Below are 60948 nucleotides of genomic sequence, written 5' to 3'. Positions count from 1 at the left end.
CTGATTTAAGGCGACAATTAAAAAAGATACAGGTACAAAATCAAGAGACAAGATGGGATCATGTTAACGTGAGCGACATGGGAATTGAGCATCAAGAAATTTGCGCTATAAAAAAAGTGGGCCAAGCAATCAAATCAACACTCCAGAAAAGCAGGGAAATAGAAAATGAGCCAGACCCAAAACTACACAGGGTTCCCACGATCTGCCCCAATGATTATTATTGAGTATATGAGCAAGAACAAAAATTGAATCGAAACGGTGGGAACAGTTTCGACCCAATATGGCAGCATCACCCACCACACCAGACAACATAATTTCAAAGGAACCTCCCACAAAGATCATTGTGTGCTGTCAGTACATACATGACTCCAGCATGGTTTACTCCATGTGAAAATCATTAATGTTCAAGTGCCATTACAACTAATCAACCCTAACTCCTAAGTCCTAATAACATAATTTTTTTATTAATATGTTATTGATTCAGAATATTTAAATATACCAAGTGTCACTGAATTTGATGATTAATTTTTGTATTCACAAAAATTCTTCTTTTTTATTTATAAAACTCAGACCGAGACCATTAAGAAGATAGAATACGACTCACGTCATATAATGACAACAAAAATTATTAATAATATCATTACCTATTCATACCGTAAGATTCTCAGACTACACGATTAATTAATATATGTAATGTAGTAACCTAAACGAAATGAAAGTGAGGAAGTGTTTATTTATCAACATAAATATGATTGATTAAATTTCATCATTGAGTTGTCTGTGAGCTGTAACTAACTGAGGGGTAGGGTAGCTATCTGGTGTGGCGCGGGAGCACGAAGAAGCATGCAGGGCAACGAATCAAGCCGTTGGCATTGCAAGAAGAACAGCTTCTAAATCCGTTTTTCTCTGTGAAGACTTTGTGGCTTCCGTTGCACTCATCGCACACTACGAATCTGAAGCCTCCGCAAGAATCGCAGGCGTTGTTCTGGTTGGAGCGCGGGAGGCGTTCGATGAGCCGGTGGAGCTCGCCGCTCTCGTGGAGCTGGCGGACGTCGTCAGCTCCGCCAACGTAGATGCCACCGACGAATACGCGCGGCAGGGCGAGGTTGCTGCGGCAGCCGAGGACGGCGTGGAGCTCGTCGCGGAAGCGGTCGTCGATGGAGACGTCGCGCTCGTCGACGGCGACGCGGAGGCCGCGCAGGATGGATCGGACGGCGCGGCAGTCGTCGAATGTGCGGCGAACAACACGGAGGGAGGTAAAGTAGACGACGACGCCTTGGTCGAGGCCGGGCGGGAGTGCGGCGGGAACGGTGGCGCGTGAGGCCCCCCAGGCGCGGAGCACGGCGGTGGAGATCCGGACGCGGCGGAAGAGAGACGGAGATTTGGGAGCGGCGGGTTCGGATTCGGGGTTGTCTTGGAAGAGGCTCTGGATATCTTTGAAGGAGGAGCAGGAGAAGCTGAAGGAGCGAGTTCGAGAATGCGATGGCGATGACGACGGAGAGGGTGAGGGCGGTGGAGTGTTGCGGAACCCGCTCGGTGAGTTGAGCCACGGTGGCCACATGAGAAGTGGTAAGAGGAAAAGGGTTTTGAGGGTAGTGAAGAGTGGAGAAGGTGATGGGCACGCAAAGAAAACGAAACGAAGGGGGTGGGGGTTATAAATGGAAAACGGGTTATTCAAGGTGAGTGTCAACCATGATGCATAATCATAGCTAATCATAACCCTACCTAGAGCAGCATGTGCGTTTTTTTTTTATTTCCTTTTCTCTTTTTTTAATCATTTCTATTTGGAAGTTTTTTATTATTATCTTTTTGCTACACAAGGAATATTCTTTTAAGAAAAAAATATAAATAATGCAATAATAAAAATAGAGATACAGAAAAGGTATAATGTGTGTAGGTTTGAAAAAAGTTGTTGTATTTTTTCGGTTGATCTATTGTGCACTGAAGAATATTTTTCATAATGGTTTATTTTCTTAGTTAGAAATAGATTGTGTTATTTTAATTGAAAAATAAATTGCCTCAACTCTAAGGGAAAAAGTGTAAAACACCTTGCCATTGAATGGACCATAGTGAACGGGTGATTGGAGAGTTTGAGTAGTTTTAGCCTTTTAGGTTTAAATTTTATTAGTATAATTGTAAAAAAATTATAGTTAACATATGTACGAATGTCATTATTTTTTATTTTTTTTAGGCATCACTATATATTAAATGTGGATTATTTTTATAGTGATTCAAACATTGATTTATCAGAAATTAGTCATTGTTAGACCCAACTCTCAACACTAATGTCATTATCCAAACTGTAATACTCTTTTTAGTCTCTATTTTAAGAAAAAAAAAATCAAATTAATTGATATCATTTAATTTTGTTGATCCCACAAAGAAAATAAGTTTTCTTCCTAAATTATCTTTCATTAAAACTTGATATCAATAATAAAAAAAAAATACTCATATGAAATAGAATATCAATTAAGTGAATAATATCTTGGAGATGATTTCATTAAATATTGAAAAATTAATTAAAATTTACTTATATTTAACACTAAAATATATACATTTTTTTATATATTTGAGACCGAATAATAAGCACTAATGTAGCTATTCAAGAAGAGTTTACTTCTTTTTTTTTACAAGGGAAGAGTTTAGTTGTTAGAAAATATAAAATGAAAGAATGTTATATTATTTCAGAATACATGATAAATACAAACAGAATATAAGAAAAAAAATTATAAGATGAAAGAATATTTGATAGTGTATCTCAATTAAAGATGTTAATATTTTTTATATAATTCTTAAGTTTTGAGAATATAAGAAAATGTTAATATATAACCTTTAATTTTCAAATCAATTTATAATCAAACCCATAAAGATATTTGACTGTAAATGCAATCAATTATAGTTTATAAATTTGTAATAATAGATTACAAAATAAAATACAAAAAAGAAAAAATATATACTCAAATATTTTATATAAAAAAATAAAAAAAGAAATTGCCTCTACAACAAATATTATAAAAGGGGGAAATAAAATATTTATCAAAAAATGAAATTAATGTAACTAATTATCTTCCAAATAAAAACTGTAAAAATGAATAAAATATTTTCAAAGTAGAGAATGCTGTTATATTTATTATATATATTTTTATTGTTTCTAAGTTTTCTAACATAAAATATATCAAAATTTAAGTAATTTTTTTTTAAAAAAATAAAATTATTTTCTGGTTTTTGCACTAATAAAATTTAAACAGCGTTTCCTTGAAAAAATAGTAATTAATTTTTCTTTATAATTTTTATAATTTTTCAATAAAAATAAAATGTCATTAAAAAATTACATAAAAACAGTACAATAATAATGAAAATAAAAAAACATAATGTTAAAATAATAATATAAAAAGATACTTTGCCAACGACAAATGATGCTCTAGGGTTACTCATGCTTTGGATATTTAGATAACTATAGATATAATTAATAAATAATTAGATTATAAGTTGGTATTATAATTATAATTAGTTTTATATGATTAGTTATAATTTGATATAATCAGTTATTGGTTTTAGAATATGCGTATATAATCGGTTATGAATAAATTAGTTATATAATAAATTTTATCTAAAATTAATTACTTAGCCGATTATAAATGAATAAAAATAAGTTATTTGAATAATCATTTCTATAAAATTATTTAAACTAATTTTATAATTATAACTGTTTTTTAAATAAAAATAAATTATTTGAAATAACTATAACTATAAAAATTGGTTATAATTTTATAATTAATATTATATAGTGATATAAAATTAATTATAGTTTCAATAAAAAAAACTAATTATCATTATAATTTTTTTAAAAAACTAATTTTTTTAATAATTTTAACTATCTTGTTAGAATGTAAATGTAAGTTTAGATTTAATTCAATCTCAAAAGTTATCAATTGTCTCTTGACAGTGAGCGAGCTCTATTGAATATGGGAAGTGAGAGTGCAAGGTTTAAAAATAATAGGACAGATATCAGAAATATTAGCAATGATGCTTATATTAGTAACATCATGTCATCCGATCTAGTGAAAAAAAATAATTAAACAACTTATGTAACACCCATCAGAAATACTCTTATTATAGAATATGGTTTTAAAAAAATGTCAAACTATTAAATAAACTATTTAATCAAATAAGCCTATTTAATTTAAACAAATGTTTTTCAAATAACTTGAAAGTGACACTCTTAATCATCAGACAAAATAGTGGTAGTGCAGTACTACCTAACAATTTCTCCATTAGACATTGTCGGAGAGGGAAAACAAAAAATCTAAAACATTTAATCCTAGCTAATAGGCAAATAGCAATGACTATTTGGATAATCGTTGTCGTTTCCTTAATTAAACACCAATACCTCTAGCTGATAAAGAAAACAAGCTGCATTAATAAAACTCTTTAAAGGAGAAGCAGCAAATTAGAGGAACTAAAACTTCATCACATTTTTAATCCTCTAGAGAAGACAATCTCTCCATAGGGAACCTTTTGGTCAACTTTCAGCGCATCGCGGGAAGCAAGAACTGTGCATGAAAAAATTACAATAGTCATTAGAAGAACACTTTGGATGTTTATTTTAAATAAAAGATAGATAAGAGGACTATATAATAAATAAATACCACAAATTTGATAGAAAAGTTGTGCTGCTGATGTCCGTGTCATTCCAGCAGCTAGGTTATGAAGGGATTCAACTGGAGGAGCTCCAGGCGTGTCAAAATGTGCCTTCATTTGCCTGTTCAAATACAAGGAATATGCAATTATTAAGGTTAATAAATTTCTTTAAGTTATTAAGGTTAATAAATTTCTTAAAGAGACTCATACGCTTGGATTGAATCGGTTATCTTGTCACTAGGATGATTGATGTTTGCTTGTGTTTGAGTGGGTCCTGTTTCCACAAAGAGTTCTGAAAAGAAACTAATGAGACTGATGTATGCATGTGCTAAGTGGATAAAGAATATACCATTACAGCAAGGATGCTTCTAATATTAGCGAAGCCTTAACAAGTAATATACTATCCAAAAAAACAAGTAATATACCTTGATCAGGTGTGGGACCATCTTCATACAGTCTAGCTAACTTGAAATTTACATCTTCAGCTAGTGGCTCAAGGCCTCCTAGTGGCTCGAGGCCTCCACTGCTGTTTGCAGATGATGAATACCTTTTATTTTTGAATCTGTTAACAGTTCTGAAGAATCAGACTACCACTATCTTATTTAACAAGATGAAAACTCTCATCTCTTTTTGTCCTTAAGATATTAAGATGAAATGTACATTCGAAACTATAAATTGAACTACCTTCCCGAATCAAAATCTGAATGTGAGGCAGGACCATTTTCAGACGTTGGTCTTGGAAAGGAATGTACACTGTCTCCTAGAATATCACGTGGAAGAATAATTATCTTGTATTTCCTTAGTTATAGAGATACATTAGAGAATTGAAGGATCTAACAAACAAATCAATAAAATATACCAGCTTTCCCTGATGAGATATGAGGAGTAGCTTCATGCCCTCTCAAAAGGCTAGTTGTCAGTTCATCCAAGAGGATATGTTCCCGAGCCTTTTCCATTGGAGGTGCCTGGTAGTCTGGCCTACTGTCAAAATCTTCAGAAGGCTTCACATTTGGACATTTTATCGGAAATAAGCTACATATCCTCCTGAAACAAAGAAAAGCCAAACCAAAAGATGGCGCAGAAGACTAACAAATTGCATGAAATCTTCATTCTGTACTCCTGGAGGCGATGAAAATGATGGTTCTGGAGGATGGTGGGCTGAAATCCTTTCTGCATAAAATTGAGTTTGTTACTTTCTGGTTAACCTTTTCCATATAAAGGTTGATTATTTTCTCAATACCAACTAATATGATTTTAACACCCCCCAGGCACCCCAGAGAGACACACTATGCTGACCTGAAGGTGAATCATGAGGTGGTTGAATGCTCTTAATCCATAAGTCCATAATAGCTTTTGGATAATATATATTGTCATTTTCAGCAGTAAATAAATCACCAATTAGCACAACGGGTGGCAGCTTCATGAGGTTGGCTATCTTTGTTGAAGACATGACATCGGTTAGCTGAAACAAGAAGTAGAATTTTGTTGTGTAAGTATGTTGTTGAAGATATAGCTGGATTACTAATTTTATCCGCTTCTCTTTTCTTTTCTCATTTTTTATGATATTAAACTCTCAGCTCAGTACTTTTCCTTAAAAAAATCTCTGGTTTACAAAATATCATACATGATCAGTCTCTTCGGTGCTTATAAAATACATGAATAAGCATTTCATTCAAAAAACTTGGATGCTATATGCATAATGGATATGAAATGAAAACCTTTTTCTTTCTTCCTCTTCGCGAGACAATATCAGAAGCATTCTGAAGCCAGTGTTGATATATATGAGCAGGAATAATGGTTTGCTCATAATCCATTTCTATAGTCGATGGCTGTCCTCTTTTCCTTTTATTTGGTCCCCGCCTTTTAGGTTCCTGTTGCATTGCACTTCGTTGGTCATTTCTTTTCTCATCAATCATAACATAATGGTCATTATACTATTAAATAGTTACGGTACCTGTCTAGGTATCATGCCTTCACTAGGTTGCTGAATGTCTGGGTGTCCAGGATGATGGTCTTGAAACGTATCAGCTGCAGAATAGTTATATGTCAGCAAACAAATTCATTTCTTTCTTTTTACTTTTTATATTGACAATGCTTATTTATTTCTACAACAGTTCTATATTTTAATATTTGCTTGACTCTCAGGAAAAAAACTATGTCTTAGAATATTTTCACAGCAAATAATTATACAGCTGAAATGTAGTTTCATAATCACTAAACTCTAATAATAACAATTCAGTTTTTATGCAAAGATGCCCTTTTACGAGTCACAAGTCACAGCTTATGATACCAAAACAATTTTTTACTAACACGTCACCAACTGAAAAAATTACAATTGCTTACCTTCCACTGTCATTTGTCAAGACTAAACCTCCTCTCTGGTAAGAAAGGTAGAGCAGGACAAGGAGATATACACAGGTTGTATATGTATGCAATGCAGTATGGACACTCCATTACTCCCCTACAATCCTTAAGCTACATACGCTAGGAACATGGCACTCTATTACTCCCTTACAATCCTTAAGCTATATGTACACTTCAAGTTGTAGCCAAGTTCAGTCCGAACGACACACAACTTTCCAAGCTTCTAAGTTATGATGAGGAACTAAGTTTGATGGAGTTGTCAAACCATACCGAGGTTGGGTCATGAACGAGTTTGGTCTAGATGGTACAGTAGTCTCTTCCATCAAAACCCCAGTATTGGCATAAGCTATATGTGTAGGGTACAGACAAGTGAAATGTGGTGAAAGAAAAAGAAATGCAACTAAGGTGGAAGGAAAGACATGTTTTACAATCTACCAATACTTAAAATTTAAATGACAAAATGTTTATAAAGAAAAACGACATTATTTAAAATCTTAATGTTTAAAAATGATTGTTATCCTAATCACCTCTGGTGGGTTCGTCTTGATGAGGTGGGGAGGGCACAAGCGTGGTTGGAATTTGATCTGCTGAAGTTACGTTTACCTGTGTTTCCTCATCTCCTTCAATATCAAACCTGCCACAACATTAAAAAAATAAATGGAATGTTGCAAGAAATTAAAAACACTTATACAAAAAAAGATGATTGAAACTAAAAACCTCTCAAAGCGTTCAAATAAGAGATGATTGTAAGGATCCGCATTAGCTTGGAATGTTTCAAAGCGTTCAAATAAGGTAATATTCTCCGCGTCAACTGAGAATGATAAGAGTTAGCGAATGGACACTTGCATGGACAACACATATATATATGTTTAGCAAATTCAAGGAACAAAACCTTGATGGAGAAGTTCTGATTGATCTTGGTCCTCTCTTGCTCCATTACTAATGAAGGGTTCATCCACACTGTCAAGTCGCTGCAGCAAGGGTATGGATCAGCTCAACCTAATTGGTGATCAAACCTAGATTAATTTATTGATTAATTCTTTTCACTTTCTAATTCCATGCATTGAGGACAGATACATACCATGGTAAAATATGCGTTATGTTGAAATCCATTTGTGGTGCCTGTGTTGGAAAACTGAAGGGACTGTTCAATATCTGCCACATTCGTCTCACCGGTCCCTGGCAGAGTAACAGCCTCTTTCCTGTCAAAAAGGAGAAAAAAAAGTTAATACAGAGCACAAGGGAATTCAGTCTTTGAAAATATGCATGACACTATTCATTGAGTCATATAGTTATCTCAAGGGTACCGTAAACTGTTCATCATTTGAACAACAAGAGCAACAAAAATGTGACTAACTTGGCCTTGGATTTGGACTTGGGAAGCAATGTAGGATCTGGAGCAGCTTTTACTTTCCAGGCTTCGTTTATTTCAACCTTGTACCCATAGGAAACAAATGCAGAGAAGTGTAAAGAAAAAGAAACCGAATTCGCAGGAAATGTTAATGTTGAGCTTTGTACCAGAAAACGGGTCACGTCATCTGCGAGAAAACAAGGTAATAAAAAAAGAAATGATGGAGAATTCAGAAACGTGAGCGCTTTGATTTTAATGCTACACTAATATTGAAAACAGGATTTAAAAAATTCACCATAAAGGAGCTTCACTTTTCTCTCATAGACAATCACTACTCCCCCTGATGAAAACGCAGCAACGATAATTAAACAGAGGTGCAAAGATATCATACATTTCTACTAATTAATTGAAATCGAAAATGAGATTAAACATGGCAGAGGATCAAACAGAGAAAGAGTGTGCACCCATGAGAATTCCAGAAAGTCTAAGAGCCATAGGAATCGATGGGTTCAGAATCTCCTCGCTGCAAAATAAGCACAAGAAACAAAAATAATATAACTCTGCACTACTATAAGAAAAACATGCGTTCAGGTAAGCAACCGTTACCAAATATTGATGATGTTGAGCTTGTCTAACTTTCTACGGTTAATCTTTGCGTGCATTGTGGCAGCCATCCTTCATCAAGGACCAAGTGAGAATTCATTCGTCATTTTAGAAATAAACTTCCAAGTTAAAGGAAATTGAAATCCAGAATCACCGATAAGGTTACACGGAGACAGAAAACAAATTAGAAAAAGCATTCGTAAATCAAAACCATGATTAATTTAGTTCAACATAAGTTCATAACATTCACGTTTGAAGCTCCATGTATGCTAGATGGTTTGCAGAAACGAAGAAATGGACAAGCATGGTGACCAAAATTAGAAACCAGTTATCTCACAGAAAACAGAGTAACGTGGAAACAATACTTAAAACAGAAAGAAGAAGCGTGAAATAAATCGAGACGGAGTTACCATATTTGGCCGAGTGGTGCTTTTCGAGCAAGAAGCTGGTGAGAGTAAAACATCTTGAAGCTTCAAGCCACAGAGAAACAGAAACTCAACTAAATATCTGTATTCACCAAAGTATCAGAGACTCAGTTTTTGTTAAATTCAAAAATATCAAAGAAAGAAGCGTTTGCAAAAACAGTCAACCCGCCAAATGCAATATGTAATGGCAATGCTGCAAGCAACACAAGATCTACCCGAGGGTGCACCGAATCTCCCCGTGATACAAAGCATGACTATTATACGTGTCAGTGGAGTGAGAATGCAATAGTAGCAGCGTAGCACTCTTGGTTGTTAGAGTGGGCTCCACAAGATCAACGATATTTTTATTTATTTTATTTTCATTTTTCCATCACGGTGAATTCGTTAGAAAAAGTGAAAAACCATGTCAAATTAAAAACCGACACGTGGGGATGGGTCGTAACGATTTCAGTGTCACGAGACTATCATTTTCTTTTTTCTCATCTATACCCCCGCACCACCAATCCAAATCCCACAGGGTTGGTAGATGGAGGCACTAGTGGAAGTGTGTGAACCCGCAGAGGTTCGAATTGAGTTCGCACTGAACTGCAAATGTCGAGCCACGGTTCGGATTCGGTCTCTAACCCAAACCACACCAGTTGCCTTCAAGATCCAAACCTCATCACCAAACAAATTCCTAGTCAACCCGCCCAGTGGACTCATTCAACCTCTATCCTCCGCCACCTTCCAAGTCATTCTAAAGCCACAGTCCCACCTCCCTCACTCCTACCCTCGCTCCCCCTCGGATCGTTTCCTAGTCAAAACAGCCGAGTTCTGTGCTAACTCGTCCTGCTCAACTCACCCCGAGTCAATCAACTCGTGGTTCGCCTCGCGCCCCTACGGGTTCAAGACTCTGGACATCAAACTGAAGGTGGCATTCGTTGGCCCCATCCTCCTCAACGACGCCGTCACGCGCGGAGATTTAGACGCGGTTAGGAACTTGATTAAACGACAGCGTTCCATGCTCGCCGAGTTGTCACCCACCCAAGCCGAGACGCTCCTCGGAGCCGCCACCAAGCTGCTCAACCCGGACGACATGGTTCACCTCCTCCTCGAAGCCGGCTTGAGAATAATCCCCAATCCCAATAATGCCCCTGATCAAGTACACGTGGCAGATACAAATACAAACATAAATGTAAGTAAAGCCCAAGCCCAAGTCCAAATTAATAGGCCCATCAGATTCTCAATTTCTTATGTTTGATTTAATGAGATGAGATTTTCCTCTCTTTTTTTTTTATAGGAGGGAGAAGAAATATTTGAGGCTTCGAGGAACGGACACGTGGCGGAAGTGGAATCGCTGTTACGGAGATGTGGTGGGAGTGTGAAGTACCGTGACCAGTATGGTCTGACGGCGGTTCACGCGGCGGCTTTTAAAGGGCACAAGGATGTGTTGATGGTGCTTAGTGAATTATCGGATTTGGATTTGGAATGTGAAGACCGGGAAGGTCACGTGCCGCTTCACATGGCTGTGGAGAGTGGCGATGTAGGGACCGTGAAAGTGTTGGTTGAGAAGGGAGTGAACCTTAATGCTGTGAATAAGAGGGGTGCTACCCCTTTGTACATGGCTAAAATTTGGGGGTATGATGATATATGTCAATTGCTTGTTAGCAGGGGTGCCTTGTATTCTCTAACTTCGACTTCGGGTTGAAAATGTATCTGTAATGAAATCTTAGATTGTTTAACAAGTTCAGCATAATGATGCTGCCCAATGTTGTTACTTGTTATTGGGACTTGGGAGTTTCACATGAATAAGTTTCTACTTAAATTACTATTTGATAGAGGTAGTAAAAATGTGTAAGGGTCTTCTTAAATTTGCTGTAATATTTTTTGTAAAACCTTTTTTTTTTATGAATTTATCATATAATTAATGCACTAATTTATAAACGATTGAACCTTTTTAGAAAAGAGATGAATTAAATTTGAAAATTATATAGCATGGTGATTACGTTTTTTGTTTTAGAAAATAGCTAAAATGACCTATGGAAAAGATGGGGCATTATAGCACAAGTCATATTACTCCCTAAAAAATAAAAACGATCACGTGAGTTCACGAAATGCGTATCTTGTGAACTAAATTATTGCTTGATTAATTCAACTTTTAAAGCAAAGTTGCCAATTATCTTATTTTCGTCGGTTTTACATTGTGCTTAAAAAGAATAAATGAAAGTTGCTCATGTTAAGTCGTATTTCGCTATTACAATTAATTATAACATTGATTCAGTGGTTGTTAAAGAAGAAAAAAAGAAGAAAAATATATGTTTAAATCATTTTCACTAATAAAAACTAACAATTAACATATTGAACAATAAAAAAAATTATCTTTGTTAATATATCATCTAATATATTTTAAAGATAAATTTGATCTTCAAACTTATGTGTTTAAACTTACATCTCATTATGTATAAGATTTTTCTTACCAAATTCTTTATGTGAATTGTCTTACTTCTTGCATGCTCCAATCTCCTTCTTTATGTCGATCTATTGGTTAAAGCATAATGAAAATAACTGCAAAAGAAACTTCCATGTTCAAGTTAGTCTTTGTCCAAGATGTCTAGACTCTAGAGTGTATGATACTATCTATGGTTGTGATACGTACCTGGTTATCCCTCGGCCCCTGTTGGTTAAGTATATGAATAAAACGAGGGAGTTACTAACTCGATAATTGTCCTAAATTATTTGTTATCTAGAGTTGACATTGTTATAAGTCACTTTCATACATGCATAAAACACAAGCATTATATGCATTGCACATTGAAATGAAAATGCTTTTAATTCAATATAAATCATTGTACCTCAGTAAATTTTATGAAAATTGATGAACCGGCCAAATCAATAATCATATCAAGGGCAATGATAATAATTAGGATCAAATGTTTTAGTTCTTCAATTTTTGGTTAAAATTGAAATTTGCCCAATAGTTTTAAAAATGATTTTATTTTTTTTAATTAATGAATTTGATCCTTAGTCTAACATTTTATGTTTTATAAAAAGAGATGAAATTTCTAATTATAAAATTTATGAGACTCAAAATCATCATTTTAAAATATAAAAAGAGATTTTATATATATATATATATATATATATATATATATATATATATATATATATAATGTGTAATAAAATGAATTCAAATGTTAGTGTAGCGAATATATAATGTTTAATAAAATATAAAAAATAAAAATTTTAACAGAAAATTGACTAACACACATTTTACCCTAATAATTACAATAAGTAATAATTCTAGCGTCAGTCGGTTGTTGGTGTCCATTTTTCTTATCCTTTTTGGTCAGATTCCTCCTACACAAATCAGGGTTTGGTCTTCGGCTTTTGCAGAATGTGAGTGAGGTGAGACACGACATTGTTCTAACGTTGACATTAAAGACCTTAACATGTTCGGAGACAGCGTTTAACCTTAGTAATCTCACATTTTAAAGTCACCATAAATGTAATTTTCTTTTATAAAATTTATGTTTTAGTATATATAACACGAACCTTCGTAGTATTTCGTAAGATCCTGCTAAACAAAACAAAGCACAACGCTGCCATTGTCGGTTCGAAAGTTTGAGAACCTAGGATTGAGGTGAAGCTGCGTTCTGAATACTGAATCTGACCGCCAAAGTACACAGTCTTTAGGATCCGAAGGACAACCGCACGATCCAGAGATTTCTATCCTTTGATCTTGCTCTGATAAGGACTTGTCTCCTTCTTCCACGTAAATTCATTTTTTTTTATCAGAAATGGTAATGGTTAGTATGTTAGTGTTTTGTTAATAAAAGAGATCCAACCCACAAATTTTCTCTTTTTTTTTTCTACTTAATCTTCCAAACTACCTTATATCTCCTGCTAAAGCCGTGTGTATCTCTACCTCTGTCTCCCTTGAGCAGAGTAAAAAAACAAAAATGGCGATTTTAGCTGAAGACTTCTTCAAGGAGAGAAAATACCCTTTCATTGTCACTCTCTTAATCTTGCTCATTTGCGTCACGCTCTTCCTCTTCAGCTTCAACCACACCACCTCAAACACTGTTGCTTTCTATTCTGTTATCCAAGAGAAACCACCCCTTAACCCTTCTCAAGCATCTGCTGATTATACTGCAAATCCAAAAGTGCAAGAGCTTCCCCCAAACGTGACCAATGTGAGGTTCGATTGGAAGCTATGTAAGGAACCGCAGAATGTTGATTTTATACCCTGTTTGGATAATTTCAAGGCGATTAAGGCTCTTAAGTCTAGGAGGCACATGGAGCACAGGGAAAGGCATTGTCCTGAGACTAGACTGCACTGTTTGCTTTCCCTTCCCAAAGGGTATAAAGTCCCAGTTCCGTGGCCCAAGAGCAGGGACAAGGTGAGATTGATGAGAATTGAATAGGTTTTGCTTTCTGATTTGTCACATACCAATTTCTTCTTACATATGAAAATGGTGTTCATTGCTAGTATTAGTTAAGTATTTGAATTTTACCGGCATTCTTGGTCCGTATGGTAATTGTCGTAAGACAATCCGATAAGGACTGGGTTTGAATCCGGCAAGTATAACACCCAAAAAAAAAGTATTTGAGTTTTACTTTTATCTAGTCATGAAATTAGTGGAGAAGGAATTTTATATTTTTTTTTCAGATTTGGTATGATAACGTCCCTTATTCAAAGCTGGTGGAGTACAAGAAAGACCAACACTGGGTAGTGAAGTCTGGGAAATATCTGGTCTTTCCAGGTGGTGGTACTCAGTTTAAAGATGGGGTTGACCATTATATTAAGTTCATAGAGAAGGTATGCTGTCATCTGAATTCACATAATTTACCATAATTATGATATTCGCTTTAATCTTTTATTCTTCATGTGTGACTGTTCTAGATACAGAGAAACTATAATCAACTATTGAAAAACAAAATTGGGAGGACATGGAGACTGACTCAGTAGGAACCTTACTACTGTTTGGATCTTGTTTGGCATTGATATATGGACACATCAAAAAGCTCAGGGATTATAATTAGGAGTGTTAGATGTAGTGCTTTGTTGCTTCTCTCTAGGATTGATGGAACACTGAGGTTGAATTTTTTTTTGCTTAGTGCTGTTAGATGTATTGCTTTGTTGCTTCTCTCTAGGATTGATGGAAATGTTTAAGATCTCACATAAAGAGTTGACATCTTTAACTCACAGTAGTTGGTGTCCCTTTATTGTTTTATTCGATAAAAATAATGTCATTTTGTTAAATTTTGTTTTAATAAGTGCCAAACAATGTTTCATTTTGATTTCTGCATGACTTAAACCAGTACGTTACATATGTTATACTCGCAGGACTAATTTTTGAGTGCTTACTTCATTTTGTGGTTTGCTGATTTTTTTATTTTTTTTAAACTAGACATTACCTGCAATTAAGTGGGGAAAGCATACCAGGGTTATTCTAGATGTTGGCTGTGGTGTTGCTAGCTTTGGTGGCTATCTGCTGGACAAAAATGTTATTACTATGTCATTTGCCCCAAAAGATGAACATGAAGCTCAAATACAATTTGCTTTGGAACGAGGAATTCCTGCAACTCTTTCTGTCATTGGAACACAAAAACTGACTTTTCCTGATAATGGGTTTGATTTGATTCATTGTGCACGATGCAGGGTTCATTGGGATGCAGATGGTACTTATCTTCTTTTCTTGTTTCCATCAAGACAGGCTTCTATAATTGTCTTCCATGCTCCAATTATATTTATCTCAAATAGAAATGTTTATTCACAAATCTGATCACAACTTTAGGTGGGAAGCCCTTATATGAGCTCAATAGGATTCTTAGACCAGGCGGTTTCTTTGCATGGTCTGCTACACCAGTTTACCGTGATGATGAAAGAGACCAGAAAGTATGGAATGGTTTGTCTTTCTCTTTTACTCTCACCTCAACTCTGTCTATTTATGTCAATGTCTCTCCTTCTTCTGTAGTTAAAAATCTTTCATCTGTGTTGAGAATGTTTCTTATTGAATATATGGAGATGTTGAATTTCTGTATGACCCCATCATAATGCCCCAAACGAATTTGTTCTGTCTTATGTTTAAGAAAATAATTTCTTTTTCAAACTGCAGCCATGGTGGATATAACAAAAGCCATGTGCTGGAAGGTTGTGGCTAAGGGTCATGATTCATCTGGAATTGGACTTGTTATATACCAAAAGCCAACCTCATCTTCTTGCTATGAGAAACGTGAAGAGAACAATCCACCTTTATGTGAAAATAAGGATGGCAAGAATATCTCATGGTATTATCTCTCTTCTCGGGATCTTATTTATATGATGTTTATATTTCCTCCAATTTATACTTTCTCCACAATGCCAGCATGAAAGAAATGAATATCGTCCCTATAAAAAGACCATAGAAAATGTGCATGGACCATTGCAAGCAATGCTAGATATTACTGTGTTTAGTCTAGTTTCTACCTTTGCTTATTTTCTTTGCATGCTTATATTTAGGTATGCCAGACTCGATAGTTGTCTTACTCCTCTTCCGGTTGATGGTAAGGGTAACCTGCAGAGCTGGCCCAAACCTTGGCCCCAGAGGCTTACCAGTAAGCCACCGAGCTTACCTACAGATTCAGATGCCAAGGACAAGTTCTTCAAGGACAGCAAACGTTGGTCTGAATTAGTTTCAGACGTTTATATGAATGGTCTTTCAATAAAGTGGTCAAGTGTTCGAAATGTAATGGACATGAATGCTGGTTATGCAGGGTAAAGTAATTTTGTTAAAATTTTGCTCTTTTACCCTTTACATTCTTTATAGTAGAATATGGGCAATTTTGAGGGCATTGGTAGTATTTACCCGTATACTTGATCTGTCTTTCAGACCTACATATGAATCAATAATGGCATGTCAATCTTCTGTGACATGTACATTATCTGCTGTTGCATCAGCATAAATTGGCTAGTTTCCTCCAAGCAACTTTGAAAATTGAAACTGATACCATGTCTGTTATTTGCAGATTTGCCGCAGCTCTCATTGATCTACCAGTCTGGGTGATGAATGTAGTACCTATTGATGTGCCAGATACTCTTTCTATTATAATGGACAGAGGGTTAATAGGAATGTATCATGATTGGTGTGAGTCCTTTAACACCTATCCTCGCACATACGATCTTCTTCATGCTAGCTTTCTTTTCAAATATCTTGAGCAAAGGTATGCTTATTGAAGAAAGTAACACCTATAAGATCATGTTATTTGTCCTTTTATTGAACTCTGTCAACTTCTACACGTAGCATAGGTATGTGTTAAGAAATATGATTCTGATAATGAACATTTTTTTTTGTCAGATGTGACATCGTAGATGTGGCTGTGGAGATTGATCGCATATTGAGACCAAATGGATATCTCGTGGTTCAAGATTCTGTGGAAATACTTAACAAGCTCAATCCAATCTTGCGTTCACTTAACTGGTCTGTAACGTTGCATCAAAATCAGTTTCTTGTAGGTAGAAAAGGTTTCTGGCGTCCTACGAGCTCTTGAGACTGAATGTATATTAGGTTAATAAAAATGACGTATTCTTCAATCACCCGTGTATCAGTATATTCTGGATAAAAATTAGGTGCAAAAAGAATGAATTTTAAGAAAGGAATATTTATTCGACAAAGTAATCTTGTCTGAGTGTGAAGTATGTTAACGAGACATTTACTTATAGTATAATACAGAGGAATTTGTTCTAATTTTTTTTTTCGGATACTAATGTTCTTCGAACGTAATATACCTTTACCATAACTTCTGCTGTTCTGCATGCAGTAGTTAAAAGTAATTTCGTTCATGCACTTGTTAGTCCACGCAAGAACCAATTTAGCATGTAGAACATGTTACAAAAATGTCAAATTTCTTTACTCTATTTGTTTTCTAAAGTTTGGATATAAAAATAGTGAAAAACAAAGTAAAAATAAAAATAGATTTCCATTATTTATTTGTCTATTTTCATTATTTCTTGTACAAATTTTTGAAAAAAGTAAAAATAAAAATAGATTTCTTAAGCCAAACAATCCTTAGGCTTTTGTTATGGACTTGCACGGATGGCCTTGAGGCCAAGAACAGCATCACTCTTGAAGCTTAAATTGCTCGTCTGCAAGCCCTACTCTGCTAGGAGTTATACAATTAATTGTGATATGATCCTTGTTTACTAACCGTAGGTAGGTTCAGTAACTTGTGTTTTCCTTCGGTGTCTAGATCCAGGCACAGTGGCACGAATGGAAACAATACATACACTATGCAGATTCAAAAGATACTATCATACTACATAATTTACTACACATTCTTCCCCCTAGAAAAAAATAAAACCAAAACCCTATGCAGGAAACTACATAATAAAATAGATGTACGAAAAAAAAAGAAACTACAAAGAATTTTCACAATTCACAGACAAAAGTTGAATTGTCCGCAACAATCCTGCCATTAGTCGCAGCAACATTGCGTGAGTAGCAAGTGAACCTATCAAAGTAACTGTAATTCTGCGAGGTGCTTGCTTGACCCGACACAACAGAGTGACCCTTCACATCGATCCACCCTTTTGAGTTCTGCTCGTTATTAATCGATTTCACGAAGCACCCACTCACATGCTTCTCCTTAAGAGTGTGAGAAAGATCAGTGACAAGCCTATAAGACCCATCCTGAAACAGCTTAGTGTTTGTGACCACCCTCAAAGGGTACCTCCTCCTAACCTTCAACCTAGTAATCGATTCGCCTTTTCCATCGATCACCTTAACTTTTTTCTTGGCCTTGAACTTCTGCTTAACGGTCTTGATACTCCCGTTGTGTTGGAACTTCATGGAGTTCTTAAAAGAGAAACCTTGAGAAACCGTGGTGGTGATGTTGCCGGCACTGGTCATAACCCACCCTGTGATCTGCGTTTCCTTCTCTGCGTCCACACCAAACGCCCCATCAAGCCCTTTAAACTCCTCCTGCCGTTCAATTGAAGTTTCAGGACTGTGATGAACCACAGGGTTTGCATGAACCACCGTGGATTCATGATCCAACCAAAGATGCAAATTGGCGTTCAATAACCAATAAGAGATTCCCTTCACAACCCCTATTCCGAACACGTGCTCTTTTCCATCCAAAACCTTCCCCAAAAACGGCGTCAAATCGATGTCGTATGAGGGAAGGTCAAAGGCCCCAATCGCCACCATCGGTTCCCAGAACAGAGGGTTTATTCCGCCGGTGAATATCACCGGAAACGGAATCTCCCATCCAACAACCTGGCCGTCGATTGTCACGTACACTTCCCTGTACGCGCCGTTTCCACGCTCCGTTTCTAATCCGTTCGCCTTTATGTACGAATTCGGCGGGTTCGAGTACCAAAACTCGTCGTTTCCGTGGAAAGAAACGTATAACTCAAGCACCGCGCGGTAAGTGTTCCGCGGAATTCGAATTGTCTTTGAACAAGAACCTTTTTCTTCCTCCAATTTGAACCAGAACCCTCGCCGTCCGTCGTCGGAGATCGGAATAATCAAATCCGCCGGCGATTCATTAACGCCTCTGGAACCCGGTTCCTGAACAAGAGATCGCGATCTTGATCTCGATCTTGATCTTGATTGAATTGGATCAAAATTATTGAGTTCTTCGGGGCAGGGGACAAACGGAACCCTAACGGCGTACTCGTTGTAGAAGAGGAGAGTGACGGTAACGTGGTAGACGCCGGTGAATTCATTATTGACGATGTTTTCGAGCATCATGGTGAGGTCCTGGTTGGGCTTGGCGAGGAGGGAGGAGTATTTCGTGACGTCCTTGCGGACGTTCCAGAAGATGCCGGCAGGGCTGGGCTCGGCGGTGCTGGTGCGGAGAAGCTCGGCGCCGGCGAGCCAGATGGCGGCGATGCGGTCGTACTGCTCCCCCTTACACCGCACGTGGAAGTGGAGGACCACGCGGGACCACGGCGCCGGACACCGCGGTGGAGGCGCGTAGGTGGTGGTGTACGGTGGAGAATTGATGGTGTTGGCGAAAGCGTGGTGGATGATTCGGTGGGAGCATGAAGGTGTGGGTTCGTGCGAATTTGGAGGGTAATTCACCTCGAAGTATTCTTGGTTAGAACCGCCACTAAGGGTTTTAGGTCTCAAGAAACGGTCTGGTTGGGACTCTGATAAGGTTGTCATCAAGAGGAAGAGTAAGAAACAGAGGAAAGTGGTCATCTTGTTGTTTGTTGTGTTGAATAATGGCATGTAACACTGTTTTTCAATAACTAGTAACTAACCTCTCAGTATGATTCATGGTTAGGAAATCATAGGTAAAGTGAAATGAAGCTGAATTTGAGTTAAAACCCTGGAGAACTTTGGATACCTGTAGATTGCTTCATTTACAATTTGGTTAAAAATGGCATCATATATATAATGGAGTTCGGTACTACAAAATAAGGAAATTTCTTGGTCGTATTTTTCTTATCAGCATCCTACACAACAGTAAACTCCGCGTGTACTGCCATTCCATTGCAAGTGTTGCCACGTCCAAAATAAGAAACTAAATTTCAATTATGAACCTTTTTTATATTATTAAATTGACCTTGTAATAATAATAGTAAAGTGATAACGATCATTTTTAGTCTTTTTTGGGCCAAAGATATACAAGAGAGAGTAATTTTTAAACACCGTAAGGTAATTCGGGAAAATGATAAAACAGAGACAAGTTTGAGCGTAGAATATTGGCATACAATACATTCAAGTTAGAGATTGAAAAGATTAACCACCCCCGTCTCAAAATAATAAAGGTTGTGCTTTCTTTTTGCTTCTTCACTCTACCCAAAAATTTGGTCAATCTGTGATCTCAGAATCCTGATTCTTCTACGCATTAATGTCTCCCATTCCTATCTTCTTCCTCACAATCTTCACCACCACTTACCTTCGCATTGTCTTGGCATAGCTTTGTCATGTGTTCAACAAGAAAAATACCATCATGTTCACTCACCTGAATCACAATGTAGGATCAACTATCAAATCTCCAAAAAAAGTATAATTCTACACTATATTAAAAGATAGAAGAAAGCATGGCAGATGGAGTATTAGTGTATTGCAAAACATATAGAGTAGAATGATATGTATTATAATTTAGAAAATCAAAATTCAGTCAAATATAGAAAATATTGAAACCCTGCTCTTCGTGCCTCCTTCACAAGAAGTTTACCTTTGTTGTTCTATTGACTGGGTGCAAACAACAGCAACATTGTTGAGAACAAGTATTCCTTGCAACTGTCCAGACCATAACAAAAAATACAATTTACTAGCAATAATACCGCTTGAACTTTTAATGCAATTTCTACAAGACTACAACTGCCTACTTCTACTTGATAGTGGATAAGACATGAGATTTAGGTGGAAAAGAGAAAGGAGGGAAGAAGAACAAAACAGAACACAAGCATAGAGAGAGACAAAGATCAAAGAACTGTGTAGTGTACTTCTACTATTATTATTAATAATAATATTATTATGATTATTATTATTCCAAACTTTCTAAAATACAACAGTCATGCTTTATTTTTAGGCGGACTGATTAACTAACATTATTTTCTTGTAGCTGACTCAGTAGTGTACTTCTGTTAGTTAGGACTTAGGATCTTATATCTGTTGACTGACTAACCCAGATATAAAATCCTAACTAACATGTACAGTAGTTGATTGACTAACTAACTAACATTATTTTCGTGTTTATTTTCAGATAACAGTATACTGTATGTGGTCTAGTCTGAAGTGTCTATTGTCTAACAGTTGGGATTGTCTTCCAATAACATAGTGCAATTACAATCTCAGGTGCCATTTGCTTAAGTAACCACAACTTTTAAAGTTATCGGATAGGACATGAAGGGGAAATTTTTTGAACCAATACAAATTAATCTTCAGTAGCTAGATACCAAGAGTTACTTACCATATCAACTGCATACTCCATGTTAGTAACCAAGAGAGTGAAACTGTGAAAGATAGCTGTAGGCTGGGGGTACACATGATACTTGACTAGTTAGTAGGATAAACAGACAACTTTGAGTAGCATACAGAAACACAAACAGCTATATGTTTGAATTCTGAAATGCATAACCCCCTTAGATTTTTTTCTTTGTACAGTAGAGTACAAGGGGTGTGTTCGTACCACTCCAAATAGGAGTACAAAGTGCAAAGATATAAGGCAAATCAGGATCCTCCAAGTACAAAGTGCACTTTAGACAGTAGAGTCCAAGCGGTGTGTTCGTTACCACTCCAAATAGTTTAGGATTGTTGGTTTTAAGATTGTTGGAATAGTTTAGGAATCATGAATGTTCTACTAATGTGTTTACCTCGTAGGTTGCGTTTGGGAGCATTTTGGTTATGGAAATAGCTTAGCAATTAGTTTTTTCATTCACGATCGCCATATAAACCATACATCTGGTAAGAATGCAAAAGGATGCAGATGGATTATGATACTCTAAAGTGTATGGAGGCAGTACAGAGAGAGAATCATTGATGGGAAAACAAATACAAGGGCTATCTAATCCTGGTTCTATCAAAATGGTTTAGATTTTAAAACATCCAATACAAGCACATGTATAAATCAACGAATTGGAATTAACTCTGATTTATTTGTTTTATTCTATTTTAATTTTCTAACCTGTTACCAAATTATGTGCGTCTTGCAAGCTTGGAAAAAAAAGACGCCCACCGTGGGGCTCGAACCCACGACCACAAGGTTAAGAGCCTTGCGCTCTACCAACTGAGCTAGACGGGCTTCTTGTTACGAATTTTGTCTTAAACTATAAATTGTTATGTTATCATAACAAGTTATAGGTCTTTTAGTGCAAAGGAGAAACAAATTTTAAGAATAAAAATGTGAAAGAATTAGATATTTAATAGGCAATGAGTAAATTTTAAGAGGAGTCTTGTTTCCCTTTCAAAAAAAAAAGAGTGGTTTTTTTTATGCTATGGGTTAAAATTTTTACCCTAAATAAAAATAAGGCAATTTTTTTTATTTCAAAGAATTATATATTATAAATCATTTCAACTCCAATCTTAATAACTTTTTTTTTAAATTGATTTTAATCTAATTAAGATTAGAAGAAACATATTACATGACCTAACTGACTTAATTTCCCACGTGACAATTTATTTTAATCTGAAAGAAAAGTAAGCATAATTTTATCAACATCCATCCTAAATTTTTCAATTTGCTTTCCATTTAGCATGACATATTGTTTCCTTCACATTTTTCAATTTGAATAAATTATATAGTGTATGTTTGAATTAAAATTAGAAGAACATAAAAATACTTTTACTCCAAAAGTAACAATATTTTTTTCGAGTTCACAAAAATACCTTCTAAACTTTAATTCAAACATAGTATAACCTTGCATAAATCTACCAATTTGGTATTTTTTTTACCATAAGATATCTACATAGACTGATAATTGGCATGGCAAAAATAATTAGGTACCACAAGCACTAATTCACTCTCATTCGAACTGTTATATTTACTTTAAAATATTCTTTCAAAATAAGAATGAAACAAATAAAATCGTATATAACATAAGAGTAAAATGTAATTAGAAGAGAAAAAAGCGTAACACTTTGTATTTTTCAAAGAAATGCTATATTTGCCATAATCTTTTTTAATCGAAGTTAATGGAACTTTAACAAAAATTTAAAAATAAAGTAAAATGTCATATACTTGAATTTTAATTGAATCATTATGATCCGTTTAGTGTTGGGGTTGAGATAAGTGCTTGAAGATTTAGGTTAAATTTTCATTATCTACATTGTTAAAAAATACTTAAATTTATCAAGGAGAGAATAAATATTTTAACATGAGAAAAGAATTCGCATATTTCATTTTAGGAGAGTATAATGCACTCTTGGACTACAATTTATATTTCAGAACGTGCTATTTATTTATTTTTCCCCTCGCTCATAATGATATTCTAATCCAGTTCGTAATCCAATGAATTACTACAAAAAAAAAAAAATGAGTCTTTCCTCTCTCTTTTTTATCACAAGGATCATAATTAAAAATAATATTTACAAAACGTTCAATATATCATATTCAATATTTTGAATTACTTTAAAAGCAAATATTTTTTTTTATATTTTTAGTATGACAAAATCCTTTTTAATTTCATTAGCAAACTTTCTTTTTAATTTTGATGATCTTAAGAAGTTTTTTTTTTCTTCAGCAAACAAAAATAAGATTATCATTCACGTCCCTCCATGGCGCGCAGTACGCACCATTTCTGTGCAATTGTCCAAGCTTAATCAACGTGTCGCTTTCACAAACTTCAAAAACTCCACAGGCTAAAGCAAAGCTCAAGAAAATAAAAGGTGGATCTCACTGTAAACTCTCTCTCTCTCTCTCTCTCTCTCTCGATCTCTCCCTTAATTTATTTACTTCACTGTGAAAAGAACACAAAAACAAGAGAAAATGGAGAACCTAGCGCAGGTTGCAGGGTTGAACGCAATGAGCGTGACGAACACGGTGATAACGGCGGCGCACAACGCGAGGGCGCACCGGCGGAACTGCGAGCGCATGGCGGCGCAGGTGAGGATGATATGGAACCTATTGGAGGCGCTGAAATCGACGGAGGTGGCGCGGTTGCCTGCGACGAAGGAACCCTTGGACGGTCTCGAAGAGGCTCTGCAGGAAGCGTTGGATTTGGTGGAAAGTTGCAAAGACAGGAGTTACCTGTACATGCTTGCCATGGGTTGGAGCGTAGTGAATCAGTTCCGCCACGTTCAGGCGCAGATCGATCGCTACCTTGGACTCGTGCCATTGATTTCCGTAGTCCATGACTTTCGTATGCAGGTTTCCACACTCTAACTTTCACTTGTTAACAGTATTAGCCATTAAGCCTGCATTATTTACTCTTCCATTTTCCATTTCTTCCCTAATGAACACCGGCATTGATAAATTATTTTTTCAGGTTAGAGACAAATGAACTTTTACTTACACAATTCAGTTTTTTTTTTTTCCATTTTACTTTCTCCTCAATTAAAAATGATGACATTCATACTTTTATCTTGTTTTTTTTTCCTCTATCTCTTATAATTACGTCACATTATTAATTGCATTCATATATTTGTATATCTCTTATAATTAATTTCATGCTGGTTGAATTATCGTTAGCTCAGTCATCAGTCATCACATACATATCAGTAAGGCTAATAATACTTGATTACCATCACTTTTCTTTGCATCCTTTTATCTATATTGTGTCTATTTTTTCAAAGTGAATGTGTAAAATGTTCAATATTTATCTAAAAAAGAACTTAAAAATCAAGTTCACGCGGTAAGTTAAGCATGGTACGTATATTTATTTTCATATTTTTACTCTTTAAATACATTATAAACTTGTGAATTAGTGGCACTCAATTTTGAATTACTTTAAAAACAAATATTATTTGTCTTTTATTTTTTAATACGACAAAATTATTTTGAATTTCTTAAGATCACTGGCATTCACCCAAAAGCAAACAACCTAATCAACGGCGACAACACAATTTACTATAAACTTGTGAATTTGTAGCACACTCATATTGTTACTTTTTAAATACATTGTAAACTTGTGAATTAGCGGCACTCTGTTTAATCTGATGACTCCAATTATTCATCTTCTTTAGAAATAAAATTAACGTGAACAATGTTAATTCTCCAAAAGTTTGGTGAAAGGATTGTCGGTGCTACTACTAGTATCAATGTTTTCATTTTTTTGTTAATGAATAAATATATATATTTTTTTTGTTTTTCTGTCCTATCATATATACTACAAAGTCAGGTAGAATAAATTTTGGACAAAGCTCTAGAATGTCAGACTTCACTGTTTACTTTTTGAAAAGCGTAGACGAAAACGAAGACTAGTCTAGAGTCTAGCGTAAATTGCTCTGTGCTACACTGCTAGTCTGCTACCTTTAGGAATAACATGGATCTTCAATCTTCCAGTTATATTGAACGCCATCGGTGGTACTTGGAGTTGGAGCTATTTTTTTTTTTTTTTTGAAAGGCAATAGAGCTGGAGCTATTATTATTATTAGAGTATCGATTAATTTAATTTTCAAAATCATAAATATTTTTATTTTTAAATTTCATTCATTTTCTTTTTTATTTTTATAATTTTAAAAATAAAAATGACCATCATTTATCAATTATAAAATTAAAATATTCCTTTTCAATAACTTTTTAAACTAAAATAATTTTTTTAGTTTTAAAAAAATTAGACTGTTCATAATTTTAAAGATATTTTTGTTATTAATTAGTAAGCCTTCGCTACCTTACGAGACAGAGAAAACAGGATATATGCATATAAGTCTATTTTTTGAATAATAGATCCTTTTTTGTTAAAAATAAAAACAATAGAAATATATGTCAAATTAAAAAGGCAAGTATGATGGAAGTGGACCAAGTAACTTTTGGCTCTTGCGATATTCTTAAGAATCAAAACATTACTTCCTGAACTCTATTTGTATTGTTCTTGTTCATGGTACTTTTTTAACATGTCAATTATCAATCTTTAAGCTAGTCAGTTAGCTAGTAATAGTATTAAGTATTGATTTAAAATACGTATAGTTTACGAGTGATAGTTTTTCAAAAGTTGCAGTATTTAGCTAGTGAGGGAAATTTAAGCCAATACAGGAAACGAATTATATTATTTGCAAAGTTTTTAGTCATAATAGGTTTGGAAATAATAAGGGAGTAAGTGGAAATGCATTACTTCGTGGGTGTTTATACATGTATAAAGTGCATCTTGCCATGTTGGTTTAATGAACACATTCAAATAGCACATGCACATCTCTTAGAATCTATATGATATTAAATGTAAAACTTTTAAATTCATGAACAAGTATTGCATTAATCAAGTTTAATTAATTGCTTCAATTTCCTCCGATAGGCCATCTTATGTATCTATTTCATTCCCTTGATAATCATCTGCCTCTGATTTGATTTAATTGGTCACAAGATCCGATATTTGGAATGCAGCATTTCAGCGAAGAGGATAAAAGGGAATACACTCTGGATGAAGAAGAAATGGAGACCCAAAATGTGATATTAAAGACTAGTCGATCTAAGAAGGATGCATGTATATTGGAGAAGTCCTTATCTCGTAGGTATCCAGATTTGGTGTTCCACGAGGCCCTCAAAGAGGAGAAAGAAAAACTGCATGTTGAACTAAGTAGATCAAGAACCAATAATGACCCAGAACAATGCAGGGTAATTGAACATCTTATTGAAGTCACAAAAAATGTTGTCAACATGTCACCCAACAAAAAGGTTACAAAAATTGTTTTCAATGAACCAACTGATTTGATTGCAAGGTAATTTTAAGATTCGATTAAATGATTTTATCAGGTTTCAGGTAAGCATGTTATTGGTAAATATGCTTATTTATACATATCTTGGTCTAGGCATATAACTGATAATGCCATAGCCTCTGAGGACCTTGAGTTGGAATCTGGAGATAAAAGTCAATCAGAATGGAAGACTGATCTCTTTGGTTGCTGTAGGGAGCCTTGCTTATGTAAATATCTTAACCCCATCTTTTATAGATTCTATTTCAAAAAATGGTAAATGATAAACTTGTTCTGTGGTAGCTTCTTGCAAGTTGCAATTCAACAGTCAATGCCTCAGTTTTTTATTTTCATGTCTAGTAAAACTTTTTCTACTAAGACAGTTGGCATATGATAGTTGCATTTGCAAGACCTCAATAAATAAAGGTGCTTGGTTCATCCAAAAAGGCATTGGAGCAAGAAGCAATAAATAGTAGAGCTTCAAACAAAGTGAGTGAGAAAAAAATTAGGGTTTGTGAAGGAACTTTATAGTGTAGTATAGGTGGTACACTTGGAATTTAGGGTACTCTTTAGTTTTCTCTAAATTAGGAAACACTATATCTCATGTCTCTCGTAATAGAATGTAAAAAGAAGATAGCTAATTATCTTTATAATAGTAGAGTAATTTTTTAGAGATTTTTCCGTGATTTTCCCCACATTATTTAAACGGGTTTTACATGTTAAATTTTGGTGTGTTGTTTCTTGATTTATTTATTATAGTGTGAATAATGACAAGTGGATCGTGCTACCAAGTACTCTCCAAAAGACATAAATTTTACTAGTTTTTCTTCATTATTTTTGTGCAAGATTCCGGCGTGTTTCTAATTTTGATTTCCTAACAAAATCAAATAATCTTGTTCATTACAGGCTTGAAGACCTGCTTCTTCCCATGTGGAACATTTTCTTGGATAGCAAATGTGGTTACTAGAGGAGAAACTTGTAAGTTAACTGTGACTAACGTGATTTTAGTGGATATATGATTTACCTAAACAGTTAACAATAATATGCATCATGAAGTTTTGAAATGAACTGTAACTGGTACACAGCAGTTTGAACTGATAGCTTTGACAAACATTGATGCATTACTTATTGATGCCTCTTGAAATTTTTACAGCTCGAAAACGAGCAATGACTAATCTAGTGGCTTACTCCATCTTTTGTGGTTGCTGCTGTTATTCTTGTTGCATAAGAAGGAAACTGCGTAACCAGTTTAACATTGAGGTTGGTTTCGGTTCCACTTCTTCCCCTTTATAAATATCAAGAAATGAGAAGTGAGGGATACAGAATTATATCTCATTATTATTAACCGTTTTGTTTTTGTAGGGAGGTTTGTGTGATGACTTCTTAACGCATCTAATGTGTTGCTGTTGCGCAATGGTTCAAGAATGGCGTGAGCTTGAGCTCAGTGGTTTTGGAGGTATGCTGAATAGACTTAACTTTTTCAGACATATCTTCATCGTAAAACTGTTACTAAGGATGGTGTATCAAAGAGAGTCTATAGTGCTGCAGCCTAAGCCTTGTGGTTAATACGTGCGAAGCCATTGGGTTAAAAATTTTCCTCACTCACATTGTCAAATGCAATTGACCCCTGAGTAAAGGCGTGTGCCATCAATGACTAATAATAATCTACCACTTTTCCAGATTGCCAGGAAAGAAAGATGTTTCCCCCTCCGAACCAGTTCATGGAGTCGTGAATTTTTCTTTCTCATGTCACAGGTTAATTTACTTAGCCACTTAATGTCATTCATTGGAAGACTCAGATTTTGTTCATAGTATTCAGTTGTACTTGCATGCAAATGTTAGTCTTCAGTTGAATGAAAATAGGAGATCAGATTCGTTTGTTTGATTGAGGTGCATTGAAGAGAGGCTCTGCATCGTCATACATCTACACAAGGCCCAAACAAGAATTTTAATATACTTACTCATATTTTCCAAAATATTTATTTACTGGGTTTAATTTATAAAAAGAAAAACATTTCCACACATATACGTGTATATGTAATTTAGGAAAATAATTATTGAAATGTTACAAATTAAGTGATAGTTACTTATAACACTTAGAAAATAAGTCCATACTATAATTGACCTAACTGGTCGCTAAATTTTTACAGGACTAATTTCTTAGACCTAAACTTATCCTAAAACCGGATGAACACGATAATCAACGGATTAAACTAGGATGAGCGTCATCGGATTGGGGTGGATCTTGCACACTCCTAATTGATTAAATGACTATATTGTGTTAAAATTAGAGTGGGTGACTCGTGCATAGGTATATTTTTTATTTTATAAAATATATTAATATTTTTTCAAATTTATATTAAGAAATATTTATAAAAAATAGTTTTTAATTATTAATTGTTGTACATGATAGATGATAGATATACAGTTGACTATATATTTGGTAGAGGATGTTTTTTAAAATATAATGAATGAGAGAAATAAAAATTAGTCATGTGTTTTTTAAGGAGAAATTAGTTATGTGTTAAGTAAGGTAGAAATAAAAATTATATATCCGTAAGAGTTTCTAATTAAAAATAATAATATTTTCATCAAATAATGTTTTAATTATATTTTTAAATTAAAACTTAAATTCAAACAATGAGTAAGATGTAAGTAAGATATTATAGTACTTGTTTTTATATTCATACTATTAAAAAAATTATATCAATACTCATAAATGTGAGAATTGTGCTCCTACCTTATTATGAGTGTCTAAATGTGCATACCCATCTCAATTACCAACATTTTAATTAATATGAAAATTTGATAAACAAATAATTAATTATAAAAATGATAGTAATTAAATTAATATCTCATTCAAATATTTTTTCAATTATAATATTTTTGTATAATATAATTTAAATTTTTATACTCTCACTTTTAAATAAAAAAATATATTCATTAAATGAACATTATATAAAAATATTATAAAAAATTCTCATAAAAAATGTATAAAAATTATTTACATCTTATAAATAAAAATAACAATAATTAAAATTTCATACTCTCATTATTTTTTAAAACTATGTATCCATACTCATACAAGTGCAAATTGTATCCTTACCTTGTGGGTACCTACATGCACATACCCATGTCCATTATTTATATTTGAATTAATATGAAAAATTGATAAATAAATAATAGTAATTAGAAAAGGATATTAATTAAATTAATATCTCATTCAAAGTTTTTTTTTTAATTATAAAAACTTGTATAATAGATATTTATAACAAATGCCTAATAAATTGCTCCAACTTAATTATCTCAATTTCATCATTATTAATTATTATAAAAATTATTTATATTATAATATAATATAAAAACAATTAAATTTTTATGCTCGTAATTTAAAAAAAAAAAGTATTCATACTCATATCTGTATGAGTAGTGTCCTTATTTTATAGGTATCTAAATGCACATACCCATGTCCATTACTCACATCTAATAATATAAAAAATATTTTAACATTGTCTTTGAAATTATTGTTGAATGATAATTTTTTCAACCCTAAGCTTATTTTAACATCACTTCCTAGCTTGACTATTATGTCTAATAATGTGTGCATTCTTTTTGTCATGAATCAAAATATACCTTATGTCAAGTTCTTTATAAAAATTACAATTGAATTTGATCTCCATCTCACCACATAGTTTCAAAAATAAAGATTTAATATTTAACTGTCATATACAAAGTTTGCTCTAATTAAATTACCCTAACAACATAATCAAATAATTACAAAGATATGAAGATATATATATATATATATATATATATATATATATATATATATATATACAGAGAAATTTTAAATATGTTTGTGTGTTTTATTTTTATTTTTAAAATTATTATGTAAAATTCTTGCAATCCATATCACCTAAGCATTTCATTATTGACTTACAATAAAGAAAAACTAATACATTTTTCACATAATAACTTTGCATAATAGTCTACCATTATGAGGCATTGTGTTTCAACTACTAAAATGTGGCTTTTTCTTAGCTAAAAAATAATTGTTTCCATTGATATGAATATTGTTCTAGCTCTTCATTCCTTACCTTTGCTCTACATGGAAAAACAAATAAAAAGGAACATAAAAATGAAATAAGATTATTCCTAGACAAAATTAATAAAAAATGACTGATTAAAATTTCTAACTATGAACAAATATGACATATCAAAATGATTATTATACCTAATCTTTATAATCTTCTCTGAACTATGATAATAACATTGACACTAAATACAAATTTATAAGAGTGAATTGTCTCTTGTCATTCTGACAAACAAAGTCAATTCTCTAGTAGTTGTTTCCTAATCAAACCCTGAAAAAAATACATATATTAATAGAGAAAAATCATAGATAAGCAAGATTAGTGGCATGCTTTAAGAAAAAAGAATATTTGTCATATAGGTGGAAAACAATAAAGCCTACCAACTCACTCATCTCAATAATAAAGAAGCAAGTGATTCCATAATTTTTAAAGAATTCTAATCGTAATTTTAAGTTACAAAGATAATTCATATGAGCAACAAAATTATAGAAGGCTTGAAGGAACAATTATTATGGGCAATAAAAAATAATTTGTTAAAGAAGAGAATGTGAAAGATTTACAATAAAATTTTGATGGAATGAATAAATAGAAAACAATAATAAAATATATGTGAATCATGACCAATCATTTTGCTTGCTACCAAAATGAGGAGCAACAAGCATCATGCGTACCTCGACATATTTTGAATTGTGAGGGTTACTCTCTAATTATCACGCGGATACCGTGCCTAAAAATTTATTCACAAATTTAGATAAATTAGATTAGATTTTTATAACAAGAAAATGTCATTATTGCCTACTATACATAAGGCCAAACTCACCAATTTCACAATTTTGAAAGAATAAAAACCTGAAAATGAAATCGTAATCTTATTATTAGTATAGGCCCCAAATTATGGTTTAAGACTCAAATGTGATTTTTTTTTTTTTAAAAGGAAGACTCAAATCTGATAAGTTTTTTAAAGAAAAAAAGAGTCAAAGAGTCTAATATGAGTGCAATTAATTAAATGGGCCATTCTGACAAAGAAAAGCAATGTGGGCTTTTAAGGCCCATGATCCAGCACTTCTACAAATTAGGGTTTTGTCATCAACCTCCCACCTTAAGTGCCGCAGCAACTCTTTTTGTTTCTTCAGTTTGGTATAACCTTAGCCGAGGTCACGAGGAGCACTAGCTAGTTTCACAATTTCCAAATGGTTCGTATTCTTATCCTACTTCTGATTTTGATGCATTCTCAATTTTATCTTCGTAATAGGTTTCGATCTTCATCGTCCTTTATGCACTTTAATCTAATTAAATCTTCACTTTTTCATGAAATAGTGTTTGGTTTTGTGCAATCAGAGTGTCACTATCTGTCTACATTTCAGATCACTTGCTTTAATTCACGATATCATGACTATTTGTTTAATAATGGATTCGTGCCTTTGAAGAGTCTACATTTCGATTCTTTAGATTTCACTCTGTGAAGGATGTACTGCATTTTTTGGACCAAACTGGAGTAAACTAGGGTTTTGTATATGATTTGTTCTTTGTGTTTTTTTTATCCATCTCGGCTATCCATTGATACTACCATAGGTTTTGGTCATTTAATGTCAGACTTGCTGTTTGAATCTTTTTGTTTAATTTGTGTTTGAGTTTTAAACTTTCGTGCTTATGACTGTTACAGGCTAGGGGATTGAAGAAGCATCTCAAGAGGCTCAATGCTCCTAAGCATTGGATGCTTGACAAACTGGGTGGTGCATTTGTAAGTGAAACTTTCATCATTCTTGGTCCAGTTTTGAAGTGTATTATTTTAAAGACTGATGTGAAACATTTTCATCCTGTACAGGCGCCCAAACCCTCATCTGGACCACACAAATCTAGGGAGTGCCTTCCCCTCATACTCATCCTACGAAACCGGCTAAAGTATGCTCTGACTTACCGTGAAGTCATCGCTATTCTGATGCAGAGACATGTTCTTGTTGATGGAAAAGTCAGGACTGACAAGACTTACCCTGCTGGTTTCATGGGTATGTTTGTAGCTTGTTTTTTTATAATAACTGCCCGCGTCATGTTATCAAGCCAAAATATGTTACTGTATTGGGGTGGGGTTTTTTTTTTGGGGGGGGGGGTGGTGCTATAATATGCTATAGTACATTTTGTTTGTTAAGCTTGACTAATTCTGAATCTGATGCATTTAGCAAACTATCTTGATGTCTGGGTAGATGGATATATGTGTTGAAGGGGAGTTAGGTGTTAAATGATTCTCAGCGATTCATGTTTCAAGATATAGTCTGTTCCTCTGGGAGAACTTCAAACACTGTAAATGTTAACCAGTATTTCTAACATTCTCCAGTGGCTTGTGAGTGGGTTATGGTGAAATGTGAGCTTGAATTTAGGTAACCAAATTAGCTGCAGGAGCTTCCACCTGGCTCTTTCTCCTCCCTACCACCACCAAAAGAACTTTGTCTGTCCCAATATATATGTTTCTATTGATTTGGTTGGATGAATGATTTCTTTTTGAAATTTTTATCTTTTCACAGATGTTGTTTCAATCCCAAAAACCAATGAGAACTTCCGCCTGCTCTATGACACTAAAGGCCGATTCCGTCTCCATTCTGTCAGGGATGATGAGGCAAAGGTATTTTTTTATATGGTTTATATTAAATATTCTGATTCATTTGCAGCCTATGTACTATTTTACTATTGTATAGTTGACTCTAGCTTTGTTGTCTTCGGTTCTTGTGTATATAGGCTAACAAATGTATTGATGCTAATGAACCTTTAAAATTTTCAATTTCAGGACTTGTATATTTGATTGCTTGAATTTTTGAGTTGCAATTTTCCTACTTAATGGTTATGGTTTAACATGTATTCTTTGTGTAAATGGCAGTTCAAGCTCTGCAAGGTTAGGTCAGTGCAGTTTGGCCAGAAAGGTATCCCATACCTGAACACCTATGATGGTCGCACCATCCGTTACCCAGACCCTCTCATCAGGGCCAACGACACCATTAAGCTGGATCTGGAGGAAAACAAGATTGTTGATTTTATCAAATTTGATGTTGGGAATGTAGTTATGGTAACAGGTGGGAGAAACAGGGGGCGTGTTGGAGTGATCAAGAACAGGGAGAAGCATAAGGGTAGCTTTGAGACAATTCACGTGCAGGATTCCACTGGACATGAATTTGCTACTCGCATGGGCAATGTGTTCACTATTGGCAAGGGCACAAAGCCATGGATATCACTGCCCAAGGGTAAGGGTATTAAGCTATCAATCATTGAAGAAGCTAGGAAAAGGATTGCCGCCCAGCAAGCAACTGCTGCTTAAACCCCTTTTGGATGAATAGACTTGAGTGCTTGGTAGTTTTATTCAATGTTTTTGTTTTCTAATTTCTTTTGGCTAAGAGATTTTAATCGTTGAATTTTGACTCTTGCACTATACAACTTTATTGTGGCTGTTATATTCATGAAGTAATCTTTCTATTCCTTACCTAGTATTTGACTGGGTTTTTGGTTTTCGTACAAAATCACCGAATCAATTTCACCATATAACAAAATGCCGCAGCTGTAGTAAGATGGTATTGCTTGCTATTGAAGTGAATATGGATGTTTTAGTAAATTATTCAATGTGTGCCTCATTGGTTTTAGGATATCTTTGCTGCACAGCCGGTTCTTTTTAAATTGTTGGTTTATTATTGTTTGACTTAAATTCTCGACATTTGCTTTGCCTGTATTTTTATATGCATTCCTTAAAAGGAAATGCTATCAACTCAATTTTTAACATGGTTCTTTTATTTGAGCACTTTATTGACTAAAATTTATAAAATTAATGTTGAGGACTAGAAGTAATTTATTTCAAGAATACTAAGAAAAGTAACTTAAGTCTTTTAAATTTTATTCAGCGTTTTGTATTTTTTTTTCATTCTAAAATTTAATTAGTAAGTTTTATTGAACTTGTTACACGAGCAAGATGTCAATAAATAAATTTAGTTTGACTTAAATGTTTTTTTGTTATCCCTTCAAAATGCTGTGTAAATTTTGTAAATGATGTTAATAAATTGTGTGAAAAACAATTCATCACTATGAAATATTATCTAATTTATATGCAATTTTAATTATATAATCATTTGTAACAATATTTGTAGAATTCAAATATTCACCCTAATTGAATGCATTAGCATTCGACACAAAAATTTGGACTACAGAATTATTAGTTGTTTAGTTTTTAAAAATTTAATTCAAGGATATTATTGTATTTTGTTATTTAATTTTTTTTAAAAAATAGATTTTTTTTCTCATTTTTTTGACGATTCTCTTGTGTATATATGAATTTTTTGAAGTTAAATGATCTAGTACCATAATACTCTTAAATTAAATTTTTTTAAAAAAATTAATGATGTTTTAATCCAAATTTTTTTATATTACATGTTAATGGACACCAGCTAAGATGGATTAACATTTTCCTATATTATATAAATGTTTTAAAAAACTATTATAACTATTATATTTTTAATTTATATAATTATTTTTTATAAATGATTTAATAAAGATAAAAATATTAAATTAATAACTTATTATGCTTCTTGCGTTATTTTTATTTAAAGTAATACCCACGTTCATGATTTTTACGTTTCACAAAGAATTAATTTCTCACTATTAATTATAAAATATTGTTAGTCTAAATATAAAAAAAATATTTATATTTTGGAGTAATAAATGCTTTGACTATATTGTCCTTATCTCTTAAATAATTTTTTTTTTTCTAAAAAAAAACTGTTTCATTTATTTCTCATGTAAATGATTGTAGGAATTGTAGGTATAATATTTCCTTATTAATTTCAAAGATTATATCAAGGACTTCTGAGATATGTTAATCACTTATAATATTTGATTTGATATTCAGTATCAATATTTTTATAAAGAATTTTACATACTTATTTAGTTATAATGGGGATGGGATATCCTTCCATTTTTTTTTATCAGTATATATCCTTCCGTTTTGGTCTGTACAAATTTGAAACTGAAAATATAATATAATTGAATTAATTATGCAATGTGAGCAACACTATAAAGAATTCATCACCTCAAAGAATTGATTTACTCCCACCCATCCCATTGCAACCACAAAATGAATTCTTTAACGCTATTTCTCTCCTTTTGCTTGATCCTCATTACCAATTCTCCTTCGCTGACAAATGCTAATGGTTCTGACCTAATTTCCCAAATTTGCAAGGCCTCAGTAAACCAAAATGAATGCACGGACATCCTGACAGCTTATCCTAGAATTATGCATGCAAATAACTTTTTTGAACTTGCAGAGGCCATCTTGCAGTTGTCCTTATACAAGGCAATAGAAGGACAGAAGTTTCTTAGGACATTGATGAAGTCAGAAAATGTTCCAGCCATTGCACAATGTGCAAACTCTGACTATGAAAGTGTGATTACAGCGTATAAGAGTGCTCTAAGCAAGTTGAAAGACGATCCTAAAACTGCTAAGCATTATGCCAGAGATGCTGGTAATGGTCCTGTTTCCTGTGAGACAGCCTTGGCTGCTACAACTGTTTATTTTAACTTTGAAATTTCTAATCTTAACATCCAAATGGGGTCGCTTAGCTATATTGCAACCCTAGTCATAGATAAACTTATTATTTAGTTATGGGTCAACTTGCAATGTAAATGCATGCATATTTGCTACTTCGATCAAAGGTGTAGGGATTTGTCTTTGCTTTAGCATTTTCTTTGAGAAGGGAGAGTAATTAATAAAATCAAATAAAAGTTTCTTGCTAATTATTTTGGAGTGTTAGACCATCATCTTTTTTTTTATTAATAAATATTAATTTTTGTGGTTTTGTTAGAAATGTTACTTGAAAATTCAATCTTGCAATTATCATCTTTTCTTGTTTATGCACGAGATATTTATCGAGAAAAATTTTAGTCCTGTCATCTTAATTTATTTTTTGTGTACATATTCATTATGCAAGATATCATTATCAATCACGTAGTATTTTCATGCTATTGTATTTTCTCGAGGAAAGATTTGAGTATTTTTTTTTCTTTTTTTATGAAAAAATCAATTGATCCAGTATTAATAATTTTTTTCTTATTTTAAAAAAAATCAATTAGTGAATAATATTGCAGCAATACAAAAATTCCCAAATTTATTTCTTATATAAAGGAGTGAGGATAGTATTTTTTTATTAATAAATATTGTAAAAATATTTCCTTGAATATTAAGTGTAATGTTTTTTTTTCCCCTTATTTTAAGGATCTTGTTAATGAATATTGTAAGAATGTTTCCTTTGGTATTAGAGTTACATGTAATTAACGATTTATATACTAGTATATGTTAATTACTTATAATATTTTATATATAGTATCCATATATTCATTCTAAATTATATAATGTTTTATAAAGAATCAAACTAGTATTTTTTTTTTATTTTACAGACTTATTTAGCATTAACAGTGATATCCTTGAGTTCCGTTTTGATCTATACAAATAGAAAGTATAATATAGTATATGATGAATTACTTACGTAACGAGCAATGCTATAAAGAATTCAACACTTTAAAAATTAATTTAGTCCCTCTAATTGCAACCAAGAGCCCTTGGTTGAAACTCCCCCACCATAAAATGAATTCTTTAACACTGTTCCTCGTTGCTCCCTCTTTGCTTGATCCTCATTACTCAGCCATTGCAGAATGTGCTAACTCTGACTATGAATATGTGGTTATGGCGTTTAGGAGTGCTCTGAGTGATTTGAAATACGACCCTCTAACGGCTATCTATGCTAACTTGATGCCAAACATGCTGCTGATGGATCTGAATACTGCTGCTCATATTTTTAACCCTGCAATTCCTGCTCTTATCGTTGCTTAGCTTTATTGCATTCCGAGCCATAAATCAACTTGCTATTTAAGGCAATTTAGCCATGGGTCAGCTTGCAATGTATATCCATGCATATTTGCAATTGCAGGTTCGACCAAAGTCCAATGGTGTAGGGATTTCTATTTGTTTTAGCTTCTCACCAGGGTAGAATAATTAATAAAATCATGGATCAAGTAGTAAATAATCTTCGAACGGACCGAAACCAATCCACATTTATTTTATTCATCCATATAGTTCAGTTTCACCTTCAAGCAAAAGACTTGAAAGCCACCTAAATGAGCAAGATACAAAAGTCTAGAAAGGGGTAATAACATTGACAATAAATACAAATTTATCAAGAATGAGTTGCTCTCTCTTCTCCTATTTTTTTTTTTTTCCTTTCCCTTTCTGTCTCTTATCATTTTGACAAACAAAGTGAATTCTCTAGTCATTGTTTCCAAATCAAACCCTTAAAAATGGTTCCAATTCTTATACTACTTCTGATTTTGATGCATTCTCAATTTTATCTTCATAATAGATTTCGATCTTCATCGTCCTTTATGGACTTTACTCTAATTAAATCTTCACTTTTCATGAAATAGTGCTTGGTTTTGTGCAATCAGAGTGTCACTATCTGTCTACGTTTCAGATCACTTGCTTTCATTCACGATATCATGCCTATTTATTTATTAATGGATTCGTGCCTTTGAATAGTGTACATTTTGATTCTTTAGATTTCACTCTGTGAAGGATGTACTGCATGCTTTGGACCAAACTGGAGTAAACTAGGGTTTTGAATATGATTTGTTCGTTGTGTTTTTTTTATCTGTCTCGGTTACCATTGATACTACCATAGGTTTTGGTCATTTAATGCCAAACTTGCTGTTTGAATCTTTTTGTTTAATTTGTGTTTGAGTTTTAAACTTTCGTGCTTACGACTGTTACAGGCTACGGGATTGAAGAAGCATCTCAAGAGGCTCAATGCTCCTAAGCATTGGATGCTTGACAAACTGGGTGGTGCATTTGTAAGTGAAAGTTTCATTATTTTTTGACCAGTTTTGAAGTGTATTATTTTAAAGACTGGTGTAAAACGTTTTCATCCTGTATAGGCGCCCAAACCCTCATCTGGATCACACAAATCGAGGGAGTGCCTTCCCCTCATCCTCATCCTACGAAACCGACTAAAGTATGCTCTGACTTACCTCAAGACGAGTAGGTGAGGGGATATGTGGAGATTTTACACATGCACCACAGCACACAACGAACAAACGATATCTTGCCTGTATTTTTATATGCATTCCTTAAAAGGAAATACTATCAACTAAATTTTTACCATGCTCTTTTATTTGAGCACATTATTGACTAAAATTTATAAAATTAATGTTGAGAACTTGTTGTAAAATGAGCCACGACGAGACAAGAAAATAAAATATTCAGATAAATAAATTATTTTTCAAAAAAATGAAACACTTGGAGAGTCGCGACCAATGTTTATTTAAGAAAAAACGTAAAAAAAAACCAAAAAAGATAAGAAATGATCTACCGTTCGAAAAAAAGATACGAGAATCGTTTGCTCGCGGGAAAGGCGTGAGCACCCCACGTGTCATTCATGAAACGCCTTTAATCGAATACGCTAAAAATAAAGTGATTTTAATTATTTATCTTTCCTTGAAAACATAAACTATATTTTTTATATTATTTTTTTAGAAAGGGAAATCAAAATTTTATTTTATTTATTTTTATTTTTCTTAAAAAGGATTTTATTATTTTGTTTTTCTTTATCAACAAGGGATTTGCCCTTACTCTTACGTATCCCTAGGTGCAATGAGAAAAATCAGACTTAATTCTTTGTATAAAAAGTGTTGTGTGTTGAGTTGATTTTGTTTTATTTTCTTTTCTTTTGAAACATTTTGGTTTTGTGGTAAACTTTGTGAAGTCAAGCAAGTCGGAGACCCAACATGACATTCATAAAATTTACTCACACTTTATTAAAACATTGTCAAGCAAGTCGCATACCCAGGATGAAGTGTACGAAAAAAAAGGAGAATTGAGTGATCATTTATTTGAGAATGTTACATTTTTTGGAAAAGACTTTAGTTTTTGTGGTAAATTTTGTGAAATCAAACAAGTCGGAGACCCAGTATCTAATTTACAAAATTTACTCGCACTTTATTGAAACACCACCAAGCAAGTCAGAGAGACACCATGAAGTGCACATAGTGTAAGCGTGTACTAAAGAATACTAATGTGGATTTGTAAAAATAAATAAATAATTGACATAGTGTTACAAAATCACATAAATAGAATGAAAATGAAAAGAGATAAAATAAATGTGGAGATTACAATTAGTAATTAAAGATGCGTGATTGAAACGTGAAAAAAATATTATCTAATTTATATGCAATTTTAATTATTTAATTATTTGTTACAATATTTGGAGAATTCTAATATTCACCCTAATTGAAAGCATTCACATTCAACACAAAAATTTGCACTAGAGAATTATTAGTTATTTTAATTTTAAAGATATTATTTTATTTTATTATTTATTTTTTTAAAAAAATAGTTTTTTTTCTTTCTTTTTTTTTTTTACGATTCTCGTGTGTATATATTAATTTTTTGAAGTTAAATGATGAAGTACCATAATACTCTTAAATTAAATTTTGAAATTTTTTTTTAATGATGTTTTAATCCATTTTTTTTTTATATTACATGTTAATGGACACCAGCTAAGATGGATTAACATTTTCCTATGTTATATAAATGTTTTAAAAAACTATTATAACTATTATATTTTTAATTTATATAATTATTTTTTATAAATGATTTAATAAAGATAAAAATATTAAATTAATAACTTATTATGCTTCTTGCGTTATTTTTATTTAAAGTAATACCCACGTTCATGATTTTTACGTTTCACAAAGAATTAATTTCTCACTATTAATTATAAAATATTGTTAGTCTAAATTTAAAAAAAAATATTTATATTTTGGAGTAATAAATGCTTTGACTATATTGTCCTTATCTCTTAAATAATTTTTTTTCCTAAAAAAAAAACTGTTTCATTTATTTCTCATGTAAATGATTGTAGGAATTGTAGGTATAATGTTTCCTTATTAATTTCAAAGATTATATCAAGGACTTCTGAGATATGTTAATCACTTATAATATTTGATTTGATATTCAGTATCAATATTTTTATAAAGAATTTTACATACTTATTTAGTTATAATGGGGATGGGATATCCTTCCATTTTTTTTTATCAGTATATATCCTTCCGTTTTGGTCTGTACAAATTTGAAACTGAAAATATAATATAATTGAATTAATTATGCAATGTGAGCAACACTATAAAGAATTCATCACCTCAAAGAATTGATTTACTCCCACCCATCCCATTGCAACCACAAAATGAATTCTTTAACGCTATTTCTCTCCTTTTGCTTGATCCTCATTACCAATTCTCCTTCGCTGACAAATGCTAATGGTTCTGACCTAATTTCCCAAATTTGCAAGGCCTCAGTAAACCAAAAAGAATGCACGGACATCCTGACAGCTTATCCTAGAATTATGCATGCAAATAACTTTTTTGAACTTGCAGAGGCCATCTTGCAGTTGTCCTTATACAAGGCAATAGAAGGACAGAAGTTTCTTAGGACATTGATGAAGTCAGAAAATGTTCCAGCCATTGCACAATGTGCAAACTCTGACTATGAAAGTGTGATTACAGCGTATAAGAGTGCTCTAAGCAAGTTGAAAGACGATCCTAAAACTGCTAAGCATTATGCCAGAGATGCTGGTAATGGTCCTGTTTCCTGTGAGACAGCCTTGGCTGCTACAACTGTTTATTTTAACTTTGAAATTTCTAATCTTAACATCCAAATGGGGTCGCTTAGCTATATTGCAACCCTAGCCATAGATAAACTTATTATTTAGTTATGGGTCAACTTGCAATGTAAATGCATGCACATTTGTTACTTCGATCAAAAGTGTAGGGATTTCTATTTGCTTTAGCATTTTCTTTGAGAAGGGAGAGTAATTAATAAAATCAAATAAAAGTTTCTTGTTAATTATTTTGGACTGTTAGACCATCATTTTTTTTTGTTTTCTATTAATTAATGTTAATTTTTATGATTTTGTTAGAAATGTTACTCTAGAATTCAATTTCGCAATTATATCTTTTCTTGTTTATGACATGTTTATTGAGAATGATTTTAATCCTATCATTTGAGTTCATTTTTCGTGCACATATTCATTGCGTAAGATGTCCTTATCATCAGACAATACTTTCATACTAATCTATTCCTTTCGGAAAAGATTCAAGTTCTTTTTATGAAAAAAAATCAATTGATCAAGTAGTAAATAATCTCCAAAAGGAACAAAACCAGGCCACATATATTTCATTCATTCATTTAATTCAGTTCCACATTCAAGCAAAAGACTTTAAAGCCACCTAAATGAGCAAGATACAAAAGACTAGAGGGGGGTGTGGGGGGGGGGGGGGGGGGGGGGGGGGGGGGTTAATATAGTAATCGTCAAGCTGCATCTCTTCCCTCGTGGAGGAGTATATGTTCAAAGTGCCAAACACCTGAAAGTTCATCAAGGAAAACACATAACATCAAGCAAAAGACTTGAAAGCCACCTAAATGAGTAAGATACAAAAGACTAGAAAGGGGGCAATAACATTGACAATAAATACGAATTTATCATGGGTGAGTTGCTCTCTCTTCTCCTATTTTTTTTCCTTTTCCTTTCTATCTCTTGTTATTTTGACAAACAAAGTGAATTCTTTAGTTGTTGTTTTCGAATCAAACCCTTAAAAATTACATATATTAATAGAGAAAAAACATAGGTGAGCAATATTAGTGACATGTTTTAAGAAAAACGAATACTTGTGGAAAAAAATTAAAGCCAACCAACTCACTCATCTCAATAATAAAGAAGCAAGTGATTGCATAATTTTTAAAGAATTGTAAGCGTAATTTTAAGTTACAAAGAAAATTCATATGAGCAACAAAATGGATCTTCAAAAGGAATATATGGAAGGCATGAAACAGCAATTATTATGGGCAATAAAAAATAATTTGTTAAAGAAAAAAATGTAAAAGATTTCCAACAAAATTTTGATGGAATGAATAAATAGAAAACAATAATAGAATATATGTGAATTATGACCAATCATTTTGCTTGCTACGAAAATGAGGAACAAGTATAGTGTGTACCTCGAAATATTTTGAATTGTGAGGGTTACTCTCTAATTATCAAGTGGATAGTGTGCCTAAAAATTTATTCACAAATTTAGATAGATTAGATTATATTTTTATAACAAGAAAATGTCACTATCAACGCCTACTATACATAAGGCCACACTCACCAATTTCAGAATTTTGAAAGAATAAAAACCTGAAAATGAAAGCATAATCTTATTATTACGTATCGCCAGGTGCAATGAGGAAATCGGACTTAAGTAATTATTTGTAAAACAAAGTGTTTGTGTATTGAGTTGTTTTTGTTTTATTTTATTTTCCTTTGAAAGATTTTGATTTTGTAGTAAACTTTGCGTCGTCAAGCAAGTCGAAGATCGAACATGACATTCATAAAATTTACTCACACTTTATTAAAACATTGTCAAGCAAGTCAGAGACCGAGCGTCGAGTGCACGTAAAAAGGGGAATTGAGTGATCATTTATTTGAGAATGTTACATGTGGAAAAGATTTTAATTTTGCGATAAAGTTTGTGAACTCAAGCAAGTTGGAGACCCAACATATCATTCACAAAATTTACTCACACTTAATCAAAACACCACCAAGTAAGTCGGCGACACAACATGGAGTATGCATAGTGTAAGTGTATACTAAAGAATGCTATTGGGGATTTACAAAAATAAATAAATAATTGATATAATGCTATGAAATCAAATAAATAGAATGAGAATCAAAAGAGATAAAATAAAAGTGGGGAGTATACTTAGTAATTAAGGATGCATGATTTAAACGTGAGAAAAATAAAATTGATAACTAGATATTTACAATACAATATTAGTTAAACCAACTAACAAGCTATGATAAAAAAGAAAGTTCCATTGAAGAATAAAATAATCGATAAAGATCATAAAAAAATAAGATAAAGGAAAAAAATATCCACTAATATTTATAATTATTTTTATTTTGGTTATATTAAGTCAAAGAGTTGACTTGGACTTAGTCATGATCAACACTAAGAGAGTGCTAACATGGTAGGCCTAGTCACCATCCTAAGTGACAGCGGTATACATATAAAGAAATAAGTGTAACCATCAATTTTATTTTATTTCGGACTTCATAAAAAAAAACTAGCCCATACTGAAAATGATGCATATGTGGATAACAGGGTGTAAATAGTAATTTTCATTTTATTTCATACTTCACAAAAATGGGTAGACCCAAAATAGAAAGTGTGCATGTATGAGAAAACCAGGTGTGAATAGTCTTTTCGTCATATTACAGGCTTTGCAAAAATAGGCTAGGCCCAAAAAAAAAAAAATAAGTTGCATGTATTAACAAATATGAGTAATCCGCAAGGGTTATTTTTTTAGGATTGGGTTGGAACCGGGTCAGGGAAACCCGACCCAACTCGCATTTAAGCATCAGGGTTGAAATAGCCCTACAAACGTAAATCCTGAAACAAAGCAAGACTTGGGGAACCACCACGGAGGGTGGTGCGCCTTCTCTAAACGCCACTGGCTGGTGATGCGAGATCGTCATAAGGGCGATGACGACACGACGGCGGCAAAGGCGCTACAGAAGGCATGGCAACGCAACCAAAACAAGAAGAAAGGAGAGTCGTTAGTGACTCTGGAACATGCGAATAAAAACTAAACCAAAACACAATAACAAATGAAGAAAACACTATTAAATCTACAGGAAACTCATCGGCGGCAAACCCCATCGGCAAGATAGCATGCAACGAAGCAACATCACAAAAGGAAAAAAAAAACAAAAAAGACAAAAGGAAGAAAGAATAAGAGAAGGGAAAAAGGAGAGAGAACTCTCATAATAAGGGAATGAGAGGATTATCTTGAGATCCCTTTCCTTTTTTTTTTGTTTTTTTCTTTTCTTCTCTTTTTATTATTATTATTTTTTTTATAGGTTTTTTTTCTCTTAATATTTTTTTTCATTTTTATAGATTTTCTTTTTCTTTTCTATTTTTTTTTCTTTACTTTTTTGGATCGGACAAAATTAGAGTCTCACAAGAAAAGAAGTAATTTATCTCAAGAATATGATTACAACTACAAGTAACTTAAGCCTTCTAAACTCTATTCAATGTTTTGTATTTTTTTTCTTCTAAAATTTAACCAATAAGTTTTACCTAACTTGTTACATGAGGCAGATGTTAATAAATTTAGCTTGACTTAAATATTTTTTTTTATCTCTTAAAAATGCCATGTAAATTTTGTAAATTATGTCAATAAATTGTGATAAAATAATTAAATTTTTATATTGAATTCGTTTACATAATTGTGATGAATATCAAAAACATTTCATCGCTATAAAATATTATCTAATTTATATGCAATTTTAATTATACAATTATTTATTACAATATTTGGAGAATTCTAATATTCACCCTAATTGAATGCATTAGCATTCAACACAAAAATTTGAACTACAGAATTTTTAGTTGTTTTGTTTTTAAAAATTTAATTCAAGGATATTATTGTAATTTATAATTTAATTTTTTTAAAAAAATAGATTTTTTTCTCTTATATTTTTTGACGATTCTCTTGTGTATATATAAATTTTTCGAAGTTAAATGATTAAGTACCATAATACTCTTAAATTAAATATTGAAAAAAAAATTTAATGATTTTTTAATCCAAATTTTTTTATATTAGATGTTAATGGACACCAGCTAAGATGGATTAACATTTTCCTATGTTATATAAATGTTTTAAAAAACTATTATAACTATTATATTTTTAATTTATATAATTATTTTTTATAAATGATTTAATAAAGATAAAAATATTAAATTAATAACTTATTATGCTTCTTGCGTTATTTTTATTTAAAGTAATACCCACGTTCATGATTTTTACGTTTCACAAAGAATTAATTTCTCACTATTAATTATAAAATATTGTTAGTCTAAATTTAAAAAAAAATATTTATATTTTGGAGTAATAAATGCTTTGACTATATTGTCCTTATCTCTTAAATAATTTTTTTTTCTAAAAAAAAAACTGTTTCATTTATTTCTCATGTAAATGATTGTAGGAATTGTAGGTATAATATTTCCTTATTAATTTCAAAGATTATATCAAAGACTTCTGAGATATGTTAATTACTTATAATATTTGATTTGATATTCAGTATCAATATTTTTATAAAGAATTTTACATACTTATTTAGTTATAATGGGGATGGGATATCCTTCCATTTTTTTTTATCAGTATATATCCTTCCGTTTTGGTCTGTACAAATTTGAAACTGAAAATATAATATAATTGAATTAATTATGCAATGTGAGCAACACTATAAAGAATTCATCACCTCAAAGAATTGATTTACTCCCACCCATCCCATTGCAACCACAAAATGAATTCTTTAACGCTATTTCTCTCCTTTTGCTTGATCCTCATTACCAATTCTCCTTCGCTGACAAATGCTAATGGTTCTGACCTAATTTCCCAAATTTGCAAGGCCTCAGTAAACCAAAAAGAATGCACGGACATCCTGACAGCTTATCCTAGAATTATGCATGCAAATAACTTTTTTGAACTTGCAGAGGCCATCTTGCAGTTGTCCTTATACAAGGCAATAGAAGGACAGAAGTTTCTTAGGACATTGATGAAGTCAGAAAATGTTCCAGCCATTGCACAATGTGCAAACTCTGACTATGAAAGTGTGATTACAGCGTATAAGAGTGCTCTAAGCAAGTTGAAAGACGATCCTAAAACTGCTAAGCATTATGCCAGAGATGCTGGTAATGGTCCTGTTTCCTGTGAGACAGCCTTGGCTGCTACAACTGTTTATTTTAACTTTGAAATTTCTAATCTTAACATCCAAATGGGGTCGCTTAGCTATATTGCAACCCTAGCCATAGATAAACTTATTATTTAGTTATGGGTCAACTTGCAATGTAAATGCATGCACATTTGTTACTTCGATCAAAGGTGTAGGGATTTCTATTTGCTTTAGTATTTTCTTTGAGAATGGGGAGTAATTAATAAAATCAAATAGAAGTTTTCTGTTCATTATTTTGGAGTGTTAGACCATCGTCTTTTTTTTTGTTTTTTTTATTAATAAATGTTAATTTTTGTTGTTTTTGTTAGAAATGTTACTCGGGAATTCAATCTCGTAATTATATCTATTATTGTTTATGCATGACATGTTTATTGCGAAAGATTTTAATCATGTCATATTAGTTCATTTTTTGTGCACATATTCATTGCGTAAGATGTCTTTATCAATCACGCAGTACTTCCATGATAATATGTTCCCTCTTGGAAAGATTCAAGGCTTTTTTTCTTTTTATGAAAAAAATCAATTGATCAAGTTGCAAATAATCGCCAAAAGCACCGAAACCAGTCCACATTTATTTTATTCATCCATATAGTTGGTTCCACCTTCAAGCAAAAGACTAGAAAGCCACCTAAATGAGCAAGATGCAAAAGACTAGAAAGGGGGCAATAACATTGACAATAAATACGAATTTATGAAGGTTGAGTTGCTCTCTCTTCTCCTATTTTTTTCTTTACCTTTGTGTCTCTTGTTATTTTTGCAAACAAAGTGAATTCTCTAGTCGTTGTTTCCGAATCAAACCCTTAAAAATTACATATATTAATAAAGAAAAAACATAGGTTAGCAATATTAGTGATATGCTTTAAGAAAAAAGAATACTTGTGAAAAAAAATTAAAGCCAACCAACTCACTCATCTCAATAATAAAGAAGCAAGTGATTGCATAATTTTTAAAGAATTGTAAGCGTAATTTTAAGTTACAAAGAAAATTCATATGAGCAACAAAATGGATCTTCAAAAGGAGTATATGGAAGGCTTGAAACAACAATTATTATGGGCAATAAAAAATAATTTGCTAAAGAAAAAAACTGTAAAAGACTTGCAACAAAATTTTGATGGAATGAATAAATAGAAAACAATAATAGAATATATGTGAATTATGACCAATCATTTTGGTTGCTCCGAAAATGAGGACCAACAGGAAACTTGTCGGCGACAAAGCCCATCGGCAAGATAGCATGAAACGAAGCAACATCATAAAAGGAAAAAAAAAACAAAAAAGACAAAAGGAAGAAAGAATAAGAGAAGGGAAGAAGGAGAGAGGAAAGGAGAAGAGAGAACTCTAAGAATAAGGGAATGAGAGGATTATCTTGAGATCCCTTTTTTTTTCTTTTTTTCTTTTCTTCTCTTTTTATTATTATTACTATTTTTTTATAGGTTTTTTTTTTCTCTTAATACTTTTTTCATTTTTATAGATTTTCTTTTTTTTTTTCTGTTTTTTTTCTTTACTTTTTTGGATCGGACAAAATTAGGGTCTCACCAAAAAAGAAATAATTTATCTCAAGAATATGATTACAAGTAACTTAAGCCTTCTAAACTCTATTCATTGTTTTGTATTTTTTTTCTTCTAAAATTTAACCAATAAGTTTTACCTAACTTGTTACATGAGGAAGATGTCAATAAATTTAGCTTGACTTAAATATTTTTTTGTTATCTCTTAAAAATGCCGTGTAAATGATGTAAATTATGTCAATAAATTGTTATAAAATAATTAAATTATTATATTGAATTTGATTACATAATTGTGATGAATATCAAAAACATTTCATCACTATAAAATATTATCTAATTTATATGCAATTTTAATTATATAATTATTTGTTACAATATTTGGAGAATTCTAATATTCACCCTAATTGAATGCATTAGCATTCAACACAAAAATTTGAACTACAGAATTTTTAGTTGTTTTGTTTTTAAAAATTTAATTCAAGGATATTATTGTATTTTATTCTTAATTTTTTAAAAAAAATAGGTTTTTTTTCTCTTATATTTTTTTACGATTCTCTTGTGTATATATAAATTTTTTGAAGTTAAATGATTAAGTACCATAATACTCTTAAATTAAATTTTGAAAAAAAAAAGTTTAATGATTTTTTGATCCAAATTTTTTTATATTACATGTTAATGGACACCAGCTAAGATGGATTAACATTTTCCTATGTTATATAAATGTTTTAAAAAACTATTATAACTATTATATTTTTAATTTATATAATTATTTTTTATAAATGATTTAATAAAGATAAAAATATTAAATTAATAACTTTTTATGCTTCTTGCGTTATTTTTATTTAAAGTAATACCCACGTTCATGATTTTTACGATTCACAAAGAATTAATTTCTCACTATTAATTATAAAATATTGTTAGTCTAAATATAAAAAAATATTTATATTTTGGAGTAATAAATGCTTTGACTATATTGTCCTTATCTCTTAAATAATTTTCTTTTCTAAAAAAAAACTGTTTCATTTATTTCTCATGTAAATGATTGTAGGAATTGTAGGTATAATGTTTCCTTATTAATTTCAAAGATTATATCAAGGACTTCTGAGATATTTTAATTACTTATAATATTTGATTTGATATTCAGTATCAATATTTTTATAAAGAATTTTACATACTTATTTAGTTATAATGGGGATGGGATATCCTTCCATTTTTTTTTATCAGTATATATCCTTCCGTTTTGGTCTGTACAAATTTGAAACTGAAAATATAATATAATTGAATTAATTATGCAATGTGAGCAACACTATAAAGAATTCATCACCTCAAAGAATTGATTTACTCCCACCCATCCCATTGCAACCACAAAATGAATTCTTTAACGCTATTTCTCTCCTTTTGCTTGATCCTCATTACCAATTCTCCTTCGCTGACAAATGCTAATGGTTCTGACCTAATTTCCCAAATTTGCAAGGCCTCAGTAAACCAAAAAGAATGCACGGACATCCTGACAGCTTATCCTAGAATTATGCATGCAAATAACTTTTTTGAACTTGCAGAGGCCATCTTGCAGTTGTCCTTATACAAGGCAATAGAAGGACAGAAGTTTCTTAGGACATTGATGAAGTCAGAAAATGTTCCAGCCATTGCACAATGTGCAAACTCTGACTATGAAAGTGTGATTACAGCGTATAAGAGTGCTCTAAGCAAGTTGAAAGACGATCCTAAAACTGCTAAGCATTATGCCAGAGATGCTGGTAATGGTCCTGTTTCCTGTGAGACAGCCTTGGCTGCTACAACTGTTTATTTTAACTTTGAAATTTCTAATCTTAACATCCAAATGGGGTCGCTTAGCTATATTGCAACCCTAGCCATAGATAAACTTATTATTTAGTTATGGGTCAACTTGCAATGTAAATGCATGCACATTTGTTACTTCGATCAAAGGTGTAGGGATTTCTATTTGCTTTAGTATTTTCTTTGAGAAGGGAGAGTAATTAATAAAATCAAATAAAAGTTTCTTGCTAATTATTTTGGACTGTTAGACCATCATTTTTTTTTTGTTTTCTATTAATTAATGTTAATTTTTATGGTTTTGTTAGAAATGTTACTCCAGAATTCAATTTCGCAATTATATCTTTTCTTGTTTATGACATGTTTATCGAAAATGATTTTAATCCTATCATTTGAGTTCGTTTTTCGTGCACATATTCATTGCGTAAGATGTCTTTATCAATCATGTAGTACTTTCATGCTAATGTATTTCCTCCCCGAAAGATTTGAGTATTTTTTTACTTTTATGAAAAAAATCAATTGATCTTGTAGTTATAATTTTTTTCTTATTTTAAAAAAATCAATTACTTTTATTATGAATAACATTGCAGCAATAAAAAAATTCCCAAATTTATTTCTTATATAAAGGAGTGAGGATAGTATTTTATTATTTGAAGGAGTTTTATTAATAAATATTGTAAAAATATTTTCTCGAATATTAAATGTAATGATTTTTTCCTTATTTTAAGGATAATGAATATTGTAAGAATGTTTCCTTTGATATTAGAGTTACATGTAATTAACGATTTATATACTAGTATATGTTAATTACTTATAATATGATTTGTTTGTTGTGTTTTTTTTATCCGTCTTGGTTACCATTGATACTACCATAGGTTTTGGTCATTTAATGCCAGACTTGCTGTTTGAATCTTTTTGTTTAATTTGTGTTTGAGTTTTAAACTTTCGTGCTTACGACTGCTACGGGCTAGGGGATTGAAGAAGCATCTCAAGAGGCTCAATGCTCGTAAGCATTGGATGCTTGACAAACTGGGTGGTGCATTTGCAAGTGAAAGTTTCATTATTTTTTGACCAGTTTTGAAGTGTATTATTTTAAAGACGGGTGTAAAACGTTTTCATCCTGTATAGGCACCCAAACCCTCATCTGGATCACACAAATCGAGGGAGTTCCTTCCCCGCATCCTCATCCTACGAAACCGGCTAAAGTATGCTCTGACTTACCTTAAGACGACTAGGTGAGGGGATATGTGGAGATTTTACACATGCACGACAACACACAACGAACAAACGATATCTTGCCTGTATTTTTATATGCATTCCTTAAAAGGAAATGCTATCAACTCAATTTTAACCATGCTCTTTTACTTGAGCACATTATTGACTAAAATTTATAAAATTAATGTTGAGAACTTGTTGTAACATGGGCCACGACGAGGCGACAAAATAAAATATTCAGATAAATAAATTGTTTCTCACAAAAGTGAAACTCTTAGAGAGTCGTGACCAACATTAATTTAAGAAAAACGTAAAAAAAAAATCGAAAAGATAAGAAATGGTCTACCGTTTGAGAAAAAAGATATGACAATCGTTTGCTCGCAAGGAAGTGTGAGCACCCCACTTGTCATTCATGAAAATGACAGTCTTTAATCGAATGTGCTAAAAATAAAGTGATTTTAATTATTTATCTTTCCTTGAAAACATGAATTATATTTTTTATATTGTTTTTTTGGAAAGGGAAATCAAAATTTTATTTTATTTATTTTTATTTTTCTTAAAAAGGATTTTATTATTTTGTTTTTCTTTATCGACAAGGGATTTGCCCTGACTCTTACGTATCCCTAGGTGCAATGAGAAAAATCAGACTTAAGTAGTTCTTTGTATAAAAAAGTAGTGTGTTGAGTTGATTTTGTTTTATTTTCTTTTCTTTTGAAACATTTTGGTTTTGTGATAAACTTTGTGAAGTCAAGCAAGTCGGAGATCCAGCATGACATTCATAAAATTTACTCACTTTATTAAAACATTGTCAAGCAAGTCGCATACCCAGGATGAAGTGTACGGAAAAAAGGAGAATTGAGTGATCATTTATTTAAGAATGTTACATTTTTTGGAAAAGACTTTAGTTTTGTGGTAAATTCTGTGAAATCAAACAAGTTGGAGACCCAATATGTAATTCACAAAATTTACTCGCACTTTATTGAAACACCACCAAGCAAATCAGAGACACACCATGAAGTGCACATAGTCTAAGCGTGTACTAAAGAATGCTAATGCAGATTCGTAAAAATAAATAAATAATTGATATAGTGCTACGAAATCAGATAAATAGAATGAAAATGAAAAGAGATAAAATAAATGTGGGGAGTACACTTAGTAATTAAAGATGCGTGATTGAAACGTGAGAAAAATAAAATAAAATTAATAACGAGATATTTACAATGCAATATTAATTAAACCAACTAACAAGCTATGATAAAAAAGAAAATCATATTGAAGAATAAAATAAATGATAAAGATCATAAATAAATAAGATAGAGAAAAAAAAATATCCACTAATATTTATATTTATTTATATATTTTTTTTAAGTCAAAGAATTGACTTGGACTTAGTCAACACTAACATAGTGCTAACATGACAGACATAGTCATAATCTTAAGTAATAGAGGTGCACATAAAAAGAAAGGTGTGTAATCATCAATTTTATTTTATTTTGGACTTCACAAAAAAAAAAAATAGGGCCCAAACTAAAAAATGGTGCATATGTGGAAAATAGGATATAAACAATAGTTGTTCATTTTATTTCACTTCACAAAAATGGGTTAGGCCGAAAACAAAAAGTGTGCATGTATGAAAAAACTAGTTGTGATTGTCTTTCTATCATTTTACAAACTTTGCAAAAATAGGCTAGGCCTACAAAGAAAAAAAAGAAGGTGCATGTATTAACAAATTGGTGTAAACAACAATGATTTTTTTTGTTCTTTTGCTTTTTAGGGTGGGGTTGGAACCGGGTCAGGGCGACCCGGCCCAAACCGCATTTAGGCAACAGGGTTGGAAATGCCCTAGATGAGACAAATCCCAAAACAATGCAAGACTTGGGGAACCACCACGAAGGGTGGTGTGCCTTCTCTGAATGCCACTGGCCGACGATGCGAGATCGCGATAGGGGCAGTGGCAACAGAGCTGAGGCACTACCAGAGGCATGGTGGCACAACCAAAACAAGAAGAAAGGAAAGTCGTAAGTGACTGTGGAACATGCGAACAAAAACTAAACAAAAACACAATAACAAATGAAGAAAACACGATTAAATCTACAGGAAATTTGTCGGCGACAAAGTCCGTCGACAAGATAGCATTGAAGAAGCAACATCACGAAAGGAAAAAAACAAAGAAGACAGAAGGAAGAAAGAATAAGAGAAGGGAGGAAGGGGAGAGGAAAGGAGAAGAGAGAACCGTGAGAATCAAGGAATCAAAGGATTATCTTCAGATCCCTTTCTTTTTTTTCTACTCTTTTTATTATTATTATTCTTCTTATTATTATTATTATTGTATAGTTTTTTTTTCTCTTAATACTTTTTTTGTTTTTTCATTTTTATAGATTTTCTTTTTTTTTGTTTTTGTCTTTACTTTTTTGAATCGGACAAAATTAGGGTCTCACAAGAAAAAAAGTAATTTATCTCAAGAATATAATGACAATTAACTGTCTTCTAAATTCTATTTAGTGTTTTGTATTTTTTTTTCTTCTAAAATTTAACCAATAAGTTTTATTGAACTTGTTACATAAGGAAGATGTCAATAAATTTAGCTTGACTTAAATATTTTTTTCTTATCTCATCAAAATGGTGTGTAAATTTTGTAAATGATGTCAATAAATTATGATAAAATAATTTTATTTTTATATTGAATTCGATTACATAATTGGGATGAATATGAATTCGAAAAACACTTCATCACTATAAAATATTATCTAATTTATATGCAATTTTAATTATTTAATTATTTGTTACAATATTTGGAGAATTCTAATATTCACCCTAATTGAAAGCATTAGCATTTATCACAAAAATTTGCACTAGAGAATTATGAGTTATTTTGTTTTTAAAAATTTAATTCAACGATATTATTGGATTTTATTATTTATTTTTAAAAAAATAGATTTTTTTCTTTTATCGTTTTTTTTTACGATTTTCCTGTGTAAATATGAATTTTTTGAAGTTAAATGAACAAGTACCATAATACTCTTAAATTAAATTTTGAAAAAAAAATTTAATGATGTTTTAATCCTATTTTTTTATATTACATGTTAATGGACACCAGCTAAGATGGATTAACATTTTCCTATATTATATAAATGTTTTAAAAAAACTATTATAACTATTATATTTTTAATTTATATAATTATTATATATAAATGATTTAATAAAGATAAAAATATTAAATTAATAACTTATTATGCTTCTTGCGTTATTTTTATTTAAAGTAATACCCACGTTCATGATTTTTACGTTTTACAAATAATTAATTTCTCACTATTAATTATAAAATATTGTTAGTCTAAATATTAAAAAAATATTTATATTTTGAAGTAATAAATGATTTGACTATATTGTCCTTATCTCTTAAATAAATAAAAAAAATTCTAAAAAAAAAAACTGTTTCATTTATTTCTTATGTAAACGATTGAAGGAATTGTAGGTATAATATTTCTTTATTAATTTGAAGGATTATATCAAGGACTTCTGAGATATGCTAATTACTTATAATATTTGATTTGATATTCAATATCAATATTTTTATAAAGAATCTAAATTAGTATTTTTACATACTTTTGTAGTTATAATGGGGATGGGATATCCTTCCATTTTTTTTATCAGTATATATCTTTCCGTTTTGGTCTCTACAAATTTGAAACTGAAAGTATAATATAATTGAAATTTGAAACTGAAAATATAATATAATTGAATTAATTACGCAATGTTAGCAACACTATAAAGAATTCATCACCTCAAAGAATTGATTTACTCCCACCCATCCCATTGCAACCACAAAATGAATTCTTTAACGCTATTTCTCCCCTTTTGCTTGATCCTCATTACCAATTCTCCTTCGCTGACAAATGCTAATGGTTCTGACCTAATTTCCCAAATTTGCAAGGAACCCTCAATAAACCAAAAAGAATGCACGGACATCCTGACAGCTTATCCTAGAACTATGCATGCAAATAACTTTTTTGAACTTGCAGAGGCGATCTTGCAGTTGTCCTTATACAAGGCAATAGAAGGACAGAAGTTTCTTAGGACATTGATGAAGACGGAAAATGTTCCAGCCATTGCACAATGTGCAAACTCTGACTATGAAAGTGTGATTACAGCGTATAAGAGTGCTCTAAGCAAGTTGAAAGACGATCCTAAAACTGCTAAGCATTATGCCATAGATGCTGGTGATGGTCCTGTTTCCTGTGAGGCAGCCTTGGCTGATACACCTGTTTATTTTAACTTCGAAATTTCTAATCTTAACATCCAAATGGGGTCGCTTAGCTATATTGCAACCCTAGCCATAGATAAACTTATTATTTAGTTATGGGTCAACTTGCAATGTAAATGCATGCACATTTGTTACTTCGATCAAAGGTGTAGGGATTTCTATTTGCTTTAGTATTTTCTTTGAGAATGGGGAGTAATTAATAAAATCAAATAGAAGTTTTCTGCTAATTATTTTGGAGTGTTAGACCTTCATCTTTTTTTGTTTTTTTATTAATAAATGTTAATTTTTGTGGTTTTGTTAGAAATGTTACTCGAGAATTTAATCTCGCAATTATCATCTTTTCTTGTTTATGACATGTTTATCGAGAATGACTTTAATCCTTTCATTTGAGTTCATTTTTCGTGCACATATTCATTGCATAAGATGTCCTTATCAATCAGATAATACTTTCATACTAATTTATTCCTTAAGAAAAAGATTCAAGTCTTGTTTTCTTTTTATGAAAAAAAATCAATTGATCAAGTAGTAAATAATCTCCAAAAGGACCAAAACCAGGCCACATATATTTCATTCATTCATTTAGTTCAGTTCCACATTCAAGCAAAAGACTTGAAAGCCACTTAAATGAGCAAGATACAAAAGACTAGAGAGGGGGGGGGGGGGGGGGGGGGTTAATATAGTAATCGTCAAGCTGCATCTCTTCCCTGAGGAGTATCTATTCAAAGTGCCAAACACCTGAAAGTTCATCAAGGAAAACACATAACATCAAGCAAAAGACTTGAAAGCCACCTAAATGAGTAAGATACAAAAGACTAAAAAGGGGGCAATAACATTGACAATAAATACGAATTTATCATGGGTGAGTTGCTCTCTCTTCTCCTATTTTTTTTCTTTTCCTTTGTGTCTCTTGTTATTTTGACAAACAAAGTGAATTCTTTAGTCGTTGTTTTCGAATCAAACCCTTAAAAATTACATATATTAATAGAGAAAAAACATAGGTGAGCAATATTAGTGACATGCTTTAAGAAAAAAGAATACTTGTGGAAAAAAATTAAAGCCAACCAACTCACTCATCTCAATAATAAAGAAGCAAGTGATTGCATAATTTTTAAAGAATTGTAAGCGTAATTTTAAGTTACAAAGAAAATTCATATGAGCAACAAAATGGATCTTCAAAAGGAATATATGGAAGGCTTGAAACAACAATTATTATGGGCAATAAAAAGTAATTTGTTAAAGAAAAAAATGTAAAAGACTTCCAACAAAATTTTGAAGGAATGAATAAATAGAAAACAATAATAGAATATAAGTCAATTAAGACCAATCATTTTGCTTGCTACGAAAATGAGGAACAAGTATAGTGTGTACCTCGAAATATTTTGAATTGCATGTGAGGGTTACTCTCTAATTATCAAGTGGATAGTGTGCCTAAAAATTTATTCACAAATTTAGATAGATTAGATTATATTTTTATAACAAGAAAATGTCACTATCAACGCCTACTATACCTAAGGCCACACTCACCAATTTCACAATTTTGAAAGAATAAAAATCTGAAAATGAAAGCATAATCTTATTATTACGTATCGCCAGGTGGATTGAGGAAATTGGACTTAAGTAATTATTTGTAAAAAAAAGTGTTTGTGTATTGAGTTGATTTTGTTTTATTTTATTTTCCTTTGAAAGATTTTGATTTTGTGGTAAACTTTGTGTAGTCAAGCAAGTCGAAGATCGAACATGACATTCATAAAATTTACTCACACTTTATTAAAACATTGTCAAGCAAGTCAGAGACCGAGTGTCGAGTGCACGTAAAAAGGGGTATTGAGTGATCATTTATTTGAGAATGTTACATATGGAAAAGACTTTAGTTTTGCGATAAAGTTTGTGAACTCAAGCAAGTTGGAGACCCAACATATCATTCACAAAATTTACTCACTTTATCGAAACACCACCAAGTAAGTCGGAGACACAACATGGAGTAGGCATAGAATAAGCGTGTACTAAAGAATGCTATTCGGGATTTACAAAAATAAATAAATAATTGATATAGTGCTATGAAATCAGATAAATAGAATGAGAATCAAAAGAGATAAAATAAAAGTGGGGAGTATACTTATTAATTAAGGATGCGTGATTTAAACGTGAGAAAAATAAAATTGATAACTAGATATTTACAATACAATATTAGTTAAACCAACTAACAAGCTATGATAAAAAAAAGAAAGTTCCATTGAAGAATAAAATAATCGATAAAGATCATAAAAAAATAAGATAGAGGAAAAAAATATCCACTAATATTTATAATTATTTTTATTTTGGTTATATTAAGTCAAAGAGTTGACTTGGACTTAGTCATGATCAACACTAAGAGAGTGCTAACATGGTAGGCCTAGTCACCAACCTAAGTGGCAGAGGTGTACATATAAAGAAATAAGTGTAACCATCAATTTTATTTTATTTCGGACTTCACAAAAAAAAAAAAACTAGCCCATACTGAAAATGGTGCATATGTGGATAACAGGGTGTAAATAGTAGTTTTCATTTTATTTCAGACTTCACAAAAATGGGTAGACCCAAAATAGAAAGTGTGCATGTATGAGAAAACCAGGTGTGAATAGTTTTTTCGTCATATTACAGGCTTTGCATAAATAGGCTAGGCCCAAAAAGAAAAAAAAAATAAGGTGCATCTATTAACAAATATGAGTAATCAGCAATGGTTATTTTTTTTAGGATTGGGTTGGAATCGGGTCAAGGAAACCCGAACCAACTCGCATTTAGGCATCAGGGTTGAAATAGCCCTACAAATCCCAAAACGGAGCGAGCCTTGGGGAACCACCATGGAGGGTGGTGCGCCTTCTCTAAACGCCACTAACCGATGATGCGAGATCGTCATAAGGGCGATGGCGACACGATGGCGACAAAGGCGCTACCGCAGGCATGGTGGCGCAACCAAAACAAGAAGAAAGAAGAGTCGTAAGTGACTCTGGAACATGCGAATAAAAACTAAACCAAAACACAATAACAAATGAAGAAAACACTATTAAATCTACAAGAAACTCATCGGCGGCAAAGTCCATCGGCAAGATAGCATGGAACGAAGCAACATCACAAAAGAAAAAAAAACAAAAAGACAAAAGAAAGAAAGAATAAGAGAAGGGAAGAAGGAGAGAGGAAAGGAGAAGAGAGAACTTCGAGAATAAGGGAATGAGAGGATTATCTTCAGATCCCTTTCCTTTCTTTTTTTTTGTTTTTTTCTCTTCTACTTTTATTATTATTATTATTTTTATAGGGTTTTTTTTCTCTTAATACTTTTTTCATTTTTATAGATTTTCTTTTTTTTTTCTGTTTTCTTTACTTTACTTTTTTGGATCGGACAAAATTAGGGTCTCACAAGAAAAGAAGTAATTTATCTCAAGAATATGATTACAAGTAACTTAAGCCTTCTAAATTCTATTCAATGTTTTGCATTTTTTTCTTCTAAAATTTAACCAATAAGTTTTACCTAACTTGTTACATGAGGAAGATGTCAATAAATTTAGCTTGACTTAAATATTTTTTTGTTATCTCTTAAAAATGCCGTGTACATTATGTAAATTATGTCAATAAATTTGTGATAAAATAATTAAATTTTTATATTGAATTCGATTACATAATTGTGATGAATATCAAAAACATTTCATCACTATAAAATATTATCTAATTTATATGCAATTTTAATTATATAATTATTTGTTACAATATTTGGAGAATTCTAATATTCACCCTAATTGAATGCATTAGCATTCAACACAAAAAATTGAACTACAGAATTTTTAGTTGTTTTGTTTTTAAAAATTTAATTCAAGGATATTATTGTGTTTTATTATTTAATTTTTTTTAAAAATAGATTTTTTTCTCTTATATTTTTTGACGATTCTCTTGTGTATATATAAATTTTTCGAAGTTAAATGATTAAGTACCATAATACTCTTAAATTAAATTTTGAAAAAAAAATTTAATGATTTTTTAATCCAAATTTTTTTATATTACATGTTAATGGACACCAGCTAAGATGGATTAACATTTTCCTATGTTATATAAATGTTTTAAAAAACTATTATAACTATTATATTTTTAATTTATATAATTATTTTTTATAAATGATTTAATAAAGATAAAAATATTAGATTAATAACTTTTTATGCTTCTTGCGTTATTTTTATTTAAAGTAATACCCACGTTCATGATTTTTACGTTTCACAAAGAATTAATTTCTCACTATTAATTATAAAATATTGTTAGTCTAAATATAAAAAAAATATTTATATTTTGGAGTAATAAATGCTTTGACTATATTGTCCTTATCTCTTAAATAATTTTTTTTTTCTAAAAAAAAACTGTTTCATTTATTTCTCATGTAAATGATTGTAGGAATTGTAGGTATAATATTTCCTTATTAATTTCGAAGATTATATCAAGGACTTCTGAGATATGTTAATTACTTATAATATTTGATTTGATATTCAGTATCAATATTTTTATAAAGAATTTTACATACTTATTTAGTTATAATGGGGATGGGATATCCTTCCATTTTTTTTTATCAGTATATATCCTTCCGTTTTGGTCTGTACAAATTTGAAACTGAAAATATAATATAATTGAATTAATTATGCAATGTGAGCAACACTATAAAGAATTCATCACCTCAAAGAATTGATTTACTCCCACCCATCCCATTGCAACCACAAAATGAATTCTTTAACGCTATTTCTCTCCTTTTGCTTGATCCTCATTACCAATTCTCCTTCGCTGACAAATGCTAATGGTTCTGACCTAATTTCCCAAATTTGCAAGGCCTCAGTAAACCAAAATGAATGCACGGACATCCTGACAGCTTATCCTAGAATTATGCATGCAAATAACTTTTTTGAACTTGCAGAGGCCATCTTGCAGTTGTCCTTATACAAGGCAATAGAAGGACAGAAGTTTCTTAGGACATTGATGAAGTCAGAAAATGTTCCAGCCATTGCACAATGTGCAAACTCTGACTATGAAAGTGTGATTACAGCGTATAAGAGTGCTCTAAGCAAGTTGAAAGACGATCCTAAAACTGCTAAGCATTATGCCAGAGATGCTGGTAATGGTCCTGTTTCCTGTGAGACAGCCTTGGCTGCTACAACTGTTTATTTTAACTTTGAAATTTCTAATCTTAACATCCAAATGGGGTCGCTTAGCTATATTGCAACCCTAGCCATAGATAAACTTATTATTTAGTTATGGGTCAACTTGCAATGTAAATGCATGCACATTTGTTACTTCGATCAAAGGTGTAGGGATTTCTATTTGCTTTAGCATTTTCTTTGAGAAGGGAGAGTAATTAATAAAATCAAATAAAAGTTTCTTGCTAATTATTTTGGACTGTTGGACCATCATCTTTTTTTTTTTGTTTTCTATTAATTAATGTTAATTTTTATGGTTTTGTTAGAAATGTTACTCCAGAATTCAATTTCGCAATTATATCTTTTCTTATTTACATTCGACATATTTATCCAGAAATATTTTAGTCCTGTCATCTTAATTTATTTTTTT

At 31.9% G+C, this 60948-nt stretch overlaps 8 protein-coding genes and 1 non-coding gene across 12 annotated transcripts; 5 read left to right on the top strand and 4 right to left on the bottom strand.

Moving 5' to 3' along the window:
* Positions 1-610: 610 nt before the first annotated feature.
* LOC114399743 (uncharacterized protein At5g39865-like) lies at positions 611-1740 on the bottom strand. The gene has a single exon (XM_028361961.1). The coding sequence runs from the start codon at positions 1715-1717 to the stop codon at positions 812-814; it is 906 nt and encodes a 301-aa protein (XP_028217762.1). The 5' UTR covers positions 1718-1740; the 3' UTR covers positions 611-811.
* Positions 1741-4159: 2419 nt separating this feature from the next.
* Positions 4160-9733, bottom strand: LOC114399712 (sister chromatid cohesion 1 protein 1). Of its 3 annotated transcripts, XM_028361931.1 has the most exons (21): positions 9550-9733; positions 9370-9466; positions 8963-9031; positions 8821-8879; positions 8652-8696; positions 8524-8543; positions 8363-8439; positions 8087-8207; positions 7898-7976; positions 7723-7816; positions 7533-7639; positions 6596-6669; positions 6360-6512; positions 5938-6103; positions 5732-5811; positions 5501-5642; positions 5326-5401; positions 5067-5203; positions 4852-4933; positions 4650-4762; positions 4160-4553 (listed from the first exon to the last, which is right to left on the bottom strand). In XM_028361931.1, exons 2-21 carry the CDS (start codon positions 9420-9422, stop codon positions 4471-4473), a joined length of 1830 nt encoding a protein of 609 aa, XP_028217732.1. In that variant the 5' UTR covers positions 9423-9466; positions 9550-9733; the 3' UTR covers positions 4160-4470. The 3 variants fall into 3 exon arrangements, with proteins under 3 accessions (XP_028217732.1, XP_028217737.1, XP_028217744.1); XM_028361936.1 differs by having other exon boundaries at positions 9370-9733; XM_028361943.1 differs by lacking the exons at positions 8524-8543; positions 8652-8696; positions 8821-8879; ... (1 more) ...; positions 9370-9466; positions 9550-9733 and having other exon boundaries at positions 8313-8409.
* Positions 9734-9860: 127 nt separating this feature from the next.
* LOC114399732 (serine/threonine-protein phosphatase 6 regulatory ankyrin repeat subunit B-like) lies at positions 9861-11234 on the top strand. The gene is made up of 2 exons (XM_028361953.1): positions 9861-10558; positions 10664-11234. The coding sequence occupies exons 1-2, from the start codon at positions 9911-9913 to the stop codon at positions 11069-11071; spliced, it is 1056 nt and encodes a 351-aa protein (XP_028217754.1). The 5' UTR covers positions 9861-9910; the 3' UTR covers positions 11072-11234.
* Positions 11235-12783: 1549 nt separating this feature from the next.
* LOC114399702 (probable methyltransferase PMT23) lies at positions 12784-17094 on the top strand. Its single transcript, XM_028361919.1, has 8 exons — positions 12784-13763; positions 14033-14182; positions 14775-15045; positions 15162-15272; positions 15483-15654; positions 15866-16120; positions 16372-16566; positions 16701-17094. The coding sequence occupies exons 1-8, from the start codon at positions 13323-13325 to the stop codon at positions 16891-16893; spliced, it is 1788 nt and encodes a 595-aa protein (XP_028217720.1). The 5' UTR covers positions 12784-13322; the 3' UTR covers positions 16894-17094.
* Positions 17095-17362: 268 nt separating this feature from the next.
* Positions 17363-19751, bottom strand: LOC114399694 (peptide-N4-(N-acetyl-beta-glucosaminyl)asparagine amidase A-like). The gene has a single exon (XM_028361908.1). The coding sequence runs from the start codon at positions 19578-19580 to the stop codon at positions 17772-17774; it is 1809 nt and encodes a 602-aa protein (XP_028217709.1). The 5' UTR covers positions 19581-19751; the 3' UTR covers positions 17363-17771.
* A 2280-nt stretch (positions 19752-22031) lies between these two features.
* TRNAK-CUU lies at positions 22032-22104 on the bottom strand. The gene has a single exon. It is a non-coding gene; the product is annotated as a tRNA-Lys (tRNA).
* A 1477-nt stretch (positions 22105-23581) lies between these two features.
* Positions 23582-28528, top strand: LOC114399679 (protein MID1-COMPLEMENTING ACTIVITY 1-like). 2 transcript variants are annotated; one of them, XM_028361898.1, is made up of 7 exons: positions 23583-24168; positions 26338-26672; positions 26763-26875; positions 27552-27623; positions 27799-27905; positions 28008-28101; positions 28326-28528. In XM_028361898.1, the coding sequence occupies exons 1-7, from the start codon at positions 23788-23790 to the stop codon at positions 28376-28378; spliced, it is 1155 nt and encodes a 384-aa protein (XP_028217699.1). In that variant the 5' UTR covers positions 23583-23787; the 3' UTR covers positions 28379-28528. The 2 variants fall into 2 exon arrangements, with proteins under 2 accessions (XP_028217693.1, XP_028217699.1); XM_028361892.1 differs by having other exon boundaries at positions 23582-24168; positions 28008-28528.
* A 3277-nt stretch (positions 28529-31805) lies between these two features.
* On the top strand, positions 31806-34212 carry LOC114399662 (40S ribosomal protein S4-1). The gene is made up of 5 exons (XM_028361872.1): positions 31806-31932; positions 32403-32480; positions 32565-32745; positions 33259-33356; positions 33609-34212. Exons 1-5 carry the CDS (start codon positions 31930-31932, stop codon positions 34041-34043), a joined length of 795 nt encoding a protein of 264 aa, XP_028217673.1. The 5' UTR covers positions 31806-31929; the 3' UTR covers positions 34044-34212.
* A 1569-nt stretch (positions 34213-35781) lies between these two features.
* On the top strand, positions 35782-36460 carry LOC114399671. Its single transcript, XM_028361883.1, has one exon. The coding sequence runs from the start codon at positions 35844-35846 to the stop codon at positions 36366-36368; it is 525 nt and encodes a 174-aa protein (XP_028217684.1). The 5' UTR covers positions 35782-35843; the 3' UTR covers positions 36369-36460.
* The last annotated feature ends 24488 nt before the right edge of the window (positions 36461-60948 follow it).

The sequence above is a fragment of the Glycine soja genome, chromosome 2 (assembly GCF_004193775.1).
Source record: "Glycine soja cultivar W05 chromosome 2, ASM419377v2, whole genome shotgun sequence".
Taxonomy (NCBI): domain Eukaryota; kingdom Viridiplantae; phylum Streptophyta; class Magnoliopsida; order Fabales; family Fabaceae; genus Glycine; species Glycine soja.
The sequence above is the reverse complement of the archived record's forward strand: the minus strand, read 5'-3'. Positions and strand labels throughout refer to the sequence as shown.

Bases quoted from the DNA above. Each gene is read 5' to 3' on its own strand.
- LOC114399671 (XM_028361883.1), top strand. From the start codon at position 35,844: ATGAATTCTTTAACGCTATTTCTCTCCTTTTGCTTGATCCTCATTACC.
- LOC114399662 (XM_028361872.1), top strand. The intron at 32,481-32,564 runs GTAAGTGAAACT...CATCCTGTACAG, and splicing joins ACAAACTGGGTGGTGCATTT to GCGCCCAAACCCTCATCTGG. The intron at 32,746-33,258 runs GTATGTTTGTAG...ATCTTTTCACAG, and splicing joins TTACCCTGCTGGTTTCATGG to ATGTTGTTTCAATCCCAAAA.
- LOC114399679 (XM_028361892.1), top strand. From the start codon at position 23,788: ATGGAGAACCTAGCGCAGGTTGCAGGGTTGAACGCAATGAGCGTGACG. The intron at 24,169-26,337 runs GTTTCCACACTC...TTTGGAATGCAG, and splicing joins TCCATGACTTTCGTATGCAG to CATTTCAGCGAAGAGGATAA. The intron at 26,876-27,551 runs GTAAATATCTTA...TGTTCATTACAG, and splicing joins CTGTAGGGAGCCTTGCTTAT to GCTTGAAGACCTGCTTCTTC.
- LOC114399712 (XM_028361936.1), bottom strand. From the start codon at position 9,422: ATGTTTTACTCTCACCAGCTTCTTGCTCGAAAAGCACCACTCGGCCAA. The intron at 8,880-8,962 runs GTAACGGTTGCT...CTTATTTTGCAG, and splicing joins CTCAACATCATCAATATTTG to CGAGGAGATTCTGAACCCAT. The intron at 5,204-5,325 runs GTAGTTCAATTT...AACTGTTAACAG, and splicing joins TCAGATTTTGATTCGGGAAG to ATTCAAAAATAAAAGGTATT.
- LOC114399702 (XM_028361919.1), top strand. From the start codon at position 13,323: ATGGCGATTTTAGCTGAAGACTTCTTCAAGGAGAGAAAATACCCTTTC. The intron at 15,273-15,482 runs GTTTGTCTTTCT...TTCAAACTGCAG, and splicing joins AGACCAGAAAGTATGGAATG to CCATGGTGGATATAACAAAA. The intron at 16,121-16,371 runs GTAAAGTAATTT...TGTTATTTGCAG, and splicing joins ATGAATGCTGGTTATGCAGG to ATTTGCCGCAGCTCTCATTG.
- LOC114399743 (XM_028361961.1), bottom strand. From the start codon at position 1,717: ATGATTAGCTATGATTATGCATCATGGTTGACACTCACCTTGAATAAC.
- LOC114399732 (XM_028361953.1), top strand. From the start codon at position 9,911: ATGGAGGCACTAGTGGAAGTGTGTGAACCCGCAGAGGTTCGAATTGAG. The intron at 10,559-10,663 runs GTAAGTAAAGCC...TTTTTTTTATAG, and splicing joins ATACAAATACAAACATAAAT to GAGGGAGAAGAAATATTTGA.
- LOC114399694 (XM_028361908.1), bottom strand. From the start codon at position 19,580: ATGCCATTATTCAACACAACAAACAACAAGATGACCACTTTCCTCTGT.